Raw genomic sequence first — 72,089 nt, 5'->3', positions numbered from 1 at the left:
AGTGGTTGAGAGTTTGTAGTATAGCATCTACAATTTCTTCAAAATATCCATTTTGTACTTCCCCTTCCCAAGGATGACTTCACATGCACACTACTACTAATGAATAAGGTCAATGTACTCCATGCCTTAACTTCTTCTGGTGCATACAATGAGCTACTTAGAACTACATGCAAGAATTCAAATCACCAAAATCAAAATCAAAATAAGAAAATTAGATTTATCATATAAATAATAGAGACTTGGATCAACTAAAGTCTTGGTGAAGCCCAAATTTTGTAAGGACTCATCAATCCTTGAATTCCATGCAAATGGTGCCTACTTCAGCCCATAAAGGACCTTATTCAACCTACACACATGGGTTTCTCACCCATGCACATCAACACCTATCACTTAATTAAAGTATACTTTATCTTCAATAAGACCATCCAAGAAAATAATCTTTACATTCATCTTGTATAAATGCCAACCAAAAACAGTACACAATAAACATTGATTGCTCTAATAAAAATATACCTTGCAACTAGACCATAAGTCTCCTTATAGTCAGTGCCTCTTTAACATGACTTTGTATTTTCTTGTGTTACCTTATGTCACATGCTTAATCTTATACACTACCTAGAATTTATCACATATTTCCCTACAATTCTGGCATAATCACCCATATATAATTCTTTAAGGATTTATATCGCTCAACCATATAACATCATGTCATTCTTACTTTGCATCATCCTTCCTGTTATCTCACAAGTTATACCTAGAGCAAACTCTGATCTTACTAAATGGAAGAACTATGGATTGAAACAGACAAAGCCACCCATTGTCACTCATATAACTTTGCCCCTCACTTCTAGGCTTAAGATGTATAGGGTTCCTAACCAAAGGGGGGTTTCCCTAAGTTTAATTCCAAATTTATTGTTGATTGTGAATGAAAACCCAACTTGGATTAGATTTGTTATCCTTTCTTGAAATGACAACTCATCATAAAGAATGAATGTTAATTTCAAAATGTTACTGATCATACACATTTCATAAGATTACAAAATCCATATGTATAAAACCAAATATGGTCCCCACCATAAGTCATTTATGCAATCCATGTTCGTAAGATTGCAAAATCCATATGTATAAAATCAAATATGGTCCCCACCCTAAATCATTTATTCAATTGCAAATTGAACCTGAGTAATTGATCTGTTTCAAAATGGCAGAATTTAGATTAAAAAATACACCATATATTTAAAGCATCCCACAATCCATATCTTATAACAATGATCCCAATATTACCAATATCAACAACATGATTTGAGTATAAAACAAAGATCCATAAAAACATATAGTGAGAAACTTGTCCAGCAATGATACCACAGATTTATTGCTAATATAAACCAAGTGTTTGGCACCAGTTGATGCACTTGTGAAAAGATGCTTTAATTAATACATCAAGTAATTTAAATGAACATATCACTGCATCACAATTCAATTAAATTTAAAAAAAAATGGTTCAAAGTCCAAAATGCAACACCAAATTTAATCCCTTTCCAAACACCTTAATGTGCATATTAAAAACACACAAAAAAATCCAGAGTCCAAATATATTTCATCGAATGGCCTTAAAATCAACAATCAAATTCAGGATGAGAATATTTTTTTTTGTAAATAACCACAGGGCTGGGCAATAAATTATTATCAAATGAAAAATCCAATTAAAATTACGCTAAGGTTGTTCCCAAACAGAATTTTTTATCAATAATTAAAGAAGGGCTTGTGCATGAAAAACCCAAAATTTTCCACTTGGTCCTGATTTGTTAGATCAAAGCATACATAACACACAACGGATTTATACTCAGAGACTCAGATGGCAATAGCAGAGAATAATTCACAGAGACAAACAAACGGAGAAACAACAAGATTACTCAGTCAGAAATAGCGGAATAGATAAAACAATCACTGGAGAACAGAAATCACTTTGCATTACATAACAGGCTTGGGCCTTGGCTTACTTGCTTTCCTTGGCCAGAGAAATTACAAATTTATAGAGGCAGAAGAAGATTGTGAATCCTGTATGTGATTCAGATGGAGATCTAGAATGATCTAGAAACTAATGGCGGTGTAGAAATATCTAGAATCCTACATGTGATTCTAGAAACTACTGGCGGTGTAGAAGGATCTAGAATCCTGCATGAATTTGGCTTCACACTTAACATTCTCCCACTTGAAGCCAAATAAGAGTCATCAAGTCACACCGAGTCCTACCATGCCTCTACATAACTCATGTTTATTTCGTGGTAGAATCTTAGTGAGCATATCAGCAGGGTTCCTATCTGTATGGATCTTTTCCAAGGATAATTGTTCTTCCTCCAACACATGCCGGATCAAATGGTACCTTAAGTTAATGTGCTTGGTTTTTTAATGAAATGCTGGGTTTTTCGCCAAGTGAATGGCACTCTGACTATCACAATATAACACATACTTGTCCTACTTTATTCCTATCTCTCCTAGGAATCGTTGCATCCACAACATCTCTTTACAAGCTTCTATTGCAGCTATGTACTATGCTTCTGTTGTAGAGAGGGCTACTATTCTTTGTAGCCTTGACACCCAAGATACTGCTGCACCTGCAAATGTATACAAATAACCTGTAGTGGACTTTCTTCTATCCATATCTCCAGCCATATCCGCATCTGTAAATTCTTCAAGCACAGTCTCATCATGACCAAAACATAAACAATAATTACTAGTACCCTTGAGATACCTCAAAATCCATTTTACTGTTTGCCAATGTTGTTTGTTTGGATTGGCAAGGAACCTACTCACTACTCCCACTGAATATGCAATGTCCGGTCGTGTGCATACCATGGCATACATTAAACTACCAACTGTTAAAGCATAAGGAATCTTACTCATCTCTTCTTTCTCCTTGTCATCACTAGTACATAATTCAGTACTCAGCTTGAAGTGGGCTAGAAGGGGTGTACCAATTGGCTTGGCATCCTTCATATTAAACCTCTCAAGCACCTTCTTGATATATTTTTCTTGTGACAGCCACAACCTTTTGTTTTTCCTGTCACACATAATCCGCATGCCCAATATATGTTGTGCTGGTCCCAAATCCTTCATAGCAAATTTGCTACCCAAATCTTTTTTCAGCCTATTGATCTTATTCTTATCATGCCCAACAATCAACATGTCATCCACATATAACAATAATATGATATACTTTCCTTGATCATACCTCTTGATATAGACACAATGGTCAGCTTCCAACCTCTGAAACCATGTTCCAACATGAATGAATCAAATTTCTTGTACCATTGTCGAGGTGCTTGTTTCAACCCATAGAGACTCTTCTTCAACCTACAAACAAGGCTACAAACAAGGCCTTCTTTGCCTTTTTCTATGAATCCTTATGGCTGCTCCATATAAATTTCTTCCTCCAATTCACCATGAAGGAATGCAGTTTTTACATCTAACTGTTCACATTCTAGGTCTAAAGCAGCAACTAGACCAAGAATGACTCTAATGGATAAAATTTTAACAACAGGTGAGAAAATTTCAGTGAAGTCAATACCTTGTTTTTGGGCAAAACCTTTCACCACCAGCCTTGCTTTATACCTCTCCTTCTTTTCGTCACCTTCATGCTTAATCTTGTACACCCATTTGTTTTGTAGAGCCTTTCTACCTTTTGGGACGTTTACCAACTCCCAAGTTTTATTTTCCTGCAAAGAGTTCATTTCTTCTTCCATTGCTTTCTTCCATTCTTCATTGTGCTCGACTTTACAAGCTTCTTGAAAATAATTAGGTTCACCTTCATCAGTCAACAAAATATAGTTTGAAGGAGGATACCTTTGTGAAGGCTTATGAGGCCTAGAAGATCTGCGAACCAACTGTGGTAGTGCATTATCAGGTTGAATCTCCTGTAAAGGTTCCTACAAGATTCCTTCTTCTTGTTGTTCATTATTTTCCACTTGTTGTTCTTCATGCTCCTGAATTTGCTGTTCATTTTCTTGTATTGGTGGTATGTTTTCCTGCTGCTCTTCAAACCTGTCAATAACCTTCTTGACCTCCAACTCACCTACAGTCCTCTTGAACATTTTTGACTCATTAAATATAACATCCCTGCTTCTAATAATTTTATGTTTGACTGGATCCCATAGACAATAACCAAGATCTTCATCTGCATATCCCAAAAAAAATGCATTTCATAGATTTATCATCTAGCTTAGTTCTATTTTCTTTGGGAATATGTACGAATGCTTCACATCCAAAGATTTTCAAGTGAGAATAATTCAAATTCTTACCAGTCCAAACTTCTTCAGGGATACCGCCATCCAAGGTTGTAGTTGGAGATCTATTTATGAGGTAGCAAGCGGTCCTGACTGCTTCAGCCCAAAAATTCTTCTCCAAACCGGAATTGGACAACATACTTCGCACCTTTTCCATAATGGTGCGATTCATCCTTTCTGCGACACCATTTTGTTGAGGAGTACCAGGCACAGTCTTGTCATGCTTTATGCCAAACCTGTTACAATATTCCTTAAATGCATTTGAGCAATATTCTCCACCATTATCTGTTCTTAAACACTTCAGCAATTTGTTAGTCTTTCTTTCAACAGCGACATGGAATTTTTGAAATATTCCAGACATTTCACTTTTATTTTTCATAAGATATGCCCAAACCTTCCTGGATGCATCATCTATAAATGTTACAAAATATGATGCTCCTCCTAATGATTTGATGTTAACAGGCCCAAACACATTTGAGTATACCAATTCTAACACATTTTTATTTCTGTCATGGCCACCTCTAAGGAATGAAACCCTTCTTTGTCTACCATATATACAATGCTCACAAAGATCAAGATTGTAGGATTTCAAACCTGGGAATAAATTTTTACCAACAAGGATTTTTAAGCCCTTCTAGCTCATGTGACCCAAACGCTTATGCCACAGATCTGCTAAATTTCCTTCTTTTATGACAGCAGCCAAATCTGATTATCCTACCAGTGTCTTCAATGTGTATAATGTTCCTATCTTGGGTCCTTTGGCTACGACCAATGCACCTTTTCTAATTTTCCAGCCTCCTTTTCCAAAGCTTGTCAAATAGCCTTCATCATCTAGTCGTCCCATAGAGATTAAACTCATGCGCATTTCTAGTACATGCCTAACCTGTTTCAACAATATATCTTGTCCATCTTTCATCTTGATCTGGACATCTCCCACTCCAACAATACTGCAAAAATGATTATTCCCCAAATGCACTCTACCATAATCACCAGGATTATATGAAACAAAACTATCTTTGCATGGGGTTACATGGTGAGATGCCCCAGAGTCAAGGATCCAATCAAAGCTACTGCTAGATGTATATACACATGCATCCTCTACTGAAACAGTAAACAACACATCACCATCTGTGGCTACAGCAGTGGTCTCACCTTCATTTGTGCTGGATGACTTGTGATTTGTATTAGATGGTCTCTGATCCTTTTGTCCTTTCTTCCAAAATCGACATTCTTTCTTCATGTGCCCGGGTTTGCCACAATGAAAGCAGATGATCCTTCCTCTCCTTGATTTTGATTGGCCTCTCGATCTTGATCGCCCTTGCCGGCCTTGATCCATTCTCCTACCACGATCAACTAGAGCTAGAGCTTCTCCTCCCTGGTTTTCCGCAATTGACTTGCGTCGCAATTCCTCATTCATTAAACTATTGCTGACATCATCAAACTTCAAGGTCCCTGCAGTTGTTGAAGTGCTCATAGCTACAATTAAATTTTCCCAGCTGTCTAGCATAGAACACATTAGCAAAATAGCTCTAATTTCATCATCTAAAATGATTTTGACAGAGGCAAGCTGATTAGTAATAATATTAAATGCATTCAAGTGCTCAGCAACTGAAGCACCCTCCTTCATTTTGAGATTATAAAGCTTTTTCATCAAGAACACTTTGTTTGATGCCATGTTCTTCTCATATATATCATGGAGCTTCTTCCATAATCCTTCAGCCGTCTTTTCTCTGGACACATTGAAATAAACATTCTTTGCTAAATATTGGTGGATTGTTGCAATCGCCTTTCTATCTAGTTTATTCCACTCTTTATTTGTTATCGATGAGGGTTTCTTTGTTGTGCCCTCAATCGGCAAATACTGATCCTTTAAAATCAATATATCCTCCATCTGTGATTTCCATAGGGCGAAATTAGCCCCGCTCAACTTCTCCATATCTATAACTGTTGTCTCCATTTTCAATCAAATTTACGCCCCAAAACACAAAAAACTCCACTTAGAAATAAAACTTTAATTATTACTCTTTAAAATTTAGTAATAATGACCTTCCTCCTTTTAAAATACCCTTTTCAAAATTCCTACTCCTTTTAAAATATACTTTTCAAATTTTCAACATATAATTATATATGTTTCATAATAAATATAAAAAACATATATAATGTTTTAACCTTTTCACATTTCACACATAGATATGTTGGTTTGAGAAAAAACTTGACGTATACGCGCATGTTTGATGTAAAAAAAACTTACGAACGCCACGTTTCAACTCCAATCTCCACGGATCTCCACTTTTCAAAATCCAACAACACGTACGGATCTCCACGTTTCAAACTTCAACAAAACATTTCAACATAGGTCCATGACCTTGTTTTTCTTGCAGCAATTGTTTTTTAGTTCCAGCATTCCTCAACTATTTCCTGGACATATCCTTCAACAACTCCAGAGATAACAGCCAACATTTTAATGAACGTTGCTAGAGTAAGGCGATGGCACTAGGTGGCTTGCACAGCGGATATTCAACCCTAGCTCCGATACCAGTTGTTAGATCAGAGCATACATAACACACAACGGATTTATACTCAGAGACTTAGACGGCAATAACAGAGAATAATTCACAGAGACAGACAAATGGAGAAACAACAAGATTACTCAGTCAGAAACAGCGGAATAGATAAAACAATCACTGGAGAACAGAAATCACTTTGCATTACATAACAGGCTTGGGCCTTGGCTTACTTGCTTTCCTTGGCCAAAGAAATTACAAATTTATAGAGGCAAAAGAAGGATCTAGAATCCTGTATGTGATTCAGATGGAGATCTGGAATGATCTAGAAACTAATGGCGGTGTAGAAATATCTAGAATCCTGCATGTGATTCTAGAAACTACTGGTGGTGTAGAAGGATCTAGAATCTTGCATGAATTTGGCTTCACACTTAACATGATTGAATTTGAGAAGGCCCTGTTTATTAGAATTATCATTTCGTTGTTTTCTTGGCAATGATTTTTAGAAATATAGTCTGGGCAGCCTAATTGGTCGGATCCTCCCTCTGTCAGGAGGTGCGAGTTCAAACCTTTGGGTCCGTTGGGGTTAGGGTTGGAAAATCAAGCTAAAAAATGATTTTCAGCGAGGGGTTGTTTTTTGTTCAATTTTTTGGAAGTTTTTCTGGTGGGTTTTTCCGGTCAAATTTCTCTAAAATCCCGCAGCAATTTATTGAAATCACAAGCTTGATGGGTAATCCATGCACAATCAAAGTGTCATACGGATTTTTCAGTGTGATGAATCCAAATATGCAGCTAAAAACCCAATTTAAATAACACAAATCAAAATTTCACCTCAAATTTTTCAACTGGATTCCCGCACTAGAAAGTCCAAAAAATCACACTAAAACAACTCTTTTTCAGATATATAACCCAAATTTAAGACCTACAACAAAGGAAACTCATATAACCCAAATTTAAGACTTACAGCTAGGAAATATAACCCGAATTTAAGACCTACAGCGAGGAAATATAACCCAAATTTAAAACCTACAGCGAGGAAATATAACCCAAATTTAAGACAACTTCTTTATGGTTTTCAGAAATATAACCCAAATTTAATACCCACAGCAATGGAAACTCATATAACAAATTTCAGACCTACAGCGAGGAAAACTTCTTTATGGTTTTCAAAAAATATAACCCAAATTTAAGATCCACAAGGGAAACTCCTTTAAATTTTTAGTGCGTTCCTCTTGTTAATGCAATCAAGTGAATCCCAGCTGGAAAAACTGTGTATCCAATGGCAATGTAAATCGAAAAATGAGCCCAAAATAAAGACCGTATACCTAGGCGAACCCTGCACGAATTTGAGTCCAAGCAATAATAAAATATGAGAGGTTCAGCACTGCATGGATCTATGGAAGGTTAGACCAAGGCTGAGGTAGCATGGGCTCGGTACCATCGATTCCCGTGCTTTAACAATGAGGTTAACTTGTTTCAGCATGCCCTATCACTAAATGCGAGCCACCGAACAAAAATAGAGCACAAAACAGTTTGGATGTGGTCCCTTTCAAATAGTTTCACAAGTGCCGAGGGCTCTGTCTCTTTGCAGAAATAAATTTTGCTGAGTAGGGAACGCCGCGGACTGCAAAACAAAAACTGTGGGAGAAAAATAAATGAGACCTAAAAATCTTGACTACGAATTAAGCTAGCATGACGGCTGTTGTGTCTCAATCTGCATCGTAGCCTCAGGTGGAGCCTTTGTTGACAAGGTAATACGGCAGGAAGAACGCTGAAAGAGAGCGAGTCTGCGTCCGGAGCTGAGGCAACTTAGTTTGGATGAATATCGATCCGACAATATACAAATAATTTCAATGGCTCGAATCTTGGTTTGAATGGGCATGCGTTTAATGGCTTACGATTTCCTTAATAGTTAAATATAGAGGCCCTATTCATCCCGAGTCTTCTGTGATTCATAATGATTTCTCGAGTTATATCTCAATTTTTCAATTTGGAATACTGAATGTAGTTTATCATCAAAAATAAAATCACAGTGTAGTTCATTATTTAAATTGGAAACTCCTATTTCCAACTCTATAGAAAAGTAAAAGCGCACTGACATGCTAGGCAAATAGCACTCGTCCTCTGAGTGACAGCACGTGAATCGAGATAGCAGCGTGGAGAGAGAGGGCGAGCTCTATTTGCCTCGCATGTCAGAGTGCATTTACTTTTCTATAGAGTTGGAAATAAGAGTTTCCATCTAAACTTAGAATTAATTAAAAAAATCATCTTAAATTATTCAATGCTATTATAATGATATACAATTTTTTTAATTAAAAATAAAATAAAATCTAACACACAAAAAATAAATCTAATTTAAAATGTTAATTTTATACTTGAAAAAATCCAAAGTTCAGATTTTTATTTTTTAAATAAAATAAAAATACTGAAACTCCCAAAATAAATTGAGAAGTACAGTTTCTTTCAAATTATTATTCACCTATTCCCATATCTTCAATAATTTATAGTTTTCATTATCAAATTAATTATTATGAGATATCAACATTCACATATTTTCACCTCGGTCATATTCTAACTTATATATTTATTCATGGTATGGCAGTATTCCCATCATCCGTTTATGTCTCTAAAGATGTAGTGTTCACTATAAATGGGCATTTTAATGAGAACAACACAATTTATAAGAAGTCTTTATTATCATCAAGTTTTAACTGTGAATATTTTCATGCTAAAATAAATATCAATTTAGCTCCATCAAGCTCCTTGGAGGCTAAGAGTTTTCAGATAAATGGTATCATGAAGGAATGCAAGGCATTCGTGTAGGGAATTTGAAGCGAAGGATGGCAGAATCCCTCGCATCTTAGATTCAATGTCTCGACCTAATTAATTTCACTGCTTTGACCTCAACAAGCGAGGGAGCCTACTTCCCCTTAACCCTTTGAACCTAGTTGTTCATGTTTCGCTACTGAATGTTTGTTTATTGATGGAACAATGCTTGTTGGATTTGCATTTCTTCCTATATGTACTTAATATCAAAATTTTCTGATTACAAAGATGCAACACCATCAATATAGAATTGATGGGAGGCGAATTCTTCATTTCCATAACCAACTATTGACTCTCAAATTCTTAGATTTAAATTCAAGTATACTTCTTGTGAGGTCATAGACTACGTGTTGTTTGTTGTTTTCAGACTTGATGCTCCCTAGTGTAGCCAAGATTGCTTTAAAATGAGCTGCCTAAATGGAAATCTCTATTGGAGGGTTGAGAATGACAAACGCAACAATTCGAATGTAAACACTACCTCCACAATCCAACAACCCCAATATTTGAAGAAGCTCCATCAAATCCCACAAAGACCCAATCTCGAGCTCATCCACAACTCCTAGTGGTGACAACTGAGAGGGGTTTGAGTTAGAAAGGGGCAAGAAGTCGATTGGAGTGGAGTGCCAAAACAATAGCATGTCTGAAAGTTGACAAGGGGCATAACCGAGAATCTTCCAAGGTTACAAGGATACAAGGAAAAGAAAAGTGGGATGGGGAAAGCTACAGTGGACAAAGACGAGCATGAAGAGGGTGAAGAAGATGGAGGGAACCTCAACTCATACATGAGAGAGAAGGGAAAGGACAGGGACAAAGGGGAGGTTGGGCATGAGGCTGAGATGTTATGAGAGCTGAGATAAGGGTTAGGTAAACAAGGAGAGAGCGGGAGGAATGTCAAGGACATGAGAGATGATATAGTGGTCACGAAACAAGGAGAGAGTGGGGGAAGGTCAAGGAAATTGAGGAGTTTAGGGAGGTCAATGAAGACAAGTGAAGTTGGGGAGTGAGGGCTAGAGGGGGAAGATGTCGAGGGCGCTGGAGATGGAGGTTAGGATGACAAAGGGCCGGAACAACTCTGGCTCACCAAAGTCTTATTCCAAGACAACTCTGGTGCACCAAAGTCCAATTCTAAGACTAGTAGAAATGCTCACTAAAGTGATGATAAAGACATAACTTCACCATGTAGCCAAATAAACATAATTGGACTCATAAAACACAAGTGTCAGTGTGATATCATAATGTGTATGGTATCTAGTAAAATTTTATGATATCCAGTAAGATATGAAAGGAAAGGAAAGGAGAATCGTCCCCACAAATAATGGAATTTGTAAATCACTTGCAAAAATAAAAAGAAGTGAACATTATTACAACATGGACTGCAACATGTACAAACGTGAAAAAACATAAATAAAATAGAGCAACACAACTAAAGAATGGTGTCATGAAGGACTGAGACCCCTATAATCTGCAACATGATCAAAACCTGAAGTATATGTCCATACTCAATAAAATGATAATAGAGACATGGGCAACGAATATGAATAGGCATATTTTAATTACATTCCTAAGTTGAAGGAAACATCAGCCACTTCCCTATACTAAGCCTACAAGCGTCGGAAACAATGAAATAGGTATAAGATGCATCTTCTACAACACCAAAACATTACATTGTACTGCCAAACCAAAATGTATATTGTTAGATAGCTAATTTTCAGGATTAACCTTGGGTCAGTTTAGGTAGTTATTGGAGTCCAAGAACTCCAGGAACTAATTCAATTATTTCCTGTGTGTATTAATATATACATGATATGTACATCATGTATATCATATACATAATTATTTGAAATCAATTAATATACATTTAATTTGATTTCCAGTCTCGTATGAATGCATCCATACAATTCACATAACAGTTGTTTTATTTGCCCCATTTGTTTGAAAGTCGTTTGTCGGTTTACCGTGTTAAAGATGTGAAGTTATAAAAAATAAAAATAAAACCAAACAGCCTTCTGTGAAAGAGGTGGCTATTTATTTTATGCCACCGATTAGAGTCTATATTCACCGAAAATCTGAACAAAATCACAGGAGATCTTAACAGAGTCAATAGCGCAGAATTCAAGTTTTCCATTGTGGATTAGATTGAGTTGATCCCAAGCAAACGTGATTGGGTTGCTCATATTTTGATTACCAGCAAACATGAGAGGCTTGGTACATGGGAAGACGAAGACTACGCTGGTCGGAATTGTGTTGAACTTTTGGCGAACAAAGTTTTGAAGTTGGAATCTTGCCTGTCTCTGTTGGAGTGCGGAGATTATTTGAGCACTGGTCTCTGGTGCCAAAGGCCGGAGGACGCAACAGTGTGGGTTGCGCTGTGATTGTCTCATTTACATCCTCTTCACCCCATATTTCTCATAATTTTTGAATTTTTGTTGCTGATTTAGATGCTTCAATCTTTTTTTATGGAAAAGAGCGATGAGGGGGTGATTTCGAAGTGACAGTTTCAAACTCTGATTTTATCATGAAGGGGTGATTTCAAAGTGACTGTTTCAAACTCTGATTCTATCTTTTTGCATCAGAGGGTTTTACAAGTGATCCAGATTTTCACAAGCATGGTTGTGTTCTAGCTCAACTATCTGGAAATTTTGTCTATACAGTTTTTTTTTTTTTTTTCCACTCATTGTGTTTTCGATGGTTTCCCCAAGCTGCGTTTTCGATGGTTTCCACAAGCTGTCGAGCTCTTGAAAAAGGAAGGAAGGAAGGATAATTGCGTTGAAGTATTCGAATGGAAATCACACTTTGATAATAAGTCAAGTCGAAGGATGTTTGCAAACATGGATTAATGCTATCAAGAGCATCATATTGCCAGAAAATTAATTAGAAGATATTCTTCTCAAACCAAGGAATTTCACTGTTGCTATAATTCAAAGGTAGCTGCAAGAAGTTGATTGAGGTTTAAAGTTTAATTTGGTTAACGCATGATTATAAAAACAAAAAAATTAAAGGGCATTGTGATTAGCAAAGTTTATTTAGTTATTTGATTTATTGAAGGTCTCAAGTTTAAATCTTTGTAGAGACAATTTTGAAAGATATTTTTTTGGAAGTTGTCACAAGAAGATGACATTTTGTTCGTAGCAATGTGATAATTTTTTGTTGAAACTATGCTGTAAACGGGTGCAATTTTTGTTGAACCCGACACCCAGTTAAATCATCATAAATTTGTGTGTATTGGGTGCATTTTTTGTGGTAGCTAACACCCTTTTTCAAAGTTGATTGCTCGAGAAAATGGCCAAAGTCGATGATTTGTTTCAGTTATTACGCAGTTTAATGTCATCTAGTGTTCATAACATTGTCCAAGTCAGCAAGGACACGCTCTCTGACATTCAGTCATGTTTGCAAAATGCTAAAAGCACAATTGAATTCTTGGAGCTAGAGTCCAAATATCAGCGAGATGAACTCTATGAATTACAAAAGAAGAATTCTGAACTTGTTCTTGTTTAAAACAATAGTTTATTTGAGCCTAATCATCAGTGAGAGAATGATCAGAGTAATGAAGTGATTTCAAGAGCAAATTTGGGTGCAACAGAATGTCGTGTTCAGACAAGTGTATGCGAGAGTCATTTGCATACAGATTTGAAGCCTGTCGTTGTCAAAATTTGTATAAGACCATGGGAAGAGATTACACACAATAAACACATAATTGGTTTGGGTTACAACAAGGATTTATGGATGTATCTTCTGACATTCTGGATTTTGCTAAACCTATACAATTCCAAAGCGCTGGATTTCTAGACAGTGTTGCTCCAGAACAACTTGATAGATGCCAATTGTTAACAGAGTTGGGCATGTGAAAGATTAGTGTTTTGATCTTCACCCATGAGCATTGTGGAAAGCAAAATCATTATACAAATAAATGTTCCAAAAAAAAGACAACGGCAAGAGAGAAGGTAAATTTCGAATGGATTGCTTCTTGGGATTGGACCAAAACAACCAAGAAGATTTACAGGGCATATCGAAGAATATGTCCCAAAGTGATGACCAGCCTTGCAGTGACGAAGAGTACTTCTCACCTTGTATCCGACAAGGGGGAAATAGTTGACCGTCTGCTACATGTTCAAGTTCGAGATGTCAAGCAAGCTTGAGTCAGAGTTGAGTTGATCGAGTTGATTGAGCACTTCCATGTTTGGAATTGTTCAAGGAACTGCTTCCAAAGTTTGTGGTCACCTTAAAACCACATTTTTTGTTGTTCTGAGAACCGCTATAAACGTTCCAGAATTGGTGTTGGTTGAGACTTTGAGTTCTCCCATTTTGGTTTGTGGTCATCCTTAAAAACCATTTTTGAGAGACATTCAGTTCTTAGCTGAGAAGCATTTTTGTATTTTGATCTCTTGTTCTTGGACTTTGGTATATCCCTTCGGATTAAGGGGGGAATGTTAGATAGTTAATCCTCGGGATTAACCTTAGGTCAATTTGGGTAGTTATTGGAGTCCAAAAACTCCCGAGAACTAATTCAATTGTTTCATGTATGTATTAATATGTACACATTGTATATCATTTATTGAGATTGATTAATATATATTTGATTTGGTTTCCAGTTTAATTGTCTTACACATACAACTTGGAAATGTGTCCTGATCTCTTGTTCTTGGACTTTGGTATATCCCTTCGGATTAAGGGGGGAATGTTAGATAGTTAATCCTCGGGATTAACCTTAGGTCAGTTTGGGTAGTTATTAGAGTCCAAAAACTCCCGAGAACTAATTGAATTGTTTCATGTATGTATTAATATGTACACATTGTATATCATTTATTGAGATCGATTAATATATATTTGATTTGGTTTCCAGTTTAATTGTCTTACACATACAACCTGGAAATGTGTAGTGGTCATGCCATGGGATGGACGTCCACGTTTCGGGTTGTAAAGCCCGCATTTCGAATTTTTTGCATTTCGAATTTTTTTTTACTATTCTGATTCGACTAGTAGAAAAAGGACTAAGAGTGGTACAACGATTCTTAATTTACTTATTTAATTTCCAGCTTATTTAATTAATTTCTAAATAAATTTGATCTATGGGTGTAGAACATTGTGTATGAATGGGCTTATTTAATTAATTTCTAAATGGATTTGGTCTATGAGGCGTAGAACAATGAGTATGAATGGGTCCATTTTTGAAACGTTTACCGATTTGAAACTTGGTAGATAATCCCAAAAAAAGAATCACATGAATTAAAAAAAAAAAACATTTTAAAAAGTTAAAAACCGAAACAATGCTATTTTTTACTTCGTGAATACTCTCTTTTCCTGTGAGAAATCTCTTTATAGCTCTCATCCATAGCAATTTCTTTACTATAAGAGTTGCTTCCTACAACAACAAACATTTTAGTCGTATTTTGCAGCATTAGATACAAGCTTGAGTGCATAAACTCATGTTTTTTAATGTACAGCCTTACCTATAAAAATTACTTTTGCATGACATCTACTCCTTTATGGGTTACCTTCCAAAGGGTTATTTATGTTTATCATCCTTATTTTCCTACACGATAATGTGTGTATTTTATATTCTACATTTCCCCTGACAAATCCATTTAGGGTCCACATTTCCAAGGCATTCCTGTTGGCGAATTTCACGCCACTTAGTTACTTTCTTGCTAAATCATGACATACGACCAAGTTCGTTGACATAGTCTGCCATTAGAGTAAGCATAAGTTTTGAGTGTCTCTAGCTATTCCTTCAGCCAAGCATTCCTTCGGAGTTATAAATCCCATCCAGTGGCAAGCAGACAATCAAGTATTGTTGCCAACTTCAGCACTCCTCCAAATATCCAGAGACCCACCTGCTCGGAACGTCAGCATCCTTTCTAAAACATTGAAAACATTGATAGAGTGGTGGTTCCATAAGCCCTAACAACTTCCCTATTGTGTTCATTCTAATTAATAAACTACCAATCCATCACAAGATTGTTATTTCCTCACTTTCCTTGGGCTATCATGGTCAGGTCAAAACCTTCTGCCCTATCCTAACTGGAGGTTTGTTCAAGACAAAAGCTGACATGATCATGTGTTTGCCATCCTGGCTATTGCCATGCCTGTCAAATCTCCATCATCACTTGGTCCTTACATCTTAACTCTGACAAGTCTATAAGAATTTTTCATGCAATCTGGTATAAAGAAGACACCCAGTTCCCTATGTCATAACTGCCATTGCATATTAGAGCCGGATATCAAAGCTTCTCTTTGCCAGCTTAGTATGTGCATAACTGTTTATTTTAAGAGTCTAATTTTTGCAAAGCATGACATTTAACTAGGTTCTGTGGTTCTTTTCCAGACAATGCTTAAGAATGTGTGTCATTTTAAGGCAGTTTTAAAAGGGAGAAAAATATTCTGTATGACTATTTCTTTACCTAAATATAGTGCTCAGATTGCATTGTAATTATTTCATACTGGCAACTGCAATTCATATTCACAATGGGTTTGCCAGTTTTTGTATACAGTTGTAAATTTTTCTTATCTGTTATCAACCATTTCTTTTAACTAGCTAGTAACAACCAAATTTTTCTTATCTATTATCATCCATTTCTTTTAACTAGTTAGTAACAACCATCGACAGTGCATTCTCCAAAATCCAATTAAATATCTCCAATGTTAAACCCATTTCATTTCATCATATAGCTAAACAGACTCCCAAGAAAAAATGGGTGAAAAATCACCAACATTGCAATTTTGTGCAATGCCAACCCCAAAAGAACATGTGATTTGGAAAAATCGGAAATCACAATTTTTTGACATGTTTATTAAAAAAAATTGCCAAAAAATCATGCCACTAAGAAAAAATTCACAAAAAGGCGATTTCCGTCCTCACAAATTGTTGCTTTGGTTTTTATTCTCATTTGTTTAAAGTGTTATTTTAGACAGTCGTATGCTTCCTTGATTTTGTCAACAACCAATCTTAGGAGAGCCAAAATATTGTTCTTACTGCCATCACAAGTTTTTTTTATTGGAACAGGGATTAATTCCTATCTACTTACAGTTTTGATTTTCATAGATCCTAAGAATCTTTTCAAATTCCACCCTTTTGACTAATTTTTTCCTAAATTTATGAGTTTTTAAAGTGCATGTTGCTTGCCTTCTATTATCATTTTTCATGGCTCATAGAACAATTTATAAGTTTCTTTTTTTTTTTCAAACCAACATACTGTTTTTTAATTCAGTGATTTTGAAGTCCATTTTCTCATTTTCTTTTGCCTAAAGTTTGAAGTTGCAAGTTTGACTATTGTCTTGCCAATATGCCAAAACCTTTGGATCCATTTTGATAGTAATAGCTATCCTAAAGATGGAACAGACAGAAAAAAATTGTCTTTGTAAACTGTGTGGGCAGCCCATGACAGAAGCGGATAATGAAGAACCATTTGGCTAGACACAAATGGATGAGACTGAGATTTGCACTGCATCAACCCTAGAGATTATGTGAGCTTCCCATGATGATAATTATGAGAGTAATAAAAAGAAGGAAGCAGCAAGGGTAACCAAGCTGAACTTGTTGGTGATGGAGTGGCTAAATCTTATAAGCCACAAACATATCTAGAGGACTGAAAACAGAGAGAGCGACTCAACAAATTCACCTTCCATGAGGACCTCACCCTTTGTTCCAAGAACCAGAGAGGGGGCACAACTTTCCATATATTCAATGGTTGAAAAGAGGGAGAAACAAGGTTGTGGGGAGGTGTCGTCTCTAGAGTGACACACATTTGAACATTATAAAGACCAATCCATTTTTCCAATTAATGTCCGATGGCATTGTTATTGTTGGCCCAAGGTATAAGTTATTGTTAGCCCAAGGTATAAGTTAATGTTTCCGTTGTGTTAATAAAAGTTGTATTTAGCTGATCAAAGAATAATCTAAGTATAGGAGTAGGCGTAGTCCATGACGCAAGTATTGTTAAAAAGAAAGTGGTCGGTGGTGCCGCACCTCGGATCGTGCGGTTGGAATATCACCGCCAGGGTAGGCCCTAGGGGTGTGAGAGGTGGTATCAGAGGCTGATTCAATGGAATCGGATTTGCAGAAGAAGCTGATCCCACTGTCACTTCGTAACAGATGGTATCAGAGCTCTGTATTCTGCGGGCTTTGGTGATTCAGAATTGAAGAAAAAAATTTGACAGGTGATTCAGGTTTGCAGGTGATTTCAGTTGAAGTTTCAGGTTTGGATACCGATGACTGCTGAAGAGGAAGCAGGTAACGAATACTTGCCGAACAGATGAGGGCAGTCAAAGGAGCACTTCAAAGGCTAAAAACATGGGTGATTATTGTTGGCCCAAGGTATAAGTTATTGTTAGCCCAAGGTATAAGTTAATGTTTCCGTTGTGTTAATGAAAGTTGTACTTAGCTGATCAAAAAATAAACTAAGTATAGGAGTAGGCATAGTCCATGATCGCAAGTAGTGTTAAAAAGAAAGTGGTCAGTGGTGCCGCACCCCGATCGTGCGGTTGGAAGATCACTGCCAGGGTAGGGATGTGAAAGGTGGTATCAGAGGTTGATTCAGTGGAATCTGATTTGCAGAAGAAGTTGATCCCATTGTCACTTCGTGACCAGTGGTATCAGAGCTCCGTATTGTGTGGGCTTTGGTGATTCAAAATTGAAGAAAAAATCTAACAAGTGATTCAGGTTTGCAGGTGATTTCAGTTGAAGTTTCAGGTTTGAAGACCGATCACTGTTGAAGAGGAACCAAGTAACGAATACTTGCCGAACAGATGAGGTCGGTCAAAAGAGCACTTCAAAGGCTAAAAACATGGGTGATTATTGGAAAGAAGAACCGCAAAAACACTATGAACCTATTGTTCAAGTGTGTGAACCCTTGATGTAGATAGGGAGCGGCATGGCAGATTTGCGAGAAGACTTTCATCTTCATGTGGACACTGATGAGCTCAAGGGACTTGATGAAGAAATCCAATGGGATGGTCTTAGACTACAGGAACTCATGGATGAAAGAGTTCAATTGAGGGAGAAAAGCACCATGGCAGAGATTGAAGTGAAGCAGCTTGAAGATGCGATGAAAAGAGACTTTCTTGATAGAAAGGCCATTGTGATAGAGCAAGGTGAAACGACAAGAGCGTGCACGGGTGACTCGGCCGGTTGGTGAGATGAATTGAAGTTGCGGTTAGTTTGGCCATACCTTTGAAGCATTGCAAGGCCAAGTCTTCAAATGGAAAGGAATGACATCAATAATAGATTGGACCTAAAAAGGTAATGGAATGCCATTGGATAATGACATCAATAATAGATTGGAGAACCTTAAAAAGTCATGGAATGCCATTGGATGCATGGTGATGTTCAACAATTGGATAGACGGGAAGGGTAGGGCCTTTAGTAATCTTTTGGTACATTGTCCTAGGGGTACAATGTTTATCAATCTATTGATGCATATCAGCACATGTTAAGGATGCCACATTGTTGCATGAATTGTTGAATGGGTTTATTTAAGAGATTCATTTGCAACATGTTGTGTAAATAATAACAGATAATGTAGATAATTATGTGGCTGTTGACAAGTTGCCAATGGAGACACACCCACAATGTTCTGGAGTACATGTGCTACCTGCTAAATTTGTCATTGTAGATGACTAATGATGATGAGATATGTTTATATATCTGATGTCATTTTGTATTGACTACCCACTTTTGAGTCCTTGATTGGATAGTCATCCGGGTTCAAGATTTAGTGTTAACTTAGACAATTTTTTATTTGAAATCTACTATACATCATATATATTGGTGCTTCTTCATATTTGTGCGTCATATGTTTAGTTGATGTTGTTGTTGATTATATGTTTAAAATTTTGAAAAAATAATAGATTTATTTTTGTAACTTTTAAGGCTTACCACAGTTTGCTGACTTTTGCCAATTTTTTCACCAATGTTTCTGATAAGTTCTATTCCATACCCTTAGCAATCTTTTGCCAGTGTCGATTTTTTCATCAATTCAATCTCGTACATATAGTCCATATAGTAACCATCAAGCATTGTAAAATGAGAAATAATATTGAAAACGAACTCTTTCTGTGCATTTCATCCTCGCATGAGCCCACATTCTGCATGATTCCTTTCTTGCAATAGCTTTAATGGGATAATAATTAATGACTACCTCAAGAGAAAACACCTGTTTAACCATAGCATCATGCAGCTTGATAGCATCTTTAAACTCACAATGCAACACCCCTGAATCAGAAGGCTGCAAGTCATAATGTCTGGAGCTATGACTTTTCCCCCTCATTCCTTTGAACACTGTTAATGCGACTCGCACCTGTCCTGTGCTACAATGGATGGCAACGCATGAATTAAGAAGTTAAGTATTAGACCCCAACCGTTCAACTCTCCTTCAAAATGGCTCCGTTGATAACAGGTGGGCATTGAAATCAAGAAGCATAACCCTTGGGCCTTTGATTCATTTTATTTAGACAGTCGTATGCTTCCTTGATTTTGTCTTCCTTGCAACATCTTCTAACAATGTCTATGTCCATGTGGAAATTAGCCAAGCCTTTTCCATCTATTGTGGATTTCCACAGCATTTATCATATCGCCTATTACAGATAAACTATTATCTATGGCAGAACATTCATCACGACTAGGAATCCAATCCCTGCTGAGCATTTCCTTAAAAATCAGGTTTGCCTCTGTTGTGTTTCTTTCATTGCAAAGCCCATTTATAAGACCTTCGTAACCAAGCGCATTCGGCAGAAGGTCTCCACCTCTCTTTTCCATTTCATGTAGGAAAACTATATATATAAAACATGTTGTATGCTGTCTTTCTTGCAGTGCTCATCAATTAGGAGTATTTTACGTACCATAAGCTGGAAGCAATCCATCTTCCATCACGAGTTTTATCACATTCTCTGCCCTCTCCATTTTTCCATTTTGACAGAACCGATGAATCAGTGTGTTTTAAGGAACTATGTCAAGCATAAATTCCTTCGATGAAATCATCTAAAAGTTCCAAAGCTTCCAACAGTCTGCTATTCTTGCACAGTCCATCAATTAGTGTAGTGTAAAAAATCAGGTTTGCCTCTGTTGTGTTTCTTTCATTGCAAAGCCCATTTATAAGACCTTCGTAACCAAGCGCATTCGGCAGAAGGTCTCCACCTCTCTTTTCCATTTCATGTAGGAAAACTATATATATAAAACATGTTGTATGCTGTCTTTCTTGCAGTGCTCATCAATTAGGAGTATTTTACGTACCATAAGCTGGAAGCAATCCATCTTCCATCACGAGTTTTATCACATTCTCTGCCCTCTCCATTTTTCCATTTTGACAGAACCGATGAATTGGTGTGTTTTAAGGAACTATGTCAAGCATAAATTCCTTCGATGAAATCATCTAAAAGTTCCAAAGCTTCCAACAGTCTGCTATTCTTGCACAGTCCATCAATTAGTGTAGTGTAAGTAAAACCGTGAGGAACCAAATTCCTGTTCAGCATGTCATCAGACAACACTATGATTTTAAGAATCTTATCTTCCATGGAGAAACCATTCATGAGTTCATTCATCTGGCCTGAGACCTCTCTCCACCATTTCAGCACACAACCAGACAGCTTCTTGCTTCTTTGTCTTTTTGCAGTGTCCATGGATCCAAATGGAAATGACGCAAGCAAGCATTAGACCATCTTCAACCATGCTCCTCTTCAACAACTGCTATGCTTTTTGAGTCTTGCCCTACTTACAAAAATGTGAACGTTGTATAAGTAACAGCATTGGGCACGAACCCCTTTTCCAGCATTTCGTCTTCTTGTTTGAAAGCATCCTCCAGTTTCCCTTACTCACAAAAGACATTTACTAAATTATTATAAATAACAAGGTTGGGCACCAAGCCCAGAAAGCACATTTTTTTAAAAGCCTCTTTGCTTCTTCAAACTTATTTGAGTTGCAATTGCCAGTGATCAGTACACTGTAAGTGATAACATCTGGTACAAGACCCCTCCTAGACATCGCATTAGACAGACTCAAAACCATAGTCACCAGACTCGATTAAGAAGAAGACTGGTTTTGGCTGAAGGGTCGAATTTGACTCAGGACTCTGCAAGGGTTCATCAGTCAACCTGTCATAAACTCGGCACATTGAAAAATACAAAAAATGTAGATTTAGTAAAACAAAAAATCGATTTTTAGATTAGAACATAGGTGCACATATCACGATATTATCAGAATTATCGCGATGTTATTGCCAAAACCCAAGTTGCTGATATTATTGCTGGAAATTATTGCAATAATTTCAAAATTATCACGAGGGGAAAATTATAGCTCTGCTGCTGAAACGGTGATAGAGTTCTGGTTCAGGTTTTCAAGGATGATTTTCATTTTGAGGGTATAGTCAGTCTTCTGACCATTTTTCATCAAGCAAAACAAGGGAAAATTCATAGTTTTTTGCCATCAACTGGGCATTTGTGGAATGGAGACCTACTCCAATATACCATATCCATATTTCCAGGTATGTAAAAAAAAATGTTGCCTTTCTTTTTCTTTGTTTCCAAGATCTAGTATAAATTTAGAGTTTGCCTCTTCTTGCCCATTTTTAATGAGAAATTTAACACTTACATAGCTATGAAATTTTAATTGCCCATTTTTATAACAGAGTTTTTTGTAGATTTGAATTCTGAATTTCCGCATTTGTTTTGTGTCACAGGTCCAAATTTTAAAATTTTAATAATCTCTACAAAATGGCAAAGGCATTGGACCAAATGTGGGAGTAGGTAAACCATGTGAGGGTAAAAGCCTATGTGGAATAGAAATGTTTGGCAGAATCACTCGCTTGAAATACCACTTGGCCAAAATCCCAGGGCATGAAGTGGATACTTGCCCTAACTACCCCAGACATTGTCCTTATTGCAAAGAACTTGATTCTTGATACTGCTAGAAAGAGGGATTAGAGGGAGGAACTGAGGAATTGCATGAGAACCACAAGCTTCTCAAGGGTGAGGGAAACCTAATCCTTGGTCACACCACCTCACTGCGTTATGATTATCAGGTTATTGTAATAGTATCTAGATGTCTCATGATGATCATCTCATGAGATGCATTTATTTTTGTTTTAATGTGATTTTGTATTATCTTGTCAAGACTTATGACTCAAGACGGATGTCATATTTCAACGTCAATGATTAATGTACCACTTGACCTCTTATACATTTTATATTGCAGTTTTATTTTCTTATTTGTTTGACAATGTGTTTATTTGATGTTACTTTAAAAGAATAAAAATTTGAAAAAAATGATTATACTTGCATTTTTTAAAGTTTCCCGATAATTTCTAATATTACTCATAATTTAAATTTTGGACATACAGCAATAAATTGCCAATAACAATAAATGTAACGTAGATTTAGACATGAGATTATATTGATTAACTACACTAAATATATTGAAAAAATGGCATTTCCAAACATAAGTATATCATACAACGTATATGATACAATTACAATCAACAATCATATCCATTATCAACCTTCAATCATCAAGATTCAAGATGATTCAAAATCTCCATAGCCTCATGTTCCCGAGATCTGTAACAGATTATTTCTAGATGAAAAACAGTCAGTTGCAACAACAAATATCAGAAGATTCAAAGTCTCCATGGACCATCGCCTATGACAAAAATCTGACTTTATACTCTTTCTCTTTGACTCGGCAGTTCTCTGTTTGACTCAATGGGTTTAAAGTTAACTCCACAAGTTTTGTAGTTTTCCTACAAACTTGGTGGACTTTTCTGTTTCTCAATGGGTCCAGAAGTGTTCACCTGGGTCCAAGTCAAACATGCCGGTTCCATGTCAAGCTGACCCATTTCAGCCACAGGTCAGGTAGATTCAACGGACTCAGAGAGTCCTGTTACTATGATCAAAGCTTCTTTAGTGTTGTTCTTTCTATAAAATCCCAATATCAGAGTATTATAGAATCACAGTATCAGAAACAAAAGCATTTTCAACCATCTGACCAAAAATGCCTGTGACCATCCAATACAAAAACTTCAAAGTATAGCTGCTTGAAGGAACTTTATATTGAATCATTTATCCATGAAATTTCCAAGCCTGCTCTGAACAATTCAGTTTGAGTAGCCTCGCAAGTATCTTATCCCATAATTAAACAGTTGGCAAATATCCATGAGTTTCCAACTGATGAAAGATTCAAATGCTTTAATTGCTTTCTTCACTTTGTCAGATGACAAGTGGTTTTTGTATAGAGAATCAAAACTCAGGGGAGCTGAATCTCATTCACCTCAGACACTTAATTAGTACTATTTTCAGTCAGATGGTATATTTTTTACTGCAACACTTAACCTACCTGCTTGAGCCAGGGCTTCAACAACTGCCCAACGCCCTTTCCCTTTCCTATGTAATCAAAGAATCTGACTGCAAAATAAGCATTACTAAGGAAACAATGCAAAACTCCAGTAACATGGCTGATGCATAATTGGGATAAAAGGTGCTGATGAGAATCCCTGAGCTTTCGGATGAGAGCAGAACAGACATCTTCATAAGAATTTACGGAAAGCTGTTGTCACGATTTGATTCCATGTCAACTGAAGTTCTCTTCCTTATGATGTTGCTACAATATTTGTCTTGTTTCATCTTCTACTTTGTATTTATCTTCATGTACCTCAACTTTTCTTTCCTTTGCTTCCATAGCCTTGACAAGTATTTTGGTCCTGGGTTCAACTAACAATCCTTTTTCAGTCATCTCATTATAATACTTATATGCCTCCTCGAACTTTCCCATGTCATAGAGTCCATGGATCATCACAGCGTAAGATCTTTGATCTGGACCCATGCCCTTTTTCTCTAGATCATCCCACAGTCTAAGTACACTCTCAAGATCATTCCAATAAATGAACATTCTCAGCAATAAGTTATAGGTGTCACATGTAGGCATGCAACCACTTCTCATCATTCTCTGGAAGATCTTCAGAGCCTCCTCGGGATTTTTGGCAACTTTGAGGAAATAATGATATGTTCGAACATTAGGGGCACAACCTTTTCTTTCCATTTCATTCAAAAGTTCATAGGCTTTATCCATCCTCTTATTGTTGCAGACATGTTTGATCAGTGAGTTGTAAGTTGCAACATTAGGAAGACATCCATGCTCATTCATTTTACCAAAGATGGCTCGAGCTTCAGGAATACGTTTCTTGAAACAAAGAGCATCTATTATATTGTTGCAGGCTGGAACATCTACACATCCTTTGTTCCACATTTCCTCAAACAATTTAAGCGCTATAAACAATTTTCCCTTCTTTGTTAAAGCATATAAAAAAGTATTGTATGTTATCAAATCAGGTCTGTGCCCTTGCTTCATCATCTCATTCCAGAACCTTTTTGCCCCATGTAGGTTTCCCAAAACACACCAACCATTAAGAATGATATTTCGGCTTTTCATATCCATAGGAAAGTCATTCTGCCTAAGGTTAAGCAAACCCTCTGCTTCTTCGACATGTTTATATCTACATAGAGCACATATAAGAATTTGGAAAGCAGGAGCATTGAGCTTCAGACCAAATTCTTCTCGCTTGTCAAATGTTTCAATTGCTCTTTCCACCATGTGAGCAGCAGCATATCTTCTTATTAGTATGGTGAATGTTTCATCTGTGACCAAAGATGGACTATCTCCCTGATTGTGCATTTCCTTCACTAGCTGCCACATTGTCTTAAACTGTTGGGCCTTGCCTAGAATATTCAGAAGTGCATTATAAGTCTCTGTGCCATTACTGTAGCCAGGTTGCTGAGAGGCCCACACAAAGAAAAACATAGCAATCTTCCAATCATTTTTATGTCTATCAAGCACCTGTAGAACCAAATCCATACAAATAGTTATGCCACATTGGTTTAGAGCCTCTACACGATCCTTGCGGGTTGGATTAATTTTAAGAAGTCTCTGAATGACAAGGGCATCATTTGCCTCTGGGCAATCAGAAGTTGAACTATTGCCAAGTTCATCATTGTCTGGATCAGCTCCTGAATCCATCCTTTGCTCTTCAACACATTTGCCACCTTCTTTTTCCTCTTCATCTCCAACCTGGAGTTGGGCAAGATCACAATCTGCCTGTGATGTGCACAGAGAACCAAAATGCTTTTGAGCTTCTAAAGACTGCCTGTAAGGCAACGGACCAGGACAGGAAACATACTGCAATCCAAAATTTGATTTTGCAACAGCCCCATTTGGAAAATGGACCTTCTTTCCAGGTAAAAACAATGCAATGATTGAGCCAGGACAATCAAAATCAGACTGTCTCCTAAAATTAGTTCCTGTATGAATAAAACCTGTCAATGCAGCAGCCAAGAATTGTCTGATAACTGAGAATTCAGAGAAGGAAGTAACAACTGAATTTAATGCAAGGTATCAAAACATCATAATTGTGAATTTCATATAAAAAGTCCAATGTGACCGAAGAATTCAGTCAACAAAAAGTTTCAAAATGTAGCCCAAAACCAGTTCAATTTTATGTAAAATTTTAAAATAAAAAACTAAATTTACCCCAGATATAGAAAAACAAAATATTATACAATAATGCATAAAGGCAGAAGCGGTCATAAACACCTAGGCACAATGTGTGCAAAAACTAAGCAAAACACTAGGCAATGTCGAGTTTATATATATATTATATATGCAAGGTTCTTAGTGTAAGGTGAGAAACTCTGGATTGTACGATGAAAATAGCTTGGAAGTGTGCTATCGCTTGTTGGTGTATGGGGGATTGCCCGTCATTCAAGTTCAATGGATGGATAGATTGTTTGTTCATGAGCTATCGGTGATGGGGTGAGGGGGTTAGACCATTTGTTTGTGCACTATTGGTTTTTGCACCATTGGTTAGTGTACCATCGGTTCATGGACAAATGTTGGGATAGCTAGCGCGAGGTCAGAACTTTAAAAAGCCAGTATCTATGAAGCGAAATCCCATTATCATTACTAATGCAGTCATTCCCAAAAGGTTTACCCATTTGGAACAGCATTATGAGAAGCAAAGCTTTAGTTGACAATCATGTTTTTGGGTGTGTAACTGGTGGCAGGAAGGCATGATTCCGGGATGATGCATAGGCTGTAGCCTGTACACAGGCCTTTGGCAACTGAACAGGAACTAACCAGGATTAACTCAGAATGAAGAGATGTGGATGGACTCGGGTAGCAGATTACTGGAACAAGGTAGATCCCTTGGAGACTCGAGAGTAAACTATGGAAACTCTCGGAAGAATGGCCAATCCAGATCCAGGAACAGGAAAAGGTCCTTCTCAGGGATTCCCTTGTGATCATAAACATCAATCCAAATTTAGCTTTGTCCGATTAATATCAAGGGAGATTCAAAATCTATAATTGGCATCCTGAATGGAATAGTACATAGTGATAGCTAGATCTTTCATTTGGCTACACAAAAAAGAAAAGGTAACAAGATAGCAGATTGGTTAGCTATTCAGTACAGTGAAAAACAGATATAGTTGGTATTAAACTGGATTGGGAATTCATTGACAAAAAGAATGAAGCCTTAATTTGACAAGGACATTGAACCAAAATCCTCCCAATTAATCTCAGAAATGGTAGAGACCCACTTACAGTGAGTAGAAAAAAGCATAGAATCAAGCTCTTCTGATGCTTGCAGGGAACTGGAGCTGAATAGAAGAAAATGGCTTTTACAACGGTTGGATTTGAAATTTGAACTAAAAAGCCAACTCATGGAAGCAGTAAATTGAGGAGCTGGGGCTAAAATTGGATGCGACGATAAATATCAATGTTGTCAAACTTGGACTGAGCAAAGCCTCGGGTGGCCTGGGGCTCAGCAAGACTTGGCAAAGAGAAAAAACTTAAATTTTGTGTGGAAAAAAAGTGAACGAATAACATTTCCAATGCATATAAGTTATAAAAGCACAGTCTAGCCCCAAGGGTTAACTCAAGTGGTCTAGAGCCAGATGTGAAGTTCTTTGATATTGTTGCTAGTTGTTGTTGATCATGGGTTTGACTCTCTTCGATTCCCTTGGGCAAGGCCCCATATAATCAAGGCCGATGGTTTACCCAATTTACCATCCAAGAAATGAGGGGAAGTACTCCAGGGCTTCTTGTGCTTTCATTCCAAATAAAAATAAATTTAAATTTAAAATTTAAAAAAAGTCATTACAGAGTCTATGCATAGATTCATAAAATCATTTCATAAAATAACATAACATTTGATATTTGATATTTGTATGTAAAATAGTGAATTGAAAGATGATTATTTCATAATCAAATTCACAAATATTACCCAATTCAACTACATAACTCAGTGTCTTGTAAGATAATTAGAAAATCAAAATAAATAGCGTTTCCAAATCTAATGCATGACTACATAGAATAAGCTCTCGAGGAGACAGTGCCAACATCACTAGACGAGAGCAACAACTGTGATGTAAGTGTATTTAGCAGTGTTGCGATAATTGCGATTTTTTCGCAGAAACGATTAAATCGGCGATTTTTTTCGTTTTGAAAAAATCGTGATCCAATGCTAAAAATTGTGAATGCAACAGACAACAAGTTTTTAAAAGGTTTTTTTTTGGTTTTTTGTGATTCATTTTGCAAATAGAGGGCAAGGGTGAGAGCTAAGGAGGAGGAGAAATCATCTACAAGGGCAAGAGATGAGAAAAGTGAAAGAATTTAGCATCCCAAGCAAAAAAAAATCGAGTTTGAACCAAGTTTATTCAGCAAGGTGTGGTTTTCATGTATGGGCATCAAATTTGGCCCTATTTTTTTTGTTTCTTTCCTTGTTTTTCCTTGGATTCCAGTCACCCATATATTTTCCATTATTTTTGCTTGGATTTGAGTGTGTGTTTTTTTGCCATTTTTGTTGAATTTAGTGGAGAGAGTTTTTTTGGGTCAAAAATTCAAAATCTTGATTGTTAATTTTATTTGTTTAAATTCTTCTTACGCCCTAGTTTTTTTCCATGATTTTTGCTTGGGTTTGAATGTGTTTTTTTGTTATTATTATTGCATTGAGTTGAGGGTTTTTTTTGTCAAAAATTAAAAATGTTGTATGTTAAATTTTAATCCCATTTGTTTAACTTGAAATTCTTCTTGTGCCCTAGGTTCAAACTTCAATCTTACATTAAAACCAAGAATTCAACAAAGTTACAAACATACCAAGGAAAATGGACCCTATGTGGGAATTTGGTAAACCTAATAGAGGGTTTGACAAATCAAATTTGACTTGTAAGTTATGTGGGCAATATATAACAAGGGGGGTATAACGATAAAAAAATAAATAAAATAATAATAATAATAACAAATAAATAAATAATGATAATAAAAAAAATTAAATAAATAATAATTAAATAAAATAAATACTTATATAAATAAATAAAATAATTATTAATTAATTAATCATTTGTAAGCAGACTATAAAAGAAGACATCAAAAAAAAATTCAATAACTATTAATAAGCTCCATAATTTCACGCTCTCTCTTCTCAAAATACAAATCTCATTGCCCTGATCATGGACTCACTAAGCTAGTTCGAAACGTTGGTTTCAAAACTGTTCACAGGATTTTCCACAAAATAAGAAATTCCACCTTGCACAAATTCCTGAACATGAAATAGGGCTTTGCACAAAGTTCGAACACAACTCCAGAAATCATTTGTAGAGCCTTCAAATCATCGGAAGATATAGAGACAACCAAATTGACCAAGTCAACTCTGAAGAGTCAAATGGTTGGTAGTGGAGTGATGGGAGGTGACCATGAGAATGGTACTGGTTCTTCTTCAGCATTAATTTCTACAACCAACCCCACAGTTACTTCATCATTTTTTGTTCCTAGAACCACCCCTGGTGCACAACCATCTATTAGGTCAGCTCTTAAAAAAATAAAAAGGAAGATGCTGACGAGTTGTTGGGAAGGTATCATCTTTGGAGTGATGTTCCCTTTAGCATTGCCAAGAACAATCCATTTTTCAAGAGCGTGATTGATGCTATTGCTATTGTTGGCCCGAGTTACAAAGCCCCTTCTTATGATGACTTTAGAGGGTGTATTCTTCAGAATGAAAAAGTTGTATGCACTTCATAATTAGAGGAGTTCATGGCACCATGGGCACAAATGGGATGCATTGTGATGTCAGATGGTTGAACTAATCAAAAAAGTAGAACCCTTATTAACTTCTTGGTTGATTGTCCCAAGGGAACAATGTTTCTGAAATCTGTTGATGCATCTGCACATATCAAAGATGCATGGTTATTATGTGATTTGTTGAACATGTTCATTCAAGAGGTGGGTCCACAACATGTTGTCCAGGTCATAACAGACAAAGATGCAAATTATGTTGTTGTTGGCAAAATGCTTATGGAAAGGTGTTGGAGCCTTTGTTTAATTTTGAAAAGGTTTTGACCAATTTTGGCTGACCGAAGGATGAGAAGGAAACAGGTGGCAACAAGAGTTAGCTAGCGGAACAGGCAGTTGGGGAAGAGTTGCAGCAAGGTGGCAGAAGAAGGCAAAGGCAGTCGAGGGGGCGAGAAGGTGCAAGAGCAGCGAAGGGGAAGAGCAGTCGAGCAGGAACTAGCAGTCCAGGCAGCAGAAAAGAGTATAAAAGGAAAGGGCCAAAAAAGGAGAAGGGTTCGCTTGATTGATGAAGGACGGTAAGGTTGTGGGAGCAGGCAGGAGGACATCTAGTTGTGGTAGATGGATAGCAGAGTGTAGGAGTCTGGTAGGCTTGGGCCTTGAAGCTGAACCGAACCCGTGGAGTTGAGCCGGGTATTCCTTGTAGTTGGTTGCGGCGAACGCCAAAGTTATATTGTAATGTTTATTGTTAAGTTAATATAAAGAACGGCTAGATTGGTTGCGAACTATGATGTGTATGAGCCCCTTCTGTGGGATGAATCTCTAAAAAATTTTATGTCCCATCAAATGCATGTAATCAGTAGTTCTAGTATTATCTCTGTTATGTTGTTATCTCTGCTTTATGCACAATGAATATATATCTGTGATCGAATGAAACCGGTTAATGCTTCCTCGACTCCACACTGAACCTTTCTCCCTTTCAGTCGCAGCACGCCTCAGGTGAGACTCCTTGCCCTTTTGGGTGAGGTGAAAATGTTGGCGTTGTCCTAGACTACAACGGACCATTGTTGGCCCTCTACGCCTGAACCCAGGGTCTTTTCCCCCTAATGACTCTTTCGAGCCAACAAATGGTTCCGTTGCTGGGACCTGAAGCTACGAGAACTGGTTCGGACCATGGTGTCGAGGATATTCAAGAGAGAGATCAGGGATTGGTGGAATCATAAAGTGGATCAGTTCGTGGCAGAGTAGGCGATTCAGAGAAATCAACCGATCGACAAAGTGAGTGAGGGGATTTTATATGCCGACAGCACCAATGATCAGTATGAAATTTTCTGGTGCAAGTTCCCAGAAGACCTGTACAATTGGTTAAGAAGGTTGAAGGGACAGAATCAACCAGTGGGATTGACGACAGGTCATCGCAGCTAGACTCCGTCGGATATCACATTGCTTCAACAATTGGATAATGATCTGACCAGAGCAATTGACTTTTGGGTAAAAACTACGGTGGAAGGATACATAGTCGAATTTGCTACCAAGAGTTATCAGTCTTTCTCGAAGGCTGAAGTCGTGTTCAGCTTTGGGCTAAGAGGTAGGTTGATGAAGGAAGTACCGATGTGGATTAAGATGTTTATGGTAGAAGAAGGACTGCTACCTTCGCCCACCATAGGGATGGCAGAGTAAAACCCTAGTACCGTAGGAAGGACTTAGCGGGGGCAATGCTACCAGTTGAAGGATAGGGATGCTGCTGAAGGGATGGATGCAAAAGGATTGAACAAAGCCAGAGATGTCAGAGTGTGGAGAAGAGCACTACTAGCGGATAAGTGGCAGCCGAGAGCATTGTTTTAAGATCCGGTTGGCTTGGAACCGACTCAGTCGAGTTGGTCCGAGCCGGAAAAAACTATTTCAACTCAGTAGAAGATTCGATTCGGTCGGCCGAGTTATGACTGACCCGGCCGAGTTATAGCATGACTCGGCTGAATCAGTCATAACTCGGCCGACTCGGCCGAATCTGTAACTACTCGGCTGGGTCAGTTCATGCAGCCAATAAACCACAAAAACAGGGTTTTTTTATATATTTTTTTAAATTTTTAAAATTTCGCTGAGTATTGGGGACTCCAAGTTGTTTTAAAAATTGGTTAAGTGCTATTTGGGGTCCATTCCCCTCTCCCAAACCCTATTTAACCCACTCAAATGCTCTCATTCTCTCACAGCCATCTCATGCATTTGAGTGAGAACTTCGGTGAGAGTTTGTGGGCAGTTGTTGAGTTTGTTTTTGGAGTAGCAATGAGGAGTCTTGGGCAAGCATTGTAGCTGGAGTGAGGAGCTTCTTGGGCAACCATTTGGAGCAGCATTGAGGAGTTGATTTCTTGGAGCAAGCTTGAGGAGGCAGTTTGTGCCTAGAGGTATTTTTTTCACTTGTACAAATCTGTTTTTGCTTATTAAATTTTAGGTGCATATCTAGAAATCCTAAACACTGTTTTTTGTGAAAGAAATGAACATTGAACCAATGTTTTTTTTTTTTTTTTGTTCAGATTGTTTGCTTTCATTTCCTAGTCAAAAAATAACCCTAGAGTGAAAGATGTTGCTGAGGCATATGTTGAAATGGTTGATAGTCAAATGCATTGCAAATTTTTCCAAAGGAAAATTAAGGAAAGTCTTGGGCGCATTAATAGGCTGAAACAACACTTGGCGGGGATTAGAGGCCAAATTAATCCATGTACCTCACCAGAAATTGGGGAGATTAGGAAGGAATTGTTAGCCAACTTTGAGAAGTTTAAAGAAGATAAGGCTAGGCAAAAAGAGTTAGAGGCTAAAATTGGGAGGAAGAGGGAGATACAAAAAATGATGGCTACCAACCCCCATTATGATTTTGAGGGTTTTTCCTCTATCCCTCATACTGATGCATCCAACCCTTTCCGATATCTTCCTCCCTCTTTTGGTTATGTTCAAGAGAAGGGAAAGGGTAGAATGAAAATGGGTGATATGACTATCAAAAGTTAATTCACTCCCTCCTCTCCAACAGGCGCACATGGTCCTCAAGCTAGTAAAAGTCAAATGCAGCCCACTTTAGATGACCATTGGAAGAAAGAATTGAGGGAGACTGCTTGTGATTACATAGCTAGATGGTGGTATGATGTTGATATCCCCTTCAATGCTTCCCGTTCACCATATTATGAGCCTATGTTTGATGCCATACATGCTGCTGGAAAAGGCTTCAAGGCCCTACTGTGCATGAGCTAAGAGGGTATCGTTTGCAGAAAGAAATTGCCTCCATTAATGAGTATTTGAAAGATTTCAAGGACTCATGGGCAAGAACAGGGTGTACCATCATGTCAGATGGATGGACTGATTAAAGAAACCGTACCATCATAAACTTTCTTATCTTCTGCCCACGGGGAACCATGTTTTTAAAATCAGTTGATGCATCTGATAAGGTAAAAGATGGGAAATTGTTGTTTCAGCTATTGGATCAGGTTGTTGAGGAGGTGGGGGTGGCTAATGTCGTTCAAGTCATCACAGATAATGCCTCTAACTATGTTCTTGCTGGTAAACTGTTAGAGAAAAAACACAAGACCATCTTTTGGACCCCATTTGCTGCACATTGCATAGACCTCATGCTTGAGGATATTGGAAAATTAGATTGGGGTCAAAAACACTGTAGATCATGCCAAAAGCATAACAAAATTTATCTACAATCATTCATGGATTTTGAGCCTCATGAGGAAACACACTGGGGGCAGGGATATTATCAGCCCTGCCATCACTAGATTTGCTACTCATTTTTTGACATTGCAATCTATGCTTTCCCAAAATAGAAACTTGCAAAAGATGCTTTCCAGTGATGAATGGAATCAAAGCAATTGGTCTCACAAACTGGAAGGCAAAGAATTGAAAAAGAAAGTTAATGAAGAAACTTTTTGGAGAAAGGCAACAGAGATTGTGAAGCTTGCTGAGCCACTGGTTAAGGTGTTGCGATTGGTGGATAGGGAAAGATTGGCTATGGGCTTCATTTATGAGGCTATGGATCAAGCAACGGAGCAAATAAAGAGGGCATACTGGGATAGAGTGGCTAAGTATGGGTCCATTTGGGCAATCATTGATGAAAGATGGAACAATCAACTCCATCGCCCTATACATGCAGCTGGGTATTTTTTGAACCCACGGTATCATTATAAAGCTAAGAAGTCAGGAGCTTTGAGGGGGAGGTCAGAGATGGACTGATTGACTGCATTGATCGCATGATCCCATTGGAGTCTAATCAGCTGGAGATACACCGACAGGTCACGACCTTCAGCAATGCCTCGGGTACCTTTGGGAAGAACCTAGCAAAGATTGCAAGAGAAGCAGATGAGCCAGGTAAACAAAAATTTCAATTTTCAAATTCTTAATAGTTTTACTTTTTTTTAAATTTTGTTAAATCATTTATAATTTGAAAGTTGGATATAATTTGTAATTTTGTTGAGCTAACTCATTACACTCCTATGTTTTTTGCAGCACAATGGTGGGAGGCTTTTGGTGGCCATTGTCCTGAATTGCAGAAGTTTTCCATTCGTATTTTGAGTCAAACTTGCAGTGCTACTAGGTGTGAGCGCAATTGGTCTGTCTTTGAGAGGATTCACACAAAGAAGAGAAACTCTTTGGATCAAAAACAGTTAAATGATCTAATCTATGTCCAATACAACCTCCGGCTCAGACGAAACCAATTGCTGAACAAAAGACCTGATTTAGATCCCATTGTGTTGGAAGACATTGATCCAACATCAGATTGGGTAGTGGAGAGTCATCCAGCAGAGTTTGATCCTGATGAGGATCTTGATTTAGATTTAAATAGGGAGGCATCACTCGGACGTGATGTTCAGTTGAATGCAGATTTCGATCCACCTGTACTACCAGCCTCAGCCTCACAACCAGTGAGGACTCCAGTTGCAGGTGATTCCTCTGCTCACCCGCGATAGAAGTGCAGCCACAGATCTTCTCTATCTCAGCTTGCATCTACTGCACAGCCTGCTAGTGCTACCACTTCTACAGTTGCAGTTGGAGATGATGATGAGGAGGAGGACCCATGGGGCCCCCTGTCTGACTCTAATGATGATCCAGAGATTGATCCACATGATCTTCGCTCCTCTGGTAGTAGCTACTAGCCAGTAGTACTGGAGTCTGGTCACAATTTACTTTTGTTGTAGAGGCCATTTCTAGCCTCCTTGGTTATGTGTTTTTTGTTTTGAATCTTTGATCATGTATGTATTGCCATTGGACAGTGCACTGGGTGCCATTTTGATATAATGAATATATTCATAAGACTACTTTGATCATATGTTGTCTTCCATCTATATTATAATGTTGTGTGTTTGGAAACATGAATGAAAATCTTTAAAATTATGTTTTTTTATAAACATAAATAAATAAATATTTAATGTATTTTTTACAACGACCGAGTCACTGAAATCGAGCCGGCCGAGTTGATACCGAGTCGGAGTCGGAGAAATGAGGAAGGACCTTCCCTACAGGTTGCGGAAGGAGGATCGCAAGAGCAGAGGCCAAATGGGCACGAAGGAGGAAGCAAAGAGGATATGGGCGATGATGAGGAGATTATTTAATGAATGAGAAGCATCCGTTAAGAGTCAACAGCGATACCCCCGAGACATAGGTGGTGTTTTCCCCGATCCCCCCTGGTATCTTATCACAATCCGGAGGAATTTGTTATCAGCTTAGCCAAGGCAATACGAGCATATAGCGCACGGGAGAGATACATAACCAATTTCAATATTGGGAGCAACACAGGAACCAGTAACATTAGTAACTTAGGACTACAAGGATCCCAACAGCTGGGAAGCAAAGGGTTTGTGCTGTTAGCTCATACCCAAATCAGTATGGTGGGATCTTTTACCAGATATCCAGAATTTGCGGGAAGGGGAAACGAGGATGTGGAGCAGCACTGGTATCTCTACAAAGCTATTTGGAGAGCCCGTCAGACTCCAGACAATGTCAGGGCTGTGGAATTTCAGACCATGCTGAGAGACAAGGCTCTGCGTTGGTTTATAAAATGGGTGGAGTAGAACCAAACCCCCACAATAGATGATATTAAGAGAGGATTTGTGCAGGAATTCAAGGTACCACAAACAGATCAACAGGGGCTATCGGAGCTATGGGAAATTAAGCAGAAGGAGGGTGAAACGACTTGGGAGCTCATGCAAAGGTTTAAGGATGCCATTGCCAAGTTGAGTTACACTCTGGACCCAAATCACCAGCGGGACTGGTTCATCAAGGCACTCTTGCCTTTAACCAAAACGTCGTTGGCGCAACAGAAGATAGGAACCCTCCAAGATGTGTTGGAGCAAGCATCACGTATAGAAGCCATGGCGGGATACCCTCATGAATACCGGGGAGGGACAAGTCTGCAAGATCCGTCGATCTTGGGCCTACAGAATCAGATCGCGACTTTGACGGAGAAACTGAAAGATCTTCAGCCAGTGCGTCCAGCCAGACCCAACGTATGGTGCACCCACTACATGGTGGAAGGGCACGTTGCGACGGAATGCCCGAGGTTGCGGGGAATTAATCATCCAGGAGGGGTCGCGGGGTCGTTAGGGGCCCAACCGCAGGAGTTGCAACAGTTGGATCGCAAGGGGCCTTCCCAAGTAGGAATAATCAAGACTTTTGTGAGATATGTAAGGTATATGGACACCTGCCGCGGGTATGCCCAATTCTGCAAAAGTACTCTAATGTCCCCAATAACAACTACTGTGAGTTTTGTGCATCAACAACGCATCACACCAATCAGTGTTGAGTGTTGGATGCTTTAGCATAAACGCTGGATAGATCCACGTTCAGAATTAATGAGTCAAATCGGGGAGGACGAGGAGGAAACAGGCGAGGAGGAAGAACAGGAGGAAGAGGGCCCGTAAGGTGTTACAACTACGACCAGGAAGGGCATGTTGCCAGAGAATGCCCGCTCCCGAGGAGACCTTGGTGCTCACAGTGTAGAATTAATACTCACGCAACAGAGGACTGTCCGGAACTCATTGCAAAATGGGAAGAAAGGACCAAACAGAGGGGGGCCAACCTAGTAAATGTTGAACCACGGACCAATGACGGCCTCCCCGCAACCAATATTAATAGAGTCACCCGAGGAGGGAAGAAGACAGGGGAGGATCGCTACACAGAGGACCCCCCCTTGATCTTTAAAGCGGCGTCCCCACAGAAGGTATATCAGCTCGAACGCCAAAAGCAGTACTATCAGGAAGCAGCTAAGCTGTTCGAGGGGATGACCGAAGAGAGAGAGTCAAAGACCATGGGATCACATGCCCGATTACACCCAGCCAATTGGGGAGTGGTTTAAACTGTTCTTGAAAATTGTTGAGGATGAAGGCATGTTGAAGGAGTTGCGGAAAAGTTTGAAGGTTGCGGTATCCATGGAAGAAGCGGGACTAGAACGACCACGCGCAGATTTGCTAGAGAAAGCTTCAAGAAGAGTGAAACGGAACAAGAGAAGAAGCGGCAAGGAGTTTCGAATCAATGCGCAGGTGGTGGGATTCTAGATAAGGGACACAATGTTAGACTTGGGGTCAGATGTAAACATCCTACCGAGGAAAACTTGGGAGGCAATGGGGAAGCCTCAATTGAAATACTCGCCGATTCAACTAAGAATGGAAAATCAGTATTGCATACTACCCATTGGGAGGTTGGAGAACGTGGAAGTTGATGTGGCAGGAGTGAAGACGCACACTGAATTCAAGGTAATTGACATCATGGGGGATAAGGATCCGTATCCGACACTCCTAGGGATCGATTGGGCCTACGAGAACTACGTTGTCATAGACCTAAAGAAAGAACTGATGATTTTTGAAGCAGACGGACTAAGGGTGATCCAACCTTTAGACCCCTACCAAGGACCTAGGTTCACAGAACCAGTAGATGACAGGGACGAGCCAAGAGCATTAGACCAGCTATACACGCTCACAACAGGAAAGAGAGAGGACTACATAAACCCTATGGTCGGGGGATCAGTCAGCTGGAGAAGTATCCAAAGCTCAGAGACTGGTTCAGAAGCTACATGGGATGCATGGCAACAAGGTGGATATGAACTGACAACTAGACAATGTGCGATGATAAACCAAGTAAACTGGGGAGGAATGGAGGTCAATGACTATTTGTAGTACTATGGCTTTGAACCGGCGAACACCTTCTTAGACAAAGTAAACCAGGAAATCACAGAGGATCAAAGGAGTCCCTTTCTCGATATCGCCCTCATGGCAACTCTGGCAAGATGGTGGAAGACACACCGCTATGCACTGAGAGACTGGACGAGCATCACACAAGCCATGAAGGAAAGATTTGCCCAGGAGGAAGAACGACCACAAAATAAGGGAAGATACAAGGGGGATTCAAATCCATAGAAGCACATCAAAAATTGCATAACCAATTGGAAGAGCCAAGGAATCCCAAAGGATCAATGGGTACACGCACTTATACATACCCTCGGGACTATCCCCTGAGCTTGGTATGTCCAAGAGGAGCTCCGTCGGCAGACAGTAGATTGGGGTACACCTTGGAGGCACAGTTTGTTAGCAACTTTTCATTTAGAGGGAACGAGGTAGAAATGACAAAGGCGCTCCAGGCAATAAAAGGGGTTTTGTTCACCCCAAAGCTGTTGGTTGAAGGAGGGCCCGACGAAAACTTTCTGCGATGTCTGTATGAAATGGAGTCGCCAGGCTATGCAAACTGCGACAAGGTGGACGCAGAGCTAGAGGAGGATGGGTTGGAGGGACTGAGACACCTAACCTTCAGGGAAACGGAAGGAGAGAGGAACATCCGAGAGAGCCCCTCAACGGAAGGTGCCCACCTTCTACCAATGAAGCTGAGAAAGAAAAATGTTGGGTTAGAGGATAAGCCCAAGATGGCATCGGTGGGAGACTACTGGGATGAGCAAACCACCAAAGAAATTTTTGACCTATTACAAGAATATCAGGACCTGTTCCTAGCTTCAGTGGCAGAGCTGAAGGGGATAAAAGGAAACATTGGGGAAATGAAAATCGTTTTGAGACTGGATGCCCAGCCGGTAAAACATAGACTGTACAGATTAAACCCAAGGGTGAAGGAGAAAGTTAAGAAGGAGATTGACAAAATGTTAGAAGCAGGAATCATATTTCCAGTAGATGAAGCTGAGTGGATAAGCCCAATAGTCATACAAAACAAGAAGGATGTAACCAAAATCAGAGTATGTGTTGATTACAGAAGCCTTAACAACGCATGCGTGCATGACCCATTCCCTATGCCTTTCAATGATGAAGTCCTAGACAATGTTGCGGGGAACGAAACATATTCGTTCACAGATGGATTTTCAAGGTACCACCAAGTGCGAATGGCGGAAGAGGATAAAAGAAAAACAACATTCACTACTGAGTGGGGGTCCTATGCATACAATGTCATGCCATTCGGACTAAAGAATGCACCAGCAATCTTCTCAAGGATCGTCATAGCTGCATTCCGAGATTATATTCACAAGCTTCTAGAAGTCTACATGGATGACTGGACAGTATACAGTGTATTGAAAAAACACACCATCTTATTAAGAATAATGTTTGAAAGGTGCAGGTAATTGCAGATCTCTTTAAACCTCAAGAAATGTATCTTCGCAATCCCATTTGGAACTCTACTAGGCCATATCGTCTGCAAGGACGGAGTATGTGTAGCCCCCGCAAAGGTTGCGGCAATTGTCCACACAGAACCACCACGCAACGTAAAACAACTAAGAGCAACTCTGGGTCATATGGGGTACTACAGGCAGTTCATCAAGAACTACGCATCCATCATAGCTCCAATGGAAAAATTGTTGAAAAGAACGTAAGAGTTCACTTGGATAGCGGATTGTCAGACAGCCCTGAATAAATTAAAGGAAAGACTGGTAAGTGCCCCTATACTGGTGTACCCTGATTGGAAGAAAATGTTCCATGTGCACATCGATGCCTCAAGGATAGCACTAGGAGCGGTCTTAGCGCAACCAGGGGAGAAAAACATGGACCATCCAGTGTACTATGCGAGCAGAAAGTTGTCTACTGTGGAAAGAAACTATACAACAACTGAGAGAGAAGCCCTGGAAATGGTTTACTCTCTATAAAAGTTCAGGCACTATTTACTGGGCGCACCATTCAAATTCTTTACAGACCATTCCGCGCTTAAATACTTGGTAAACAAGCCAGTATTAGAAGGAAGGATATGTCGATGGCTGTTGCTATTCCAGGAATTTACATTCAAGGTGGTCGTAAAGCTCAGCAGACTGAATGTGGAACCAGACCACTTGTCGCGACTGGACACAGGGGAGAATGAAGGAGCAGTGGATGATCGATTGCCCGATGCCGACTTATTCAGAATAGAGGCAATCCTAGACCACCTAGAAGAGATCACCACATCAACCGATCATTGCCCAGAAGGATACATGGCAGCATAGAGACGGCACTTAGCAGTAATGGCAGCAGATTACTAGCTGATCGCAGGACACCTCTACAAAATGGGCTTAGATCAAATACTGAGGCGCTGCGTCCTCCAGCATGAGAGGAATGAGGTCTTATGGGAGTGCCATGCAAGGGTTGCAGGGGTCGTAGGAGGCCATGTGGGAGGTAAAGCCACAACAAGAAAAATACTACACGCAGGACTATGGTGGAATTTGCTGAGACATGTGATGTTTGTCATAGGGTCAGAAAGCCTTCGCAACAGGATGAGCTGCCTCTACATCCAGTCCACAAAGTGCAAATCTTTAGTAAATGGGCGGTAGACTTCATTAGACCCATTTCACCACTGACGAGGCATTCGCGAGCAAGATACATAATAACAGCAACAGAATACCTCACAAGGTGGGCAGAGGCAGCACTAGTCAAGGACTGTACAGCAGAAACAGCAGCACGGTTCATTTTTTAGAACATCATTTCAAGGTTCGGATGCCCGAGAAGCCTCACAAGCAACCAGGGGGCACATTTTCTGAACGAGACCATTAAGACTCTGCTGAAGACTTTCATGATTCAACATAACAAGAGTAGTCCATACCACCCACAAGCTAACGGCACAGTAGAAGCATTTAACAAGATATTAGAGAAAGGGCTAACAAAAGTCGTATCAGCCAACCGAAACGACTGGGATGAAAGAATACCTGCAACTCTATGGGCATATAATACAACAGTAAAGAGACTCCACAAGCAAACTCCATTTCAACTTGTATATGGAAGGGAAGCGGTGGTACCAGCAGAGTTTATATTACCTAGCATGTTCATATCAGAGACCACGGGAATGACGAACAATATTACCTTACGAGACAAACTAAGCCAGCTAATGGAACTTGACGAAACCCGGTTTTTAGCAGAGTTTCATCAATCAGTGGAGCAGAGAAGGCAAAAAGCTTGGCACGATAAGCATATCAAGAGGAAGTCTTTTGAAGTTGGGGAATAGGTACTCTTATATGATAGCAGGTTCCAGAAATTCCCAGGGAAGTTGTAGATGCACTGGTTGGGTCCGTTTATAGTCACGGAAATCAAAGAGTCAAGAGCAATAAGGCTCGCGCAACTGGGTGGAGTCCTATTGCATGGATGGGTGAATGGTGCATGCCTGAAACCCTTCCACAACACTTTAAAAAAAAGGGGAAGAATAATAAGGTTGCGGCAGAAACTTCGCATGTCGCAACCCCATTTGTGGTCAGTGGAAGCAGAATGGGGAGAGTCAGTATTCACACATGTAATCCCAGTGAGCAAGATACATGTGGGCATGCGCTTTTCCAGAATTTATAATCACACGAGTACCCATCCTTTCCGTCGTACCAATAGTTATTTCCAAATTAAGTAACTAATAATGCAATTGTCAAGGTAGGAGCCGCAAAATCTTTTCCCATTAAGCATAAATTTAGTTAATAAGTAACCCCATCACAGCAAAATAAATACGCCATGCAGCCCACTCTGTACTTTCCTAGTCCACGTCATAGCTGTCATGTCCAAGTCGGCCGGCGGCAGCAAGGTATAGCTAGAACACATGGGAAAGTTGCCGGAGTAATTAGTTGCTGAGGCCTAGTCAGTCAGGGGACTTCGTGTTAGAGCCGGCTACTTAACTGGCAGGAGAATGAAGGGAATTCTAAAATTCCAATTGCAGATAACAGAGGAGTTACAAGTTCGCTCTGAAGAACAGGTACAGAGACAAAGAAGCAGGAAACCTCAAGTGCAGGTCATTTATAGCAGGAGAAAGGAGATGGCGAAAGGAATGGTATCAGTCCCACAGGACACCTTGGATGCACGAATTGAAGTGGTCGATAATCTGTATGGCAAGTATGACAAGGCGAATTTGATCGACAATGACTTTACAGATTGTTTCCAGTTCTCAGCCATGAAAAAAGAGGTCTATGCAGAGGAATTCCAGAAGGAGGATGGCACTAGGACCTTCAGGTTCAAGGAAGAGTTTAAGGGGATACAGAGATCAACATTACTCCATTTGAAGAGTCTACCTGTGTTCGGCACTCAATTTGCCGCGATAAAGTGTACCAAGGTGTTGGTGAGCAGGATGCACGGAAGATCACTATGGTTGGATAAGGAGTATCCCATCCATGTGGAGGATACCAGTTGCCTAACAGGGTTGGCCGAAGGAGGAAACGCAGTTAGCACAGCATTCCAGACAGGGGCTAAGCGAGGCAAAAAGCAAGCTAAAAATAATATTTATGCCAGATATGGGACTGAGCGAGGCGGGAGAGGAGCGAAGCTAGATATGATTAACAAGGCTGACATCATATTTGCTTGCTACATCATTGCAGGCAAAACAATGCGGCATTTTACAAAGAATGAATGCACTTTGGACGCAATCTCAGTTGCGGAACATTGTTGCCGAGGAGGTGCTCAACTAGTCAGCCTTCGTTCTCAACGAGCTATTTGAAGCTTGTGAAGACATGTATTGGCGGAGTATCGGGTTTGTGTTCGGATACCTTTTGATGTCGTTGGTGATGTGGAAATGGAGGCCACCGAAGGAGAGGGAAATGGCACCCATTGTCGAAGGCCAACCACTTGCACTCTGTTACGATCCATGGAAGGCATCAGGGGACCCCAACACGAAGGAGATCAACGAAATAGCTTTCAAAGACTGGTATGAGCAAATGTTGGCCACCATAAGGTCAACAGAAAGGATACCTAAGGCTCTGTTGGACAAATTCTCAGAAGAACTCTGGTTCGGCGCCTCCCACGCACACACTTACCTGAGACCGCGGTGTGTCCACCCACAAACGTTTAAGATGAGACCGTAGAGGTTTGTACTAACAGCAGAAGCGCTACATAGAGAGAGGTGGGATCATGGCAGGAGTAGCCTGTGAGATAATAGACGGGAAGCACAAGTACCTTTTCGGAGCCTTGATGCCGCAAGCGCAAGGGGGAGATGGGGCAGAGAGCAGTAGGAAGCGACCAACCAAAGACGAAATCCAACCGATGGTGCTCCAAATGGAGGAGAAGATGTTCGAACTTAGACAAACAATTGCTAGCTTCGAATCAGGTGAGAGCAATTACCCTGCCCAATTTCAAGGCTCTACCATGTTCTCCCCTATCATAACAATGCCACTGGCCATGAAACTCCCCACAGGAGTAGTCCAGGCTCCCTCCCAGCCAACAGTCCCCAAACCAAAGAAAAAGCGAGTTGTCCGCAGTCCAGCTATCAAAAAGCCGAAAATTATTCCACCAACTCCGGTTGTCGACCTTACTGAAGAGGTCAAGCAATCAATCCCGGAGCCACCATAGTTGAAGAGATTCCCACCACCACCTCCACCACTTTACATCAGTTGTGGGAGTCGTCCCCACACACAGCGTCCACCTCCGCCACCCTGTCTGAGACACTCCTGCCTGGCCATCGAAGGACAACTGTGGAAGCAGAAGTTCAGTCAGCCAGGTGGGCAGAAGACACCACTCCTGCCAATAGAACACAACCAACAGAACGTACATCACCGATGCTTGGGTTGGACCCACCAGAAGGGGGAAATCTACATGCCATTCTGGAGGAGGAAAGGGTTGAACCGTACTTGCCACCTTTCCCTATAAGGCTCACAATGCTCCCGAACCCTAGCATCATTCCACCCACTCCACAATTCACCCCGCCATCACAGCAAGCCCATTCGCCCACCTCCCACTCCGAAAAATCCATTGCCAGTAGCCTACCCCTACAACAACAGTTCCCAGAACCTAGTACAATGCAGGCCGATACGCTCCAGCACTGGTCGTCGGCACAATTGTTTTCATTTATTCAGCAAGCAGCACACAAGGCCGAAAGGATCCATGAGGATCTGGCCAAGGAACATGAACAACAAGCAAGACAGTTGCAGGAGGTGACAGAAGAGCGCGATCACCTGCGGCAAGCAAACACGGAATTACAAGCCCAGGTCGATCAAGTCATGCAACGATTCAGGTCACTATGGCCTACCATCATAGATGCAAATGCAGAAGCACAGGCGAACATGGCTACCTGCACCCTGGTCAGTGGCTGCGACCACATCCAGGTGGCATGTTCGAACCTGGCAACTACCAATGTTGAGATGAAGAGGAAGTTGGAGACGGTGAGATCAACACTACCGGACCCAGTGGAAATCTATGCGAGGACGATCGAGGAAAAAGTCATGGAAATGGAAGCAAAGAAACAAGCCTTAGCCGATGCCCTCGCCGACGGATATGCTCTAATGAACAAGGTCCATGACTGGTCTGGCACTCTGGCGCTAAAGAACCACTTGGTCTACCCCCTTAGGGAACAAATACAAACCCTATTTGCTAGCACAAAAGATTGTACAGACCCCGCCCAGCTGCAATAGATTAACGAACAAATTGACACCATTCAGGCCCAGGTTGATCATATCGAAGAGGAGTCAGCAAAGACGAAGAAGGTAATTAGAGACCTGCAGCCACCGATCCAGATGCAGGTGTTGCTTCTGAAGGAAGTGTGTGACTCCAATGGACAGCAATGGAGTGACCTACAAAGCTAGCAGCCAACTGAACTAACATCGAACTCGGCCGAAGCATTCACTCAAGGTGCTAACGCAGTCCTCGCCCGATGGGACACGGCCATTCAAAGATACAAAGAATTCAAGCAGCAGACCATGGCCACTATTCCGGAGTTGGGGCCTTCATTTGGAACGGGGGAACCTCAAGGGCAAGAAAGCGTAATAGAGACAGATGCCACTTCGCAAGCAATGACTGAGGCAGAAGACGCACCAGCACAGCAGATAGTAGAACCAGCGCAGTTAATAGTGCAGTCCCCACCTGTAGAGCACATGGAAGTACCAGCAGGAACGACCAAGGTCAAAATGAATTAACTCAGGGACAAGTCAAAGAATTGTGGTCAGGGCCTGTTGGGGCCTTCATTTAATTTTGAAAAGGTTTTGACCAATTTTGGTTGACCAAAGGATGAGAAGGAAACAGGTGGCAGCAACGGTTGGCTGGCGGAACATGCAGTTGCGAAAGAGTTGCGACAAGGTGGCAACGCGAGGGGAAGAGCAGCCGAGCAAGAACTGGCAGTCCATGCAGCAAAAAAGAGTATAAAAGGAAAGGCCCAGAAAAGGAGAAGGATTCAGTTGGTTGATGAAGGACGGTAAGGCTGTGGGAGCAAGCGGGAGGACATCCAGTTGCGGTAGATGGATAGCAGAGTGCAGGAGTCCGGTAGGCTCGGGCCTTGAGGCTGAACTGAACCCGTGGAGCTGAGCCGAGTATTCCTTGTAGTTGCTTGCGGCGAATGCCGAAGTTATATTGTAATGTTTACTGTTAAATTAATATAAAGAACGGCTACACTGGTTCTGAACTATGATGTGTATGAGCCCCTTCTATGGGATGAATCTCTAAAAATTCTGAATGTCCCCTCAAATGCATGTAATTAGTAGTTCTAGTATTATCTTTGTTATGTTGTTATCTTTGCTTTATGCACAATGAATATATCTCTGTGATCGAATGAAACCGGTTAATGCGTTCTCGACTCTACGCTGAACCTTTCTCCCTTTCGGTTGCGGCACGCTTCGAGTGAAACTCCTTGCCCTTTTGGGTGAGGTGAAAATGTCGGCGTTGTCCTAGACTACACCGAACCATTGTTGGTCCTCTTCGCCTGAACCCAAGGTCTTTTCCCCCTGATGACTCTTTCAAGCCAACAAGAGGCATCCTAGCATATTTTAGAAACCTTGTGCTGCACACTACATTGACTTGATGTTGGAGGACATAGGAAAATTTCATTTTGTCAAGAATATTTTTGAATCATCAAAAAGCATCACAAAATTTATATATTACATCCATGCTTCATTTGATGATAACATTCACCAACAAGGAGTTGGTGCACCCTGCTATTACACGATTTGCCACTAGCTTTATATCCCTTCAATCCCTCTTGAATTCTATGTGGGATGTGAAGAGAATGTTTTTTTCAAACGAGTGGCGTGCTTTGTCATTTAGCTGCAAACCATAGGGAGAGGCCATATGCAGGCTAGTTTCGTGCCAGGAGAGCTTCTGGGTGGGACTGTAGGAGATGTGTAGCATTACTGAACCTTTGGTAAAGGTTCTTCGATTAGTTGATGGAGACAAGCTCGTAAAGGGCTACTTGTATGAGGCCATGGCTAGGGCCAAAGAATCCATTCACAGCTATTATGACGATAAGGGGGATGAGGGGCTTGAAAGAAAACAACTGATATGGACAGTGATTGATGAGCGATGGAACAATACACTCCATCGTCCCATTCATGCTACAGGGATCTACCTGAACCCCGCACTTTCTTCCTCCTGTTGTTTCTTATTTGATGTCGAGGTCATGGATGGATTCTTTACTTGTGTTCAGAAGATGGTGCCATCTCCAGTAGAATGTGCAAAAATTTCTAAAGAAATGGAGATATAAAAAATAGCAAGTGGCACATTTAGCTTTGACATGGCTATTATGGATAGGAAGATCAGAATTCCAAGTAAGCTTTAGTTTGTTTCAAATTTCATTGTCCCTTCATACTTTGCTTGAACTCTCAAATTTCATTTTTTTATGTTTATTTTATTTGTTGTAGATGCATAGTGGAGAAGCTATGGTGGCAGAGTACCCAATCTCCAAAGGCTTGCCATTTAAGTGCTCAGCCAAACATGTAGCTCCTCCGGATGCGAGCGCAATTGGAGTGTATTTGAAAAAATACACACCAAGAAGCGCAACAAGTTAAAATTTTTCCAATTAATTTTTAAATTCATTAAATAATAAACAATATATTTTTTATTAACGACATCTACAATATTCGATTGTGGGTGAGGCAACTTGAGACGACACCTAACGTGGAGGCCATCTCATTGGATGGGAATGACACCACTTCTGCATGGAGGGTTGAGGCTGGAAGGCCTATCATGGAATCGACCCCTGATTGGTTAGAGGAGGAGGTAGCAGTTGCAGAGGAGGAGGAGATGATCCCACCTACCATGGTCACCAGCAGAGGACGTGGTCTACCTCCTATAGCTCCTAGTTCTTCAGCTTCTAGAGCACAACAAAGTCCACTGCCAACCCCAAGGCCTTCTTCATCTAGAGGGAAAGTTATATTTTTTCGCAAGAGGGGCAGAGGAAATCAGTAGTTACTTGGTTCATTTCATTGTATATGATATTATGACTCATGATATGAGATATATTTTTTGTTGATATTTTGAGACTGAGTCAGGACTCAGGACTCGGTATTCAGGACATGATTCACTGATATGTGTGATGTAGCACTAGACATATTACAAATCTAATATATTAGTTCTTTTTTCATATTTATGTGTCAATGCATTTATTTTATGTTGTGAATGCTTTAGATATTAAAAAAAATAGATTTTTTTGTATTTGCCGATTTTTACTGATTTTTTCCTGAATTTTTTCAGGATTCAGACCATCACCAGTTTAATCTCGATCACGATCATCACAACATTGGTATTTAGTGCTTCCATTTGAGATAATGGAATAATGGAGGAATAATGAGGGAATAAATTTCTTTATAAGGACTTCTACCCTTTCAAACGCTTCATTTCCCATAAATATTCCTCCAAAACAAGTCTGACTCGGTCAAATTGCACTTGCAGGGTATTTTTGGTTGCCGTCTTTGGATAGGCTCAGCCTGGGTAAGACTCCCAAGTCTGAGGCCAAGACTGCCCAGTGCCGACTTTGGCGGTTTTCAGCCGAGTCAGGGTAGTGGGGAGGGGAGTACTCTTCTTAGATGACTCGGCGAGACTAGGCTAGACTTGGGAATCTGGGAGGAACTGATAAACAAATCAATATGAATAAACTCAATTCAGACTTATGAATATCTCAAGCATTGAGCAGAGGCTCTCAGTAGACCAGAGTGTGGACGGTGCGGTGCTGTGCCAGGTTCAAAACGATCAGCCTAGGCCAGATAGGCCATTGGAGATTCCAGAAAATAGGGTTAAAAGCTGCTGCTTCTGCCAGCAAAATGATTTTGGGCCATCCATTGTATCTCTATGGAACACCGGTCTTCACTAAGGTCTAATGTTGGTACTGTTTTTACAACATTTTAGTTTTCATCTGTTCAACCTAGGATCAGGGTCTGTAAAGAGACCTGGTTCCAAAAAAGTCTCTTATGTCTGTCACATAAAGTTGTGGCTGGTATGGAATTTTTTGGCTCATTGCCTAAAAATTTTGTATGCAGTCACTAAATGTGTAATCTGCAGGGACACGATTACAAATTGCATCGAGACTTTGATGGCATGAACTACGTTGGACACTTACTAGTGTGTGTCTATATATATATATATATATAACCAGGTAAATTGCATATTTCTCACATTGAATACATATTGGAATAAAATGTACATAGTATCTATAATATAAATTATCAAATTTGCATTTTATTTCGAGACCAAACACCTTATTTGGAAAATGGGAAAACTGTGGGGAGGAAAGAAGAGCAGCTACAAAAGCTTTTTGAAGAATAAAAATAAAAACCCAGCAAAGTCATCAGAAAAAATTAAGAATTCTGAGCTAAATGAAGCCCGAAAGAACAGATTGTTCTTTACCTGTATCCGAAGCCGAATGTGGAGATCTGTTCTCTGAAGTAATATCATAGGAACAAGCAAACTCTCGCTGCCTAGGGTTTGAACGAACAAACCCCACGAGCAGCGTTCTTCTCAGCATTTTCTTCGAGACAATTTAATTATTGCCTTCATCCAGTAGCCTTTAACTTCCGTAGATTCCATGAGATTGAGATTTTGTATAATTTTTTACCCCTACTGCATATATCATATCTATTTCAGAAATTCATATTTTAACCAACTGCTTTAGTTTTTATAATTTCTATAAGGGGATGATACTTTTATGCCCCATGATGGAGGGACCATGGAAAAGATACTAACAGGGAGGACAAATCCAGCCTATCCTTAAAGCAGGTAATGGGTATCAAGTGCCACTTTTAGAGATAATGGATGAATTTCAATATTTATAAATTTTAAGTTATACTTATTTAATTAGAATGGTTTGGGAAAATGGATTTTTATTTTATTTCTGTAAACAAGATTATAATAATAATAAAATTTGAATTTAAATTGGAAAAATATGTATATATTTATTTAAAGTTGAAAATAATTTTTAAAATAAAATTTAGTTTTTAATTTTTTAAAAATTGGTTTTTTAATAATTTAAATTTATGTTAAATTTGAATTTATTAAGTTAAAAAGTTATTAATTTTGGAATTAAGGCTTCTGTGATCTACATCAAGATTTTTAAGACACATTTTGGCCCTAATCATTTAAATTTATATTAAGTTTGAATTTATTAAGTTAAAAAAGTTATTAATTTTTTTAATTATTAATTTTTTTATTTATTTTTGTATTAATTTATTCACACTTTAAAATAAATTATGTATTCATAAATTTGATTTTTCATAATTTGATATATTTGGATTTAAGATAGATTTCCATTATTTTATGTTTTTAAGATATTATTAAATACATGGTTATGTATGTATGTAGTTATTTATTTTTTTATTTAATTTAATTTTGTATTATTTAAAATGGAGTTGGTTTGTATTTTGTTTAATTTTATAATATTATATTATGTTTGTCATGGACAACATTTTTTCCATATTGGGTGTACAACACACCTATGTATTCTAGGTGTAATAAATATTTAAATTCAAATAAAAATATTATTTTTAAATAAATAATTAAAATGTAATTTTTTTGTAAGTTAGTATTTTCGTTAATAACAACAAGTTACATAAGTTATTATCCCCTCTCTATAAGTGCCCTGTCATATGGGAAACTAGACTATTGACAAAACAATAGTTTATCAAAGTACCAAAAGAAACTATCCAAAATGACAACAAAATATGCAAACTGACCTACAAATGTATATAGCCTTTAAAGGAGTCAATTAGTTGTATCTACTTAGAAGGTCTACTATTTAAAAGCTTATCAAACACAATTGGTTGGCTAATGTAAGCAAAAAAAGACAACAAAAAACTAAACATATGAAAACTAAGTAGAAACAAAGGCATCGACCTCTATGGCTCTAGAATGCTCGAGCCAAGACAGCTTGGTATTATTCCAAGGTCCACAACCTCCTCAATGTGCACCAGTCGAGCAGTTAAATCTTTGAGTTGTAGCACCACATCATCCAAAACCAACAAAATTTCCTCTTTGTGTCATTTCTATCTAGCAAGACCCTAGCCAAAAGACCTTTCATGTGACAATACAAATCTATGGTGTAGAGGTATTGATCTTGTCGGCTTCAAGTGTGGCTAGCATTTGAAATGCAAGTCGACACAACATCCACAACCTCTGAGTTTGAGAGATAGTTATGTTATCCCATTAAATATTATTCTCCCTTTTCAATTTGCTTATTAATTAACGAGGGGATTTGTTCCCTACATAGGCAAGTCAATGTCTATACACATACACATGCCTTGAGTCCACCTTGCAAGCCTCAATCCCTCTCTCATGGTGGCAATAAACCCGTTGTCTAACCATCGTGAAAGCTATACTAGCAAGCAACAAAACCAAAGCAAATGCGATGGAGAAGGCAGAGGTGGGGTGCACTAAAAGGAGCAGGAAAGAGAAATGGAGAGCCATAGCCAAAGCCCACAGAGAAAAGTACAACAAGAAAAAAGAAAACGTACCAATAATGTTAGATGTTTGCAAAGGGGCTAGCACACAGGTCGATGGAGAAAGTAATGTGTATGGAAAGAAAGCTTGCAAGGACCTACCTTAAAATCCCAAAGATGCACCAGAAGGGTGGGATAGCATAAACCAAAATTGAAGAAGTCAGGTGCCATTATAACTAGGAGTGGGATTGTTGCAAGTTATGATGTGGAAGATGTGACGACTTGCATAGCCGTACAATCTGACTCATTATTCTTGAAATCCCACATCAAGTAATAAAGTTGCATGAACCAAAGTCATTGGTTGTATCATCAAATGGTGCAGGAGGGCGGCATGTCAGTCCCTCTCTGTAGGGGAGGTGGTAGCATCCACAATTTCCCTCACTCAACTCACGTCACTTCTCACTTGATTAGAGGGAATCAAAATTCATATAAAGCAAATTGTGCATGGCAACTTAGTCCCTATCGAAGAAGTTATAAAATACATAATGCATAGCTGAACTTAATATGACTAAGTACAAATATAACTGGTTTTTTTCGTTAAAATATTAAAAAAAAAGACATTATTTGCTCATATATCCCGCAGAGGAGGATTTAAGTGTATATCTTAAAAGTAAAATAAGATTTACATTTTTTGAAGAGCAAGTTCATATTAACAGTTATCAATTGTAAATTAGATATTGGCACATTGTAATAGTTGAATATATTCATACCATCACATATATATTAGTTGAAAAAAAATGAAAAAGCTTATATATTATATAAATAAATAATAAATAATATTATTATATTTTTCTTTTATAAGTTAGAAAGTTTCATTTATAAGTCAAAAATTACATTCTTTCATTGTTACTTTTTGTCTCTGCCTTGCTACAAGGGAAATGAGACTAGAGACCAAAAACTAGAGTGTCCTAATCCAAAAATCAAGTGAATGAAACCATGTCTAGATTGAGAAAATTTGACCATATCTACTACCCTATAGAAAGGGAAACCAACACTTAAAGATGACAAAAGCAACAAACTTGGAAGGCTACAATCCTAAGGAAGAATGATGTATATCAAAAAAACAGAGTTTGATCCAAAGATAGGGAGAACATCCTTAGTAAGAACTAACCGAGCATCTTGAATTTAGCTAAACATCATAAGCATAAGAGAAAACATGTGTATTAAGAAGACAAGGATGTGTCCAGATTGAGAGGTTGCTCAATATTCTTTATCTTTCTAATATGAATCAATATGCACTATGAACATAAGTAGCAGAACACTCGGTGTGTCAACGTATAAAGCTCAATTTTTGAAGAGGACCCTTTTGCAAGTGATCATGGGACTAAAATACCTTCATGGCTTCCAAATGTTTCTTGACGCTAGAAGATTAGGTGATGAAAACAAACACGAAGCTGAGAGAATCTTGACTCTCTAAATCCATTATTTTATCACTCTAGTCTTTGATCGCCGACCATATCAACTTAAGCAAAAATCACACTCTTTGTTCTCAACTAGTCGTTGTTGTTTGGGTTGAGAATCCAAACAAAAAGATCGAAATTTGCAATGGAGAAGCTAGCTAGTTGACCCTTTCATACTCCAATAGGGAGATAGGTTTGGGAAATATCCATATTTTCTATCAAGACCACCAAAATACCACCATTGCACAAACGATCCTAATAGCTTATGGCATCCTAATTTTTTCTAACATGAGTTTTTCCTTAGATGTAGATCAGAGGAGGCCTAAAGTCTCACTAAATTTGGTGGTGGAGGAGCCCTTCAAAATTGTTAAACTCCTCTAATGTGAGGACCAAATAAACAGAAATGATATTCCCTATGAGATCTCATGTTGGTTTCTTTTGGAACAGAGAAGATCCACAACTATGAGACTAGTGTAGGGTTTGCTTTAGAACTCTTGTAAAGAATTCGGGATGAAATACCTTCCATGTTGTGTAGAATAACTTGCTAGCTATGAGGTAGAGTTGCCTAGATGGGCAACAAAAATATTGCTTTATTTATGAATCTGATAAGATCAATTCATGTAGGCTCTGGTCTTTACTTAGGCTATAATAGACTACGGATAAGGGTAGAGGAGTTTATCCACACATAAAATTAATGTAATCAGAGATCTGACATGACATGAAAACCAAAGTTGTGTGCAAAGTGAGTAGGTTTGAGCAAGAAGGGGTGTTTCTGCTCTCTTTGATACCATGAAAAATATTAGCTAAGGATACCCATATCAAAGAGGACAGAGTGGAGGGAGATCACAATGCTTTTGTAGGTAGGCTGATAGTGACAGGCTTATAATGGCATAAACGGTTCTGAGTAGGACTTGCGCTCCCATACAATCAAGCAGGGACACACTCACTCTGATACCATTATTGAATACACTCAAAAGCAATAGACAGGATTTAGATAATAATGTAATAGGTATTACTCGCAAAATATACATATTAATACACAATTTTTCTGACCCTTAGTTTTCATCTTCCAAGAAATTGTTGGCCTTCACTTGAGGCTTTTTGCCTTCCTCTGAAGTGAATAAGACAAGTCCACATAACCCCACAAGATTATGTTTCCAAAAGGCACCATGTCATGTGAATCAGATATATCTAGAAAATAAAATTAATAAAAACAAAAAAATATAATAAATAACAATTTCAAAAGTAAAGGTATTAAATTAAATAAAGTAATAATAAATCAAAATCAAAATTAAAAATAAAAAGAAATTATATTATATTCGGTGTCTAGGATTAGACATATTAGAGTCCAAAATGTATCCAAGACATCCACGAAACATTTAGATCTAGATATATCAAGTACCATCTAGGAATCTGGGACATCCACTCAGGATCCAAAAGATTATTCACCATATATAGATGTGATGACTTGCTCATTCAGCATGCCACATCATTTACTCTGTGGATCTAGGGGTCATGTCATTTGCCACATCACCATAACATAACTATAATACAAAATTTCTCGAGGCCGTAACTTTGTGTTCGAAACTCGGAATGAGAAAAAATTATATTGTTAGAAAGCTCTTGACAATCAAAACATAAAAATGACCTCAAAATTAGGAAATTATGAAACTAAGAGAAGTAATTTTTTTACAAACTACTTAGTACATTAAAAATAAATTGCCCATCGATCTATAACCTATCACAAATAATGAATGTAATAAAAAAGGGAGATCAAAGCTTTCATATCCAATCCAAACAAAACAAGCAAAGTAGAGAAAATTAAAAGACCAATAATAATTATCATAACAAAAATAGTAAACTTAAATTAATAAAATTAAAAGCTAATAAGCATAAAAAATAAAAATAATAACTAGATGTAAAAATTCAAGTAAAAAAATGCAATGTGGAATAAGAGACTAAACATTGGATTTTTTTGTATCATACAATTATGAAATGAAATTTCCCAAATATCCAATCCTAAAAATCAAAGGCAATCAAATAATAATAGATAGTAAATTCATAAGATTAGGCAAAAAAAAATGGTAGGAGGCTCCTCTCTTTTACTTATCTAAGCAAAATAAAAGGGGTGATTTTTGTTGTGACCACAATTATAAACCCCTAGCAAATTTTAGTTCTAAATTTTCTTTGGGTTATAAGTGACCTCCTCATGCTTGGCACCCAAAGTTTTGAGACAAACTAAGATTCAAAAAATACTATCTTTATGGGGGATGAATTGATATTTCCTTATTGTTCTATTTTTTCCTTCTCAAGTAAACAAAATGAAAAATGATAATAATCTCTTTGTTATTTTATTTTTAGTTCAAATTATATTGTATATGTTTTTATATGTATGTTTACATATTAATTTTAAAATGTTTTATAATGATATCTAACATGATCTAATTATTTCCCCAAATGGAGTGATTAGGGACGAAGGTGAAAGTGAGAGCACTGAAATCGCCATCACCTCAATTTTAATTGAGGGTGATGCGCCACCACCTTCCATCATAGTTGTGACATAATGCTTAGTATGATGGTTATTAAAATGGTAAAGAATTTGTGTTCAAGATGATCCTTTCCTGCATGTAGTGATCGATGTAGATTGGGTTCTGGATTTAGCAATTTTCTTGATGCTCTTCTATGTGGGATAATGATAGTCCTGTCAGTTATTTAGTTTGATTACGTTCATGAGTTTTCATCCTTACCAAACTAATTTTCTCTTCTACTTCTCTTGGGTTCATCTTTGGAAGCTTCCATTTGTGCTTGGTCACTTGTTGTTTGGTCGAGACATGCTTTTCTTAGCACCTTTGTGGGTGAAGGTATCAGACCATCTTGGCCTATGTCCTTAAAACTTCCTTTAGTTTTAGTTTTGGTCTTCTCATTCTTATTCTAATTGTATGGTTAGTGATCCTAAATTAGTTTATATTGCACTCCAATGGGTCTCAGGCCAAAACCTAGTTTTCTGTCTTTGGAAGACTCCTATTGTGCATTTTTCAAGTTTCTATTTTGACAAGTGTTTAAGGTCAATGGGATTTCTAACTCTACTTTGGTTTGTGGAAAAGATGACTTGGAAATGGGCCTAGTCTCGATGAAGAGCAAGTGGGAGAGGCTCACATGAAGGTTCACATGCATGAGCTAAAACCCATTCCTCTGCTCAGTGCTTTCACACGTAGGCACCTCCTAAAATTAGTAGGAGCTAAGGGTGGTTGAGTAAGAAATCATAACATAATGTGATTGTCACTCTGATTTGGAAGTCGTTTCCTCCATGGTTGATTTGGTGCTCGACATTAGTCAAACATGAGGGCGTTAGAATTAGAGTTTGTATATGATCGACCTCTATTGGTAGGATTAAGATGATTTACTCCTATTATGAGAGCTGGTTATCCTATCTTCATGAATTCCTAAGGGTCCCTATGGAATATCCAATCAAATTGTAGCCGTTGTATTTTTCAGTCTTTAGGAGTTCACAAATTCTTTTTCTTATTTTTTTTAAATAATGACAATATGAAGAGATTATAACTTCCCAATGGAAGTCAAATAGTCCCTAAGGATAGCTACTGACGTAATATATAAATAACATAAAAATCCTAATAACAGGTATTTTTTTGGATTCCTGAACTACTTTGCTTTCAAACTTTTAAGACTTCAGTAAAAATTTTGTAGAGTTTAAAAGATAGGATCTAGGAAGTTGGTGTAATCTATATTAATTGATATATAATATTGAGAAACCCTAGAAGGCCATTGCAAGAACTATAACTCAACATACATTGTGATTGTGCTTTATACTAATCTCAAGTATTTTCATTTGTGTATGCATTCTGTGAGATTTATTACCATTAGCTAATAGGGTATTTTATGAACTATATAGCCCTTTCTCAGGTTGTTACTAATTCTTTACTATTGCTTTCTTTGATAAGTACTTGTTATTATAGAGATTGACTATTCTTTATCTGCTCTAATAAGTTAAAAATTCTAGTGCCAGGAAATCAACTAATTGTTTTCTTGATTAAGATATTATTGTGTTGAGTAACTCATCTCTTCCTATCCTCTTCTATCTTTCAACATTTAGTTAGTTTACTATAGTTTTATTTCCGCAATTAGATAGTTGTAATTTACTTTGCATGCTCCATGCTACAATGATCATTCAATATATCACAACATTCAATAAATCAAGCATGGTTGTCAGGCCAAAATCTGAAAGGTTCTCTTATTCCAAATGGTGTGAGGTCTATCAGAGAGAACCCTCGTGGTTGTTGCTAGATCATTTATCTTCGTCAATAGGTTGATGGTCCTAATGATTAAAATTTTGTTTTGGGTTATGTTTTCAATCTTAGTTCTAGATTTGTCACTTGGGCTTGTAAAAACTAATGTGCCCTTGATTTTTCTTCAAAAAAATTGAAGTGCTAAGTTTTAGTAGTGCAATTCAAGAATTCCTACAGCTTCACATATCCTTTTAGAGTTTGGATTCTAGCAACAACACCTTACTACACTTTGGAGTGATAAATAGAGTGCATTCAGCTTGCCAAAACTTTAATGCAACAACACATTGATATGCACATGCACTTCATCCAGAAGTTTCTTTATGATCATGTCCTCAAAGTGTTATATTGTTGAACAAGTCATCAAGTTGCATTTATTTTTTCAAAGACCCTTACGTAAGCCAAGTTTTTAAAGATTCAAGGGGGGTTAGTCTAATGCTTCCTTCCTTCTTCTATTGCATCACCTTTGTAAATCTTTCAATCTTATCCAAGTTGTTCATAAGGGGATGTTAAAATAGACACATAGAAGTTAGTTAAATTCAACTTGGTCTAATGTTCTATCAAGAAAGAGCATTTTTGTAGTGTGTTTTTATAACCATCTAATTTGACAATCATAATTATGTTCTAGACATAAAGTGATTCAATAGTTCATCTTTTACTCAATGCTAATGGTATCTGATCTATGACCTCACACTTGATTGATCCATGATCTCTATTTAAAGAGTAAGGAGGGTCATTTGCTACAATTGGTTGTTGAGAGATGTTCATGTAAATTATTTTCTTTTACATTAATATATTGCCCCAAGTGGGCCATGGATTACTTCCCTCTTTGAGGTCTTAACCATGTAGACAATGCTTTAGGGTGTTCAATTTGTGTGGATATAGATTGTTTATTAAACATAGAGATTGTGCATAGTTATGCTTTTATGTTGAAGCACATGTCAAGTAGAAAGAATAAAGTCGTCGATGGATTGATTAGAAGAAAGCTAATGTTGAATACAATAAATAATGCACTCGTTGCATTTAAATAAGGTAAGGAGTTATGTACATGGGAGAAACATTTTACATAGATTGTGGAGCAATATAGGAATCCAATTGTTGATGCCATAAGTACAAAGTTGGATTATTTCCTTAAAGGAGGATATTTGTTTAGAGGTGAGAGGTTTCAAACAAGATATTATTGGCCTAGCTTGAGGGAGGAAGTTGGCATGTATATTGACAGATATTGAATTTGTTGGGTGCCTAACAAAGTGAGCGAATTAGAATATAGGTTTTTATAACACATTTATTATACGAAGGTTGCCATGGGAGGATATATAATGTATTTTGTCGTAGGATTATTGAGGACAAAGAGAATGCCACCTAGTGTTTGTGGTCATTAATCACTTTTACAAGATGTGACATTTTATTCCTTGTAAGAAGACTAGTGATGTGACTTCCTATGAAGGGATTTTCAAGGTGGTTATGAGAATACTTGGGTTTATGTATTCAAGCTTCTGTGATCCATAATGAATTAAGCAAAGTCTTTTGGTAGAAATCACATATAATGTCTCTACATTGCTCTCTATTTAAGCCTTTGCCATGGTCTTCCTCTTCATCTGGTCCTAATGATGAACCACACTTGTTGGTTCGAAACGCGTCGGCCTAAAATTTCTCTTATGTGATTTCTACCGAAAGACTTTGCTTAATACTTGGGTTGTCAAAGAAAATGCTTCAAGTGGTCCAATGCAAAGTTCCTTAACTATTTTTGGAAGACATTATGGTTAAATATGGTTACATATTTATACTATACTTAAAGACGCCATCCAAAACAAATGTAAATAGAAGTCAAGGAAATATTTCAAGATGTTTGCAAAGTAAAAGACCATAGTGATGCGAAAATTTCAACACTATTGTAGCAACTAGAAATTATTCTCCCAAAAAAACCCAATGCGGGAAAACCAGTGCAAAATATGAGGGTTTTATTATTATATGCAGCAGAAAAAATTCTGAGTTCAAATATGGATGAAAAACTACCTATCCTCTGGCACAATATACTGCGAAAATTATTTGGAGGAATTTCCTCCCTCTACCTCAATATATCAACCTCCTTTTGTCCTGCTCGCATTGCATGACTAGTTGCTCATATTGATGGCTCTGGGCAAGTTATACGACCTCTGGAACTCCTCCAACTAAGTCATCTAGCCTCCCTCTGTCACTGAAATAAGGCAAAAATTTGGCAGAGTCTCAATGCACGAAATCCAACTGTCGGAATAGGCGAATTTGACGCCTCTTTAATTTGTCTAATATCCTTTAAAATCTGGTTTGTTAACCCTGCCACCTACACCTACCTACAAGTTAGTGAGAAAAGCCTTCAACCCCACAAGGTGTGGTTGGTGGCAATGAACTCAAAGAAGGGATTGTCAAACTAATCCTGACTCTCTCCGTTTGAGCTATCTCCTAGGTTAGCTAAGGGGGGTGGTCCCTAATGAAAAGTTAAATTAAAAAAGATGAGAGTTTCTAGGAGAATTGTTAGAGTTAAATATATTATTTCTTTAAGATTTATAAGCAAAACTGATATGAGCAATAACCATAAATACATAAGATAAGCATGAAATACATAAACAACCAGTGCCTTCAAAGTATTGCTCTTTAAGAAATGAAATTGTATTTTCTTAGAATGAAGTGAAATGCTTTCAAATGGAAAGCCAAAATAAACCTAAAAGGTGAAACACTAAATTGTTAGCACAAGATATTATAAATGCTTTCAAGATGAATAAGTCTACAAATCAAAGCATGGAAACAATCTTGCTCAAAATGATACAAAAGTAACTCAAATGTTAGACAAAGATGATAACAAAGTATGTTACAAAAAATAATTTACAAGAGGCTAGGCCAAAGAGTATGAGCAAGCTCTCCTCTTTGACTAGTCGTGACTTAGCTCTTTGAAATAGTTAGATATTGATAAATGAAGTACAATACGTAAAAATGAAAAAAAAAAAATTCACGTTTGATATTTTGATTCAATAAATAAAAGCTTTAATAAACTTGAAAGAATCCCTGCAAGATACAAATAAGATATAGATGAGACTTTGGAATTCAAAACATGCTGGTTCTCCTCGAATATTTTTCAAGAATGGGTTGATTCCTCCAAGAATTTCCCCTCACGCTTGAAAAGTTTGACCAAATAATGATTCATCTACAAAACTTCACCACAAATCATTAAATCGATATGAAATTAAATAAGTGCAGTGGAAAGAATTCCTAGAGGTACATCTATTATCCGCTAGAAGATTTCTTTTCCTAAAGCAAATAATTAATTCTTATGCTAATATAAGATAACTGCATACTAACATAACTTGAAACAAGCATGAAAGAAATAATGACATGAGAAAATAAATAGAAGCATAACTACAAGTCAATAATTTACCACACATGCAAGGAGAAGAACACCATCACGCTTTACCCCAAAAACTGTTATATTATATTGCAAGTAGTGAATACAATCCCGCAGAGTCTCCTCAAGCACAATAACTCGTATTACATGATACAATATGAGAGCCCATGGCTCTAATATATAGAAAGCTGAGAGAAAATCCCAATGAAGAATGACAATCACAAATGACATTGGAGTCAATCCCAATGTAGAAGTGATTAAACAAGTGGCATGAGGTGACAATCCCAAAGAGAAATTCAAATTTGTTGAATGGAGCGCCAATGCCAAGTGTAAAAATCAAATTCTGGCAAGTGGACATCATTTTCTTCTTTCCTTATGTGCCAAATTCGAATTTTATGATAGAATGACAAGTGTATATGGGTGGTAACCCATGTCGGCATAATTTCCCACAAAAATCTCCACCAAATATTCTCCTAAATCCTCCAAATGTGTATTAACTTCACAAATTCAAATTTCCAAGTAAGTAGCTTTCTCCTTTAATGCCAGAAGTTCGATTTTATTTGAGCACATGTCATTTCCTTGATTTTAGGAGTCTGTATCACCTTGGGACTTTATTGAAGACATCTGATGCCATGGGACATCTTTTTGTATCATATTTCTAACCTTATCCCTTGTCATTTTTGTTTAATTAGTTTTAACTCAAGATTAAATTGTCATTTATACTCTTAGAATAAATTTCCATTTCTTCATTTCTATACTTGATTTCATTTGATGATGTTTTGAATGGATACTGTTGATATATATCTTTTGTCGATTGATGTAGATTCCAGGTTCTTGCACACTATCACTTTGTATCTAGCATGCATCCCCATATGGAGCTAAAAGTTGACCATTAGAGTGGCACCTGATGATTATATGAAGACTCCATGCTCAAGGATGATCCAAAGGACACTTGTACCATTAGATATCATCAATCAAAGTTTTTTTAACTCTACTTCTATCTTCTCATCATCTTTCTTGTACCCAGATTCCACACCCTACGGGGAATTGTAATAAGTGATACTAGTAATATTGAGTTTTTGAGTCTGTAACAAGCCTAGGATATTGGGACTTGATCAACAAACAAGTACACCTTGGAGTGTTTTTTATCGGGTTAATTATCCCTTATTTTTCAAAGGCAGATAATTTTTTGGGTTTTTTCACTCACGTTTTACCCTAAAGCCAGGGTGACGGTTTGAAGATTGAGCCCCTGACACATCTTAGTGTCTAGAGTTGATGTATATTACCATACTAGATCACAAAAAAAATTGTGAATTTGGTTAGGTCTAGGTAGTTATTTTTTATTTTTTTAGATTTCTCGCAAGTCAAAAATTGCAAATAAAATTGTATTTAAATTGTAGTAAGTGTAGTTTAGAGAAGTTGTATGAGGTATGAGTAATCAAAATTACACCTCTCATCGTCAAATTTCTACTATGACACACTTTGAGGGGTTAAAAATGTGTTTTGAACCCTCAAACCCCACTTTTCCTAAGTTTAGTGGGAAATCTGACAATTAATTAAGCCAGAAATTAAATAAATAGAGAAAAATAAATATTCACACATGCTAAATGTTGTGCAAATAAGGTGGAAAATTATGGGAGAGTTAAAGTGAAGTCCCAAGGTGGTATGGACTCCTAAAATCAAGGAAAGGACATGTGCTAAAAAAATCGAATTTGTGGCATTAAAGGAGAAAGCTGCTTACTTGGAAATTCGAATTTGTGAAGTTAATGCACATTTGGGAGGGTTTGGGAGAATATTTGGTGGAGATTTTTGTGGGAAATTGTCCCCACATGGGTTACCACCCATATACACTTGTCATTTTATCATAAAATTCGAATTTGGCACATAAGGGAAGAAGAAAATGATGTCCACTTGCCAGAATTCGATTTTACACTTGGCATTGGAACTACATTCAACAAATTTGAATTTCTCTTTGAGATTGTCACCTCATGCCACTTATTTAATCACTTCTACATTGGGATTGGCTCCAATGCCATTTGTCATTGTCATTCTTCATTGGGATTTGCTCCCAACTCTCTATATAATAGAGTCATGGGCTCTCATATTGTATCATGTAATATGAGCTATTGTGCTTGAGGAGACTGTGGGATTGTATTCACTACTTGCAATATAATACAACAGTCTTTGGGGTAAAGCATGATGGTGTTCTTCTCCTTGCATGTGTGGTAAATTCTTGACTTGTTGTTATGCTTCTATTTATTTCCTCATGTCATTATTTCTTTCATGCTTGTTTCAAGTTATGTTAGTATGCAGCTATCTCATATTAGCATAAGAATTAATTATTTGTTTTAAGAAAAGAATTCTTTTAGTGGATAATAAATTTATCTCTAGGAATTCTTTCCACTGCACTTATTTAATTTCATGTTGATTTAATGATTTGTGGTAAAGTTTTGTAGATGAATCATTATTTGGTCAAACTTTTCAAGCGTGATGGGAAATTCTTGGAGAAATCAATCCATTCTTGAAAAATATTCAAGGAGAACCCGCATGTTTTGAATTCCAAAGTCAAATCTGTATCTTATTTGTGTCTTGCAGGGATTCTTTCAAGTTTCTTAAAGTTTTTATTTCTTGAATCAAAATATCAAACTTGAATTTTTTTTTTTTTTTACGTATTGTACTTCATTTATCAATATCTGGCTATTTCAAAGCGCTAAATCATGATTAGTCAAAGAGGAGAGCTTGCTCATACTCTTTGGCTTAGCCTTTTGTAGATTATTTTTTGTAACATACTGTGTTGTTGTCTTGGTCTAACACTTGAGTTATTTTTGTATCTTTTTGAGCAAGATAGTTTCCATGCTTTGATTTGTAGACTTATTCAACTTGAAAACATTTATAATATCTTGTGCTAACAATTTAGTGTTTCACTTTTAAGGTTTATTTTGGCTTTCCATTTGAAAGCATTTCACTTCATTCTAAGCAAATACAATTTCATTTCTTAAAGAGAAATACTTTGAAGGCACTGGTTTTTTATGTATGTCATGCTTATCTTATGTATTTATGGTTATTGCTCATATCAATTTTGTTTATAAATCTTAAAAAAATAATCTATTTAACTCTAACAATTCTCCTAGAAACTCACATATTTTAACTTAACTTTTCATTGGGGACCACCCCCCTTAGCTAACATAGGAGATAGCTCAAACAGAGAGAGTCGGGATTAGTGTGACAACCCCGTCTCTGAGTTCCCTGCCACCAACCACACCTTGTGGGGTTGAAGGCTTTTCCACTGACTTATAGGTAGGTGTAGGCGACAGGGTCAACATGGTCGAAAAAAATGACTAGTTATTTATATATATATATATATATATATATATATATATATATGGGGGTGGCGGGTTTCCACCCCTGCCAACGACATCGCATATGTGAAAAAACCAACAAATTAAATGGGGTGGCAGGCGGTCAAACCCCGCCACGCCCCCAACGGAGGAGGAGCGTCGAGCCGAGAACTGTGAGTAGATCCAGGAGCCGAGGAACTGCGCCCAGGCTGGACACGTTTTTCGAGTAGAGAATATTCCACAAAATATTCTTTAATGTAGTTAGGAATCTAAAAGATTCTCTAAGGGTGACTTTTCACAATGACGGAAACATGTCAACTTTATACTCAAATGAACTAGAATTTCGCAGGGAATGCAATGGTGCAATCTGTTTCCCCATCTAAGCAAAAAAAAATTAGGCAGCCAAAAGCAAGGAATCTTTGTGGAATCTTATGGAATCTAAAAGATTCCCTTAGAGGATGATTTTTGCCATAGGCGAAATGATGCCAACTTTATAGTCATTTTTCACAGAATTTCACAAGGAGCACTGTGGTGTGCTCAGAATTTCCATTCAACCTGCAGATTTTTCGGCCATCTTCAGGAAAGAATCTTTGGGGAATCTTTAAGATTCCTGAGGGTCTAGAATTTGACGATGTTGGAAAAGGCCAAATTTATAGTCGTTTGACACAATTTCATGTGACGATTTTAGCAGTGTAGTCCATTTCGTCAGTTGAGCTTTGCATTTTCCAACCATCCTTGAAAGTGGAGGTAAATGATGCAGTGATGCCATGTCTTTCTTCTAATTTCCTGAGATGATGTTTATGTTGTTGAGATCTTTGTTACCATTATATTGAGGGATACTTGTATACCACGTCATGTGAGAATTTATCAGCTTCTCATGCTGAAGGAGGGCCCATTTGAGTGAGAGTTCCTATAGGAGGACGTCTCGTGGAGAGACATGCGACTCTTGTTGAGAGAATTTGCCCATATGAGTGAGAGTTCTTGAGAATGTCTCGTGGAGAGATATGTCACTTTGGTTGAGGGAATTTATCCTCATAATGACAAAGAATGTACCATGTACTCATCATCATCTTGCAACATTTAATGAAGCGGCCTCCCCACTCTTGACACCAAGCCCGAAGACATAACCCACATTGGGCGAACTCTGTTATCAATGAGTTTTGTGTCCTTTGATTTGATGATCGCCATTATGTTTCATCTTCTTTATAATATGCACATGTGGCTTTTCATACCCTTTCATATGCAATTCTGCTAACATCACAAAAGTAAAAGATCTTGGTTAATTCTGGTAGTTGAAGAGATTCAGATCAAGTTTGATATCAGAGAGGTCTTCTCGCTTATGTGGAGAACAACATAGATCTCTACGAGGACCTCCTCGGGATGGCATGCATGGTGGACATAATGTATGCAGATTATGAGGAGAAGATGGCAAGAGAGGAACAAGAGAAAGAAAGAACAGAGGATGATGCTCCATCTACCCCCTCGAGTGAACATTCATCTTCTTCATTGTCTTCTCATCATTCAGATGAGGAGATCAATCAGAGACTTCAAGCAAAGAATGTTGAATTAAGGAGACTTATGAAAGAAGAAAAAGAGGAGAAGTAGAGAGTGTAGCTTCAGTTACGAGCCACAAAAGAGGCCTTGGGAAAATTGAAGCACAACGAAGGCTTAGTGAAGCCATCATCACCTATTTCAAAATCGATAGTTGAGGTAAACAGTGTTGATCGTTCTTTAGTTTCATTTTCACATGAAATTATTTCAGTTGGAATCCTTGAGGTACCCATTTCAGGAACTGGCATGAGACTCCTTACTAAGATGGGGTATAAAGGAGGAGGACTTGGTGTTAATGGCCAAGGAATGACTCAGCCATTGGAGGTTGTACAAAGACCTCAATTTGCAGGTTTGGGATACATTAAAGGAGAGTGCTCAAAGGTATCAAAAGCTTCCAAGGCATTGTTGAAGCCATCAGAGAAAGAGGATGATTGAAACACATCACAATCCTCCCATGACAATGCACATTGCAAAGGAAGAGCTAAGGCAAGTTCTCATCGCCAGGGTTGCACCAAAGACATCCAAGAGAGGTATAAAAAGTCTCAGTATTCTAGAGTTAATTTTGATTACAAGCATATTGTTAATGATGAACAAAAATCATGGTGTAGAAAACCATGTAGTTTTTGTGGCTTGCATAACCACTTGATTGCCGAGTGTTGGAAGAGAATGGGAACAGGAAAGAGGATGAGACGTGAAATGCCTTCTCCATATCAAGAAGGAAGAAGGTTAATCAAGTCTAGAGGAGGAAGACTTTTTGGAATCATTGCAACAGAGGTGGACATCAAAGAGCCACATGCTGGAGGCTCCATCTAGAGCAGTGTCTCAAGGACAAAGTGCCCGTGTAGAAACCAATTGGTGAAGATGATCAACAAGTGAATCTGCCACATTCCTGGTGGTTCACTTTGTTGAGTAAGAGATGGTTTTATTATATATGGTATCTTGTCATGGTCACATTTTGTAGATCATGTGTTGTGATATAAATGTAAAAGTGATTATGTGTTTTCCATTGCTTGTTAAAGCAACAATGATGTTTTGGCCTTTTGTTGATAGTTGAGGTATTGGTTTCTATTCTAATGTAAACTTGACCAAAGAGTGTGTCTTATAAACTCTTGGCAAGTATGGGGATGCTTGGGTCATGGTTGGTCATGTAATTGAGCATGTAATTTGCAAATATGTACTACAGGTTTGCAAAGGATGCAGATGTCAGTTCATCACTAATGAATCTGAAGAACAAGGGTGAAGGAGAAGGAAGGGTGACCTGTCAGGACACTTGTGGTGCAGACAATGTAACACAACAGTTGCATATTATGTTCATGCTTTTGGAGGACCAAAAGCTCCTCAGTGGGAGGAATGATCTAGGTGGCTCCAAGAATGCTCAGAATCCAAAAATAGCTAAAAAATCAAAAGTGTCATATTGAAGCGAAACTAGGACCTAATAAAAGTGCTCATCATCTTGATTCCAATGACGTGAATGACACTCAAATCCGAGTTTGTATGCTCAAGATATTTGCGATCAAAGTTCAGGTCAAACTAGGCCAAGTGGCAGTCACTCACGAGGCAATAATTTGGCAGAGTTCCGATGCACAGAATCCGATTGCGAAACAGGCGAATTTGTATATCCCTTAAAATGTGGTCGAAAAAAATATGACTAGTTGTTTATTAAAAACAAAATAAAAAAAAAAATAAAAACAAAAAATATTAAAATAGGGGTGGTGGGCTGCCACCCCCACCAACAACACTGCATATGTTTAAAAACCAACGAATTAAATGGGGTGGAAGATGGTCAAACACTGCCACTCCCCCAACTCATTGAATGGTCACATTATATATATATATATATATATAATATATATATATATATATATATATATATATATATATATATATATATATATATATATATATATATATATATATATATATATAATATATATATATATATATATATATATATCTTATGTTCATTAACCAACGACCATACCAAAAACAACACCATATAATATGGGGTCGGCGGGCGTCGAACCCGTGCTAACCGGCGGGTTGGCCCACCAATGGCGGCTCCATGTGCCACACTCCCCACATAACAATACGCCATGTGACACAACAAATAAACGATTATATATATATATATATATATATATATATATATATATATATATATATATATATATATAATGTTCATTAGCCAACGACCATACCAAAAACAACACCATATAATATGGGGTCGGCAAGTGTCGAACCCACGCTAACCAGCGGGCTGGCCCGCCAATGATGGCTCCATGTGCCACACTCCCCACATAACAATACGTCATGTGCCACAAAAAATAAACGATTACATATATGCAACAATGCCAACACATTCCACAAGCCGCTAGCGTGTCGAAAACTACCAATGGTTATATCATTCCATAGTTAAAATTTAAGTGCACTCATTGATTTGTTTAAAAACAATATATTTGGGTTGGCAGGGTTGGCAGGGTTGGAACCCCCGACCAACCCGGCACCATATTCACCACTTGGCAACCAACCATGGGGGCAACTTTTAAATGACCGCCCGAGTTTTTATATAAAGACCATGTTTTACCATTTGTCGGGGGATGGAAGAGGAGCGTCGAGCCGAGAACTGTGAGTGGAACCAAGAGCCGAGGAGTTGTACCCAGGATGGGCATGCTTTTCAAGGAGAGAATATTCTAGGGGAATATTCCACAAAATATTCTCTAATGTAGTGAGGAATCTAAAAGATTCCTTGGGGTGATTTTTCAAAATGACGGAAACATGTCAAATTTATACTTAGAAGAACCTAAATTTCATAGGAAACACAATGGTGTGGTCCATTTCCCCATCTGAGCAGCAGAAATTTAGGCGACCAATGACAAGGAATCTTTGCAGAACCTTTAGAATCTAAAAGATTCCCTTGGAGGCTGATTTTTGACAGAGGCAGAATGATGCCAACTTTATAGGCAGCTCTCACAGAATTTTGCAGGGAGTGCAATGGTGTTCTCATAATTTCCATCTGAGCAGCGGATTTTTCGGCCATCTTCAAAAATTATCTTTGGGGGACTCTTCAAGATTCCCGAGGGTCCAGAATTTGACGGTGTCAAAAAGGGGCCAAGTTTATAGTCATTTGACACGATTTCACGCCACGATTTCAACGGTTCAGTCCATTTCGTCATCTGATCTTTTCATTTTTCAGCCATCCCCTAAAGTGGAGGTAAATGATGCAGTGATGCCATGTCTTTCTTCTGATTTGCTAAGATGATTTTTTTGTTGTTGAGATCTGTAATACCATTATGTTGAGGGATACTTGCATACCGCGTCACGTGAGAATTTATTAGCTTGTCATGTTGAAGGAGGGTCCATTTGAGTGATAGTTCTTATAGGAGGATGTCTTGTGGAGAGACATGCCTCTCTTGTTGAGGGAATTTTCCCATATGAGTGAGAGTTCCTGAGAATGTCTCATGGAGATACATGCCACTTTGGTTGAGGGAATTTATCCTTGTAATGACAAATAATGCACCATGTATTCATCATCATCTTGTAGTATTTAATGAAGCGACCTCCCCACTCTTGACACTAGGACCAGAGACGTAACCCACATTGGGTGAACTCTACTATCCATGTGTTTTATGTCCTTTGATTTGATGACCATCATTATGTTTCATCTTATTTACAGTATGCACATGTGGATTTTCATACTCTTTCATATGCAATTCTGCTAACATCACAGAAGTAAAAGATCTTGGTTAATTTCGGTAGCTAAAGAGATCTAGATCACCTCTACCTCTACTTCTCCTTGAAATTACTTGCTTAGCTTCTGTATGTCCTTTTCTAAAAACTGGTTCACAAACTATGATCTCAACAACTCTAACTGGCTTGTCTGGAAAAATCAAATGACCTGCTGCAACTGGAAATCTAGAATTTGCTCTTGAAATTTGGATATGGAAAGCCTCTGAGAAAAATCCCTTTGTGCATGCAATTTCTCTTCCACCCAAAACTAATTTGCTACTGCAATCACTGCTATAAATTAGCTGTGCCCAAATCAAGAATCTGCTTTGCAAAAATACTGAGTTGCTGACCTCTGCTTGCTGGAATCACTTCTCCGGAAAATTGACCCTTCATACACTCTATAACTGGAAATTCGACCCTCTATTGATCCGGGTTCCTTCAACTACCAGAATCATCCAAGATATTTTACTTATGTGATGTTGTTAGAATTTCATTTAAAAGAGCATAAAAGAACCACATATGCATGCTTAAACAAGAGTAAACATGACAACAATTAGCTAGTCAAAACATGAGACATTTGATAACAGAGTTCGTCCATTGCGGACTACGTCTCCGGGCGGTGTCAAGATGGTGGAGGCTGCTTCATATAATGCTAGAAATGATGATGATGTACATGGAAGACTCTTTGTCATAGCAAGGACATGCACCCTCAAACAAGAGTGTCTTGTCTCTCCACCAGACGTTCCACTTACAGGAATTCTCACTCAAGAAGGCTCCCTCTTAGCATGACAAACTAAAATGATCTCACACAATGTGGCAATGAGCATCCCTTCAACATAGTTGCATAGGGATCTCAACAACAATACATAGCATGACAAGCTAATTACATCTCACATAATGTGGCAAAAACGATCCCACAACATAACATCAAGCAGGGATCTCAAAACGTAATACATCATCTTAGCAATTAGGAAGGAAAACATGAAATGATTGATTCATGTACTTTCACTTCGGAAGTTGGCTGAAACATGGAAGGCTCACCTACAAAAACTGAGTGCACCACTGAATTTCTGATGTCGAGAGGTGTAAAATCGACTATCCATTTGTTGAATTCTTCCACCGTCAAAATCTGGGCCTGTCAGAATCTTTTAGATTCCCTGTGATTCTCCAAATATTATGTTTTGTGGGCTGAATGGAGATCTGCAACTCAGATCACTAATCTGATATATCCATCATGATCCTTGTGAGATTCAAATACTTTTGAGTATAGAGTTGGCTGCATTCTGACTCTGGTGAATTTCAGCCTCCAAGGAATCTGGAAGATTCCCTCAAGATTCTTCAAAGATTCTACTTCGCTGGGAATCTGCAAATTGTCGCTCATATGGTGATTCTGATTTCACCATTGCGTTCCCTGCGAAAATCTAAGAAAAATGACTGTAAACATGATAACATTCTGACACAGTAAAAATTTACCTCCCAAGAATCTTTTAGATTCCTCTCTACATCAAGGAATATTCTCTGAGAATCTTTCTCGAAAAATGTGGCATCATGGTTCCGCTTCCTAAAACTATGTCAGGGTTTCGCACTTAAAATTTCCCACTGCTCAGCGCTCCACTCGTTCTTCGTCCTCCCTAAAATGAAGTATGCACGTTTATATGTAAAGTGTTGGGAGGATTTACCAAATTTACCAATGGTGCCCGCCTAGCACGACGGTTTATGGGTTGCTGTGAGAATGTTGGTGGAGAGTGGGTCGCGGGTTCAAAACTTGCAGACTCATATCAATTTTTGGTGATGGTAGTTATAACGTCGACGATTAACAAATCGTTTAGTGGCAACTTTACACAAATCGAAACAATTTTCATAATTGTTTGATATATTTGGAATGGTGCGGAATGTCAAACCATTTTTGGTGGAACGTAACAATTGGCAACTAATCGCTCAACATTTTTCTCGCAGTGACATGGTTACATGTCATTTCAACGGTGCGGAGGGTGGTTGAGAGACAGCCGGGTGGGGGCCCACCATGTGGGTAGGGCGGGTTCGAGGCTCGCCGGTCTCGGCTATTGACTCTGGTGGTGGGGGCCATGGGGCGGGGTTCCCAATCAGCCAGACCCCAACCCCATTTTTATATGGTTGACTTTTTGTGGAACATGAGTGGTGGGGTGACAACCACCCCCCCCCCCCCCCCCCCCCCCCATTTTTTAATTATTTTTTTGTTTAAAAACAACTAATTCGAGTTTTTGCCGATTTAGGGGTTATTGGGAAAACTAATCACCCCACAAATTCACCCACTCTCGGGAGCTGAGTTTCCATGCCTTGGTGTCGGTCAAATTGTAGAACACTTAAACCTAGCCCACTACCCACTTTGACCACAACTTTGACTTTCTCTAACTTCCTCATACGAGCTCGGATTTGAGTGTCGTTCGCACTGTTGGAATCAGGGTGACGAACACTTCGATTTGATGCTGAGTTTTTTAAGATTTGAACACTTCGAATTTTGACCATTTCTAAGCCCTTTTGGACTTCTACATGTGTCTAGAGCCACCTGGATCATTCCTCCCCACTGAGGAGCTTTTGGTCCTCCAAAAGCATGAAAGTAATTTGCACTTATTTATACCTTGTTTGCACCACAAGTGTCTTAACAGGTCACCCTTCCTTCTCCTTCACCCTTGTTCTTCAGAGCCATAAGCGATGAGTCGACACCTGCACTCTCGGCAAACCTATTGTACATTTTTTTGCAAATTACATGCTTATCAACATGACCAACTAATGACCCAAGCATCCCATACTTGCCACGAATTTATAACACATACTCTTTGGTCAAGTTTACATCAAAATGGAAATGAATACCCCAGCTATTAATACAAGGCCAACACTATAGTTGCTTTAACAAGTGATGGAAACACATCATCACTTTCACAGTTTAAAATGCAACACATGAAAAAAATAAGGTCATGACATTCTACCACACCTAGAAGAACCATTTCTCACTTATCAAAGTGAATGGGTCACCTCGTTGTGGCGAATTCACTGGTTGAACAACTGTTTCACCTGGTCCATGCTCGGATGCTTTGTCCTTGCGACACTGTTCTGGATGGAGCCTCCAACACGTGGCTTATTGTAGTCGCAATGACTACAATAAGCCTTCTTCCTCCAGATTTGCTTTACCTTCTTCTTCACCTGTTGTTGAGAGGGTCTTTCATGCCTCATATTTTTCCATGTTGTTATTCTTTTCTAGCACTCAACAAACATATGGTTATGTAATCCACAAAAACTGCAAGTTCTTTTATGCCATGATTTTCATTCATTATTAACAATATGGTTGTAATCAAAATGAACATTAGAATATCGAGACTGGTTATACCTTTCTTGTTGGTATCACGTATGATCATGGGAAAAAAAGCTTGCCTCATCTCTTTCTCTGCAATGCATACTACCATGGGATGATGGTGATGTGTTCCCATCATTCTCTTTCCGCGACGGTCTCAAAAATGTCTTGGAAGCATCCGACACCCTTGAGCATTCTCCTTCGATGTATCCCAAGCCTGCAAATCGAGGTCTTTGCACGACCTCCAATGGCTGAGTTATGCCTTGGCTATTAACACCAAGTCCTTCTTCTTCCTTGTACCTCATCCTGGTAAGGAGCCTCATGTTTGTCCCT

The 72,089-nt window shown here is 38.5% G+C and overlaps 1 protein-coding gene across 2 annotated transcripts; it reads right to left on the bottom strand.

The window, feature by feature from the left end:
• Positions 1-23,085: 23,085 nt before the first annotated feature.
• LOC149225578 (pentatricopeptide repeat-containing protein At5g15010, mitochondrial-like) lies at positions 23,086-49,020 on the bottom strand. 2 transcript variants are annotated; one of them, XM_089377160.1, is made up of 2 exons: positions 48,653-49,020; positions 23,086-25,888 (listed from the first exon to the last, which is right to left on the bottom strand). In XM_089377160.1, the coding sequence occupies exons 1-2, from the start codon at positions 48,768-48,770 to the stop codon at positions 24,195-24,197; spliced, it is 1,812 nt and encodes a 603-aa protein (XP_089233286.1). In that variant the 5' UTR covers positions 48,771-49,020; the 3' UTR covers positions 23,086-24,194. The 2 variants fall into 2 exon arrangements, with proteins under 2 accessions (XP_089233286.1, XP_089233285.1); XM_089377159.1 differs by having other exon boundaries at positions 23,086-25,903; positions 48,653-49,019.
• Positions 49,021-72,089: the final 23,069 nt, after the last annotated feature.

The sequence above is a fragment of the Pinus tabuliformis genome, chromosome J (assembly GCF_031772625.1).
Source record: "Pinus tabuliformis cultivar Carrire ecotype Pingquan chromosome J, CPIR1, whole genome shotgun sequence".
Classification (NCBI taxonomy): Eukaryota; Viridiplantae; Streptophyta; class Pinopsida; order Pinales; family Pinaceae; genus Pinus; species Pinus tabuliformis.
This window is presented reverse-complemented; position numbering and strand designations above follow the sequence as displayed.

Excerpts from the sequence above, each read along its gene's own strand:
- LOC149225578 (XM_089377159.1), bottom strand. The coding sequence starts at position 48,770 with ATGCTGAGAAGAACGCTGCTCGTGGGGTTTGTTCGTTCAAACCCTAGG. Across the intron at positions 25,904-48,652 it reads ACATTCGGCTTCGGATACAG|GTTTTATTCATACAGGAACT; the intron begins GTAAAGAACAAT and ends CTGCATTGACAG.